Source organism: Oncorhynchus tshawytscha, linkage group LG28, assembly GCF_018296145.1.
Source record: "Oncorhynchus tshawytscha isolate Ot180627B linkage group LG28, Otsh_v2.0, whole genome shotgun sequence".
Taxonomy (NCBI): domain Eukaryota; kingdom Metazoa; phylum Chordata; class Actinopteri; order Salmoniformes; family Salmonidae; genus Oncorhynchus; species Oncorhynchus tshawytscha.
The window spans coordinates 34,122,937-34,185,686 of NC_056456.1; the positions used below are offsets into that span (position 1 = coordinate 34,122,937).

Consider the following 62,750-nt stretch of genomic DNA (forward strand, 5'->3'; position numbering starts at 1 on the left):
TTGCCAAGGCTTTCGACTCTGTCAATCACCATATTCTCATCGGCAGACTCAGTAGCCTCGGTTTTTCGGATGACTGCCTTGCCTGGTTCACCAATTACTTTGCAGACAGAGTTCAGTGTGTCAAATCGGAGGGCATGCTGTCCGGTCCTCTGGCAGTCTCTATGGGGGTACCACAGGGTTCAATTCTCGGGCCGACTCTTTTCTCTGTGTATATCAATGATGTTGCTCTTGCTGCGGGCGATTCCCTGATCCACCTCTACGCAGACGACACCATTCTATATACTTTCGGCCCGTCATTGGACACTGTGCTATCTAACCTCCAAACAAGCTTCAATGCCATACAACACTCCTTCCGTGGCCTCCAACTCCTCTTAAACGCTAGTAAAACCAAATGCATGCTTTTCAACCGATCGCTGCCTGCACCCGCATGCCCGACTAGCATCACCACCCTGGATGGTTCCGACCTTGAATATGTGGACATCTATAAGTACCTAGGTGTCTGGCTAGACTGCAAACTCTCCTTCCAGACTCATATCAAACACCTCCAATCAAAAATCAAATCAAGAGTCGGCTTTCTATTCCGCAACAAAGCCTCCTTCACTCACGCCGCCAAGCTTACCCTAGTAAAACTGACTATCCTACCAATCCTCGACTTCGGCGATGTCATCTACAAAATGGCTTCCAACACTCTACTCAGCAAACTGGATGCAGTATATCATAGTGCCATCCGTTTTGTCACTAAAGCACCTTATACCACCCACCACTGCGACTTGTATGCTCTAGTCGGCTGGCCCTCGCTACATATTCGTCGCCAGACCCACTGGCTCCAGGTCATCTACAAGTCCATGCTAGGTAAAGCTCCGCCTTATCTCAGTTCACTGGTCACGATGGCAACACCCATCCAGCACGCGCTCCAGCAGGTGTATCTCACTGATCATCCCTAAAGCCAACACCTCATTTGGCCGCCTTTCGTTCCAGTACTCTGCTGCCTGTGACTGGAACGAAGTTGGAGACTTTTATCTCCCTCACCAACTTCAAACATCAGCTATCTGAGCAGCTAACCGATCGCTGCAGCTGTACATAGTCTATTGGTAAATAGCCCACCCATTTTCACCTACCTCATCCCCATACTGTTTTTATTTATTTACTTTTCTGCTCTTTTGCACACCAATATCTCTACCTGTACATGACCATCCGATCATATATCACTCCAGTGTTAATCTGCAAAATTGTAACTATTCGTCTACCTCCTCATGCCTTTTGCACACATTGTACATTGTATATAGACTCCCCCTTTGTTTTCTACTGTGTTATTGACTTGTTAATTTGTTTATTCCATGTGTAACTCTGTGTTGTCTGCTCACACTGCTATGCTTTATCTTGGCCAGGTCGCAGTTGTAAATGAGAACCTGTTCTCAACTAGCCTACCTGGTTAAATAAAGGTGAAATAAAATAAAATAAATAAAATAAAAACACAATGTAACTCCAGGTCAATCACACTTCTGTGAAATCAAATTGTCCACTTAGGAAGCAACACTGATTGACAATACATTTCACATGCTGTTGTGCATGTGGAATGGAATAGACAACAGGTGGAAATTATAGGCAATTAGCAAGACATCCCCCAATAAAGGAGTGGTTCTGCAGGTGGTGACCACAGACCACTTCTCAGTTCCTATGCTTCCTGGCTGATGTTTTGGTCACTTTTGAATGCTGGCGGTGCTTTCACTCTAGTGGTAGCATGAGACGGAATCTACAACCCACACAAGTGGCTCAGGTAGTGCAGCTCATCCAGGATGGTACATCAATGCGAGCTGTGGCAAGGTTTGCTGTGTCTGTCAGCATAGTGTTCAGAGCATGGAGGCGCTACCAGGAGACAGGCCAGTACATCAAGAGATGTGGAGGAGGGCAACAACCCAGCAGCACGACCGCTACCTCCGCCTTTGTGCAAGGAGGAGCACTGCCAGAGCCCTGCAAAATGACCTCCAGCAGGCCACAAATGTGCATGTGTCTGCTCAAACGGTCAGAAACAGACTCCATGAGGGTGGTATGAGGGCCCGACGTCCACAGGTGGGGGTTGTGCTTACAGCCAAACACCGTGCAGGACGTTTGGCATTTGCCAGAGAACACCAAGATTGGCAAATTCGCCACTGGCGCCCTGTGCTCTTCACAGATGAAAGCAGGTTCACACTGAGCACATGTGACAGACGTGACAGAGTCTGGAGACGCCGTGGAGAACGTTCTGCTGCCTGTAACATCCTCCAGCATGACCGGTTTGGCGGTGGGTCAGTCATGGTGTGGCATTTCTTTGGGGGGCCGCACAGCCCTCCATGTGCTCGCCAGAGGTAGCCTGACTGCCATTAGGTACCGAAATGAGATCCTCAGACCCCTTGTGAGACCATATGCTGGTGCGGTTGGCCCTGGGTTCCTCCTAATGCAAGACAATGCTAAACCTCATGTGGCTGGAGTGTGTCAGCAGTTCCTGCAAGAGGAAGACATTGATGCTATGGACTGGCCCGTCCGTTCCCCAGACCTGAATCCAATTGAGCACATCTGGGACATCATGTCTCGCTCCATCCACCAACAGACTGCACCACAGACTGTCCAGGAGTTGGCGGATGCTTTAGTCCAGGTCTGGGAGGAGATCCCTCAGGAGACCATCCGCCACCTCATCAGGAGCATGCCCAGGCGTAGGGAGGTCATACAGGCATGTGGAGGCCACACACACTACTGAGCCTCATTTTGACTTGTTTTAAGGACATTACATCAAAGTTGGATCAGCCTGTAGTGTGGTTTTCCACTTTAATTTTGAGTGTGACTCCAAATCCAGACCTCCATGGGTTGATAAATTTGATTTCCATTGATCATTTTTGTGTGATTTTGTTGTCAGCACATTCAACTGAGTAAAGAAAAAAGTATTTAATAACAATATTTCATTCATTCAGATCTAGGATGTGTTATTTTAGTGTTCCTTTTATTTTTTGAGCAGTGTATATATATACACAGTGGGGCAAAAAAGTATTTAGTCAGCCACCAATTGTGCAAGTCCTCCCACTTAAAAAGATGAGAGAGGCCTGTAATTTTCATCATAGGTACACTTAAATTATGACAGACAAAATGAGGGGAAAAATCCAGAAAATCACATTGTAGGATTTTTAATGAATTTATATGCAAATTATGGTGGAAAATAAGTATTTGGTCACCTACAAACATTCAAGATTTCTGGTTCTCACAGACCTGTAACTTCTTCTTTAAGAGGCTCCTCTGTCCTCCACTCGTTACCTGTATTAATGGCACCTGTTTGAACTTGTTATCAGTATAAAAGACACCTGTCCACAACCTCAAACAGTCACACTCCAAACTCCACTATGGCCAAGACCAAAGAGCTGTCAAAGGATACCAGAAACAAAATTGTAGACCTGCACCAGGCTGGGAAGACTGAATTTGCAATAGGTAAGCAGCTTGGTCTGAAAAATCAACTGTGGTAGCAATTATTAGGAAATGGAAGACATACAAGACCACTGATAATCTCCCTCGATCTGGGGCTCCACGCAAGATCTCACCCTTTGGGGTCAAAATGATCACAAGAACGGTGAGCAAAAATCCCAGAACCACACGGGGGGACCTAGTGAATGACCGGCAGAGAGCTGAGACCAAAGTAACAAAGCCTACCATCAGTAACACACTACGCCGCCAGGGACTCAAATCCTGCAGTGCCAGACGTGTCCCCCTGCTTAAGCCAGTACATGTCCAGGCCCATCTGAAGTTTGCTAGAGAGCATTTGGATGATCCAGAAGAAGATTGGGAGAATGTCATATGGTCAGATGAAACCAAAATATAACTTTTTGGTAAAACCTCAACTGTGTTTGGAGGACAAAGAATGCTGAGTTGCATCCAACGAACACCATACCTACTGTGAAGCATGGGGGTGGAAACATCATGTTTGGGGATGTTTTTCTGCAAAGGGACCAGGACGACTGATCCGTGTAAAGGAAAGAATGAATGGGGCCATGTATCGTGAGATTTTGAGTGAAAACCTCCTTCCATCAGCAAGCGCATTGAAGATGAAACGTGGCTGGGTCTTTCAGCATGACAATGATCCCAAACACACCGCCCGGGCAACGAAGGAGTAGCTTCGTAAGAAGCATTTCAAGGTCCTGGAGTGGCCTAGCCGTCTCCAAAGCTCAACCCCATAGAAAATCTTTGGAGGGAGTTGAAAGTCTGTGTTGCCCAGCAACAGCCCCAAAACATTACTGCTCTAGAGGAGATTTGCATGGAGGAATGGGCCAAAATACCAGCAACAGTGTGTGAAAACCTTGTGAAGACTTACAGAAAACGTTTGACCTCTGTCATTGCCAACAAAGGGTATTCAACAAAGTATTGAGATAAACTGTTGTTATTGACCAAATACTTATTTTCCACCATAATTTGCAAATAAATTCATTAAAAATCCTACAATGTGATTTTCTGGATTTTTCCCCTCATTTTGTCTGTCATAGTTGAAGTGTACCTATGATGAAAATTACAGGCCTCTCTCATCTTTTTAAGTGGGAGAACTTGCACAATTGGAGGCTGACTAAATACTTTTTTGCCCCACTGTATAAAGATTTAATATAGGTTAGACACTTAAAATATAACGTTGCATGACTATTCTGGCTCTTTGTTCAGGCAACCTTAAATTAGTTCAGGAGTAACATTTGGCTTAACAAATCACATACAGTGAAAAAGTATTTGCCCCGTTCCTGATTTCTTATTATTTTTGCACATTTGTCACACTTAAATGTTTCAGATCATCAAACAAATGTTAATATGACACAAAGATAACCCAAGTAAACTCAAAATGCAGTTTTTAAGTGATAATTGTATTTATTAAGGGAAAAAAGCTATCCGAACCTTCATGGCCCTATGTGACAAAGTAATTGCCCCCCTTGTTAAATCATGAATTTACTGTGGTTAATCACATTTTTTGGAACGCAGAGTTCAATTTCACTATCCACACCCAGGCCTGATTACTGCCAGACCTGTTGAATCAAGAAATCACTTAAATAGAACCCATCTGACAAAGTGAAGTAGCCAAAAGATCTCAAAAAGCAAGACATCATGCCACAATCCAAAGAAATTCAGGAACAGATGAGAAACAAAGTAATTTACATCTATCAGTCTGGAAAGGATTACAAAGCCAGTTCTAAAGCTTTGGGACTCCAGCGAACCACGGTGAGAGCCATTATCCACAAACGGAGAAAATTTGGAACAGTGGTGAACCTTCCCAGGAGTGGCCAGGCTACCAAATTACCCCAAGAGCGCAGCGACGACTCATCCAAGAGGTCACAAAAGAACCCACAACAACATCTAAAGACCTGCAGGCCTCACTTGTCTCAGTTAAGGTCAGTGTTCATGACTAAACCATAAGAAAGAGACTGGGCAAAAATGGCATCCATGGCAGAGTTCCAAGGTGAAAACGACTGCTGACCAAAAAGAACATAAAGGGAGACAGGACGGACAGCTGATCATCCTCGCAGTGGTAGACCACGTGTAACAGCTGCACAGGATCGGTACATCCGAACATCACACCTGCAGGACAGGTACAGGATGGTAACAACAACTGCCCGAGGTACACCAGGAATGCAAAATCCCTCCATCAGTGATCAGACTGTCCACAATAGGCTGAGAGAGGCTGGACTGAGGGCTTGTAGGCCTGTTGAAGGCAGGTCCTCACCAGACATCATCGGCAACAACGTCACCTATGGGCACAAACCTAACGTCGCTGGACCAGACAGGACTGGCAAAAAGTGCTCTTCACTGACGAGTCACGGTTTTGTCTCACAAGGGGTGATGGTCGGATTCGCGTTTATCGTCAAAGGAATGAGCGTTACACCGAGGCCTGTACTCTGGAGCGGGATCGATTTGGAAGTGGAGGGTTGGTCATGATCTGGGGCGATGTGTCACAGCATCATCGGACTGGGCTTGCTGTCATTGCAGGCAATCACAAGGCTATGTGTTACAGGGAAGACATCCTCCTCCCTCATGTGGTACCCTTCCTGCAGGCTCATTCTGACATGACACTCCACAGCATGACAATGCCACCAGCCATACTGCTCGTTCTGTGCGTGATTTCCTGCAACACAGGAATGTCAGTGTTCTGCCATGGCCAGCAAAGAGCCCGGATCTCAATGCCATTGAGCACGTCTGGGACCTGTTGGATCGGTGGGTGATGGCTAGGGCCATTACCCCCAGAAATGTCCGGGAACTTGCAGGTGTCTTGGTGGAAGAGTGGGGTAACATCTCACAGCTAGAACTGGCAAATCTGGTGCAGTCCATGAGGAGGAGATGCACTGCAGTAATTAATGCAGCTGGTGGCCACAGAAGATGCTGACCGTTACTTTTGATTTTGACCCCCCTCCTTTGTTCAGGGACACATTATTCCATTTCTGTTAGTCACATGTCTGTGGAACTTGTTCAGTTTATGTCTCAGTTGTTGAATCTTATGTTTAACAAATATTTACACGTGTTAATTAAGTTTGCTGAAAATAAATGCAGTTGACAGTGAGAGGACGTTGCTTTTTTTGCTGAGTTTACATACATCTTTAAGGTCCCTTCATTCAAGTGTTGAATTTCAAGCACAGGTTCAGCTACAAAGACCAGGGAGATTTTTGAAAGCCTCATAAAGAAGGGCAGTGATTGGTAGATGGGTAACAATAAGAAATCAGACATTGAATAGATATTTAAGCATAGTCAAGTTAAGAATCATTTTGTGGATTATGTATTAAACCCCCCAGACACATAAAAGATAGTAGTCGTCCTGCTGATCTGAGCTGTAAGACAGGAAGGAAACTACTTAGGTACTACTTATTTTACAACTTTTCAAACACACATACTGTACAGTTGAAGTCGGAAGTTTACATAAACCTTAGCCAAATGCATTTAAACTCAGTTTTTCACAATTCCTGACATTTAATCCGAGTCAAAATTCCCTGTTTGTCAGTTAGGATCACCAGTTTATTATAAGAATGTGAAATGTCAGAATAATAGTAGAGAGAATGATTTATTTAAGCTTTTATTTCTTTCATCACATTCCCAGTGGGTCAGAAGTTTACATACACTCAATTAGTATTTGGCAGCATTGCCTTTAAATTGCTTAACTTGTGTCAAATGTTTCAGGTTGCCTTCCACAAACTTCCCACAATAAGTTGGGTGAATTATGGCCAATTCCTCCTGACAGAGCTGGTGTAACTGAGCCAGGTTTGTAGGCCTCCTTGTTCGCACACGCTTTTTCAGTTCTGCCCACAAATGTTCTGTAGGATTGAGGTCAGGGCTGTGTGATGGCCACTCCAATACCTTGACTTTGTTGTCCTTAAGCCATTTTGCCACAACTTTGGAAGTATGCTTGGGGTCATTGTCCATTTGGAAGACCCATTTGCAACCAAGCTTTAACTTCCTGACTGATGTCTTGAGATGTTGCTTCAATATATCCACATCATTTTCCTACCTCATGATGCCATCTATTTTGTGAACTGCACCAGTCCCTCCTGCAGAATGCGTCTCCTTCCTGAGCAGTATGACAGCTGGACGGTCCCATGGTGGTTATGCTTGCTTACTATTGTTTGTACAGATGAACGTGGTACCTTCAGGCGTTTGGAAATTGCTCCCAAGGATGAACCAGACTTGCGAAGGTCTACAATTTTTTTTCTTGGCTGGTCTTGGCTGATTTCTTTTGATTTTCCCATGATGTCAAGCAGAGGCACTGAGTTTGAAGGTAGGCCTTGAAATACATCCACAGGTACACCTCCAATTGACTCAAATGATGTCAATTAGACTATCAGAAGCTTCTAAAGCCATTACATAATTTTCTGAAATTTTCCAAGCTGTTTAAAGGCACAGTCAACTTAGCGTATGTAAACTTCTGACCCACTGGAATTGTGATACAGTGAATTATAAGGGAAGTAATCTCTCTGTAAACAATTGTTGGAAAAATTACTTGTGTCATGCACAAAGTAGATGTCCTAACCGACTTGCCAAAACTATTGTTTATTTTCACAAGAAATTTGTGGAGTGGTTGAAAAATGAGTTTTAATGACTCCAACCTAAGTGTATTCGACATTCGACTTCAACTGAATGTCACCATGAGGCCATTGGGGATTTTAAAAACAGTTACAGAGTTCAATGGCTGTGATGGGAGAAAACTGAGGACGGATCAACAATGTTGTAGTGACTCCACAATAATGACAGAGTGAAAAGAAGAATAGAAATATTTCAAAACATGCATCTTGGCAACAAGGCACTAACGTAAAACTGCAACAACAAAAAACACAGCAAAGGAATTCCCTTTTTGGCCTAATTGCAAACAACGACTTATGTTTGGGGCAAATCCAACACATAACTGAGTACCTGCCTCCTTATTTGCAAGCATGATGGTGGCCAAATCATGTTATGGGTATGCTCGACATTGGCAAATACTGGGGTGATTTCAGGATAAAAAGAAACGGGATGGGGATAAGCACAGGCAAAATCCTAGAGGAAAATCTGCTCCAATCTGCTTTACACCAGACACTGGGAGAGAAATTTGCCTTTCAGCAGGACAATGACCTACAACACAAGGTCAAATCTACACTGGCGTTGCTTACCAAGAAAACAATGAATTTTCCTCAGTGACCAAGTTAAAATTTTGTCTTAAATCTTCTTGAAACCCTATGGCAAGAATTGAAACTGGTTGTCTCGCCATGATCGCTAACATCTTGACAGAGTTTGAAGAATTATAAAAAGAATAATGGGATAATTTTGCACAATCCGAGTGTATTAAGCTCTTAGAGACTTTTTCAAGAAGACTTGCAGATGTAATCGCTGTCAAATGGGTTTCTAACATGTATTAACTCAGGGGACGGAATACCTATGCAACAACCATAATTTAGTTATTTAATTTCTATGAATCTTTAAAAAATGTTTCTTCCATTTTGACATTTGACATTCCTGGTCAATGCAGAGCATCAAACCATTGGGCTCTCAAGTGGAGCAGCGGTCTAAGGCACTGCATCTCAGTGCTAGAGGCATCACTACAGACCCTGGTTTGATTCCAGGCTGTATCACAACTGGCCGTGATTGGGAGTCCCATAGGGCGGCACACAATTGTTCAGTATTTTAAAACTTAATGTTTGATGGTTCCTCACCTTGAAAGTAGTCTATACTGGGAGAAACATGAGTTCATGGTTTCTCCAGGCCTGTAGCGTGCCTTTTAGGGTGAGGAACCATCTAACATCAAGTTTTACAATTCTGAACTTCCCCTTTAAAATGTAATAATGCGCAGACAGAGAGCGCATAGCGAACTGGGTGGCCCATTCACTTTCAATGAAGCCTAGGTGGGGACGACATTCTATTCAGGTGTACAGAGGTGCTCGTGCCCACGGAAGCTGCTTAGCCGAGGCAGCGAAAACAGGATTCTGCTCTTATTTTTCAAGAGATTCCGTCGTTGTTGACCAATCACAGTAGAAAACGTAGCCAACAGCAGGATACTATCAGTTTACAGAGTTATGTTTAACAATATATTTTTTTAAATATACAAATATTTGTATTATTAATTCATGTTGCATGTTTTATGCTTATGGAGTTATAGCAATATTTTCTTTGCACGTTGATAATGTTTGTTTATTTCATTGCAATGTTCACCAGCAGCTGTCGCATAGACTGTGGACTTCCGTCCACGTGTGTAAAGGCACTTGCCGCTTTGACTAGAGGGACAAGTGGTGTACTCTGCGATATTCTGCTGGCTGTCTGAAAAGCACTATACGGTATTGTAACAGGAAGAGCTGCAGGTCATTCTGTTTAGAACAGGTTCAAGTTAACGCTTCTATTACAACACCTTCCTTGGCTGACTTGTTTAACACTATAACAATGTCAAAATACATAGTTCTGAGTCTGTGTCCCTTCACTCTTAGTCGTCCACATTAGCTTAGTCAGCGGTGGGATGCCCATATGTACACTGTTATGTGTAGGTCAGTTTTTCCATTTACACTCTAATGGTTAAGGTAAGGATTTGGGGAGGGTAAACTGACCCTAGACGTGTGATCCTAGAACTATAGGAGATTGGGCCAGCTTTTTCTCAGAGAATTTCATTGACCCTTTGTTCGCTCCCAATGGCCATTCGTCCTCCATGTTGGCTCCAAATGTGCCCTAGTCATCCATGTTGGCTCCCAATGGCCATTCGTCCTCTATGTTGGTTCCAAATGTGCCCTAGTCATCCATGTTGGCTCCCAATGGCCATTCGTCCTCTATGTTGGTTCCAAATGTGCCCTAGTCATCCATGTTTGCTTCCAATGGGCCCTAATCGTCCATGTTGGCTCCCAATGGGCCCTAGTCACCCATGTTGGCTCCAAATGTGCCCTAGTCATCCATGTTGGCTCCCAATGGGCCCTAGTCACCCATGTTGGCTCCAAATGTGCCCTAGTCATCCATGTTTGCTTCCAATGGGCCCTAATCGTCCATGTTGGCTCCCAATGGGCCCTAGTCACCCATGTTGGCTCCAAATGTGCCCTAGTCATCCATGTTTGCTTCCAATGGGCCCTAATCGTCCATGTTGGCTCCCAATGGGCCCTAGTCACCCATGTTGGCTCCAAATGTGCCCTAGTCATCCATGTTTGCTTCCAATGGGCCCTAATCGTCCATGTTGGCTCCCAATGGGCCCGAGTCGTCCATGTTGGCCCCAATTGGCCCCTAGTTGTTTTCCATCTGCGGGTGTTCCTGATCGATCTCCTGGCCATCATCGTGGTGCAGGAGGATGTAGGAAATGAGCTGGAACATGTATTGCCACAGCAGCAGGGCCAGGTACAAGTAGAAGTCACTACAGTCGACTGTGCATTGATCACCTGAGAAGTTGCTCTCACAATCACAGTGGAAGCCATTGGGGAGGTTGTGGCAGTAGCCTCCGTTATCGCAGGGGCCCAATGCGCACTCATCAAAGTCTACCTCACACCTGTGCAGAAGGGGGATTTAATTAAATATTATTTCATTAAGTAAATACAATTAATAATTTAATACTAATTAATTATTAATTCATTGCATTTAATAATATTTGTTATAACATGAATATACATTTTCATATACATTCATGCAATATTACAAGACAGACAGATATTGGGTCTCATTCACTAACCGTGAGTATGCACAGACTGGTGCTTCTCCAGAGCACAAGATTAAATTGACAAATATTTTCGATTTTGTAAATTTTTACTTATTAGAAATGTGTTCTTCTGTACAAACAAATTTTACAACTGCTTAGACCTTGTTGAAACAAGTAAATTAGCAATTTTATTGACAAAGAATTTCTCTGGTTAATGTTTTGACTCCGGTGAAAGTTGCTGTCTTAATTTGAGGAAGTGAAAAGAAGGATGCAATCTGTAAAGGTTATTTTCCAGTGTCTGTATTGTCATGCAAAGTATGTACATTGTAATATTAAAGTAACATAAACATGTTATCGATTTAGTTTATTGTGGATATTTTCATCCTACATATTACGTTTGTACAGTATGCATGCTGTGATTATGGCTTTCTGGTTTTGTGTTGAATAGACTGTTTCCTATTATTTAGTATCTGATAGTAACAACATTTCCGAACAATAGATCCTCACTGTTTTACATGCAACCCGTAATTCAAAACAATATATATAAATAAATGAACAAGTTATACATACATAGATACACTTCATGACCAAAAGTATGTGGAAACCTGGTCATCGAACATCTCATTCCAAAATCATGGGTATTAATATGCAGTTGGTCCCCCCTTTTGCTGCTATAACAGCCTCCACTCTTCTGGGAAGACCTTCCACTAGATGTTGGAACATTGCTGCAGGGATTTGCTCCATTCAGCTACAAGAGCATTAGTGAGGTTGGGCACTGATGTTGGACGATTAGGCCTGGCTCGCAGTTGGCGTTCCAAATCATCTCAAAGGTGTTCGAAGGGGTTACAGTCAGAGCTCTGTGCAGGCCAGTCAAGTTCTTCCACACTGATTTTGCAAAAAAATTATTTCTGTATAGGCCTCGCTTTGTGCATGGGGGCATTATCATGCTGAAACAGGAAAGGGCATTCTTCAAACTGTTGCCACAATGTTGGAAGAACAGAATTGTCTAGAATGTCATTGTATGCTGTAGGGTTAAGATTTCCCTTTACTGGAACTAAAGGGCCTAGTACGATCCAAAAACAACCCCAGACCATTATTCCTTATCCACCAAACTTTACAGTTGGCACTATGCATTTGAGCAGGTAGCGTTCTCCTGGCATCCTCCAAACCCAGATTTGTCTGTCATACTGCCATATGGTGAAGCGTGATTTATCACTCCAGAGCACTCGTTTCCACTGCTCCAGATTCCAATGGCGGCTAGGTTTACACCACTCCAGTTGAAAGTCACCGAGCTCTTCAGTAAGACCATTCTACTGACAATGTTTGTCTATGAAGATTGCATGGCAGTGTGCTCAGTTTTATACAATTGTCAGCAGTGGGTGTGGCTGAAATAGCAGAATCCACTCATTTGAAGGGGTGTCCACATGCTTTTGTATATGTAGTGTATATATGGGGTTTCTATCAACATTTTTCTTAATTACTATAAAAAACATACAATACAGTTCGAGTTCCCTGAAAACCATTCAGCTTGTAAGGCACAAAAACAGCCTTCTACCATGATGGGCCATCAGCATGATAATTGTGTCTAAATTAATATAGACATTAAAGGGGAAGTTTAGTATTTTACAACTTGATGTTAGATGGTTCCTCACACTGAAAGTAGTCTATGAGTCAGGAGAATATGTCATCCATGGTTTCTCCAGACCTGTACACTACTTTCAATGTGAGGAACCATCGAACATTGTTGTAAAATACTGACCTTCCCCTTTAAAATATACATACTGTATTGTAACAGGAAGAGCTGCAGGTCATTCTGTTTAGAACAGATGAAAGTTAACAGTTCTATCACATCACCTTCCTTGGCCAACTTGTTAAATACAAATCATGCTGACACAGATGGTACTGAAATATGTACTGTATCCCTTCAGTCCTAATCATTCACAGTATCTTTATCAGGTTTGGGATTTATTTTACCTTTAATTAACTAAGATGGTCAGTTAAGAACAAATTCTTATTTTCATTGACAGCCTAGTCACAGTGGGTTAACTGCCTTGTTCAGGGGCAGAACAACAGATTTTTACCTTGTCAGCTCGGGGATTCAATCTTGCAACCTTCCTGTTACTAGTCCAACGCTCTAACCACTAGGCTACCTGCTGCCCCTTGGATGCCTGTAGATACACTGATCTGAGATCAGCTTTTCCATTTATACCCTAATGGTTAAGGTAAGGATTTGGGGAGGGTAAATCGTTCCTTCACCTGTGTCTAGGAGGTGGGGGCAGCTTCTTTACAGAGTATTTAGTCGAACCTATGTTGGATGTCGCCTATGTTGGATCCCAATGGCCATTTGTTTTTCCATGTTGGCTCCCAATGGCTCCAAGTCGTCCATGTTGGCTCCCAACAGTCCCTACTCATCTATGTTGGCTCCCAATGGACCCTAGTCGTTCATGTTGGCTCCCATCAGCCCCTAGTCGTCCATAATGGCTCCCAATAGTTCCTCTGTGGAGATGGGAGAACCTTCCAAAAAGACAACCATCTCTGCAGAACTCCACCAATCAGGCCTTTATGGCCAGACAGAAGCCACTCCTCAATAAAAGGCACATGACAGCCCGCTTGGTGTTTGCCAAAAGGCAACTAAAGGACTCTCAGACCATGAGAAACAAGAATGCCAAGCGTCATGTCTGGAGGAAACCTGGCACCATCCCTACGGTAAAGCATGTTGGTGGCAGCATCATGCTGTGGGTATGCTTTTCAGCAGCAGGGACTGGGAGACTAGTCAGGTTCGAGGCAAAGATGGAGGGAGAAAAGTACAGAGAGATCCTTGATGAAAACATGATCCAGAGTGCTCAGGACCTCAGACAGGGGTGAAGGTTCACCTTCCAACAGGACAACGACCCTAAGCACACAGCCAAGACAATGCAGGAGTGGCGCCTGGACAAGTCTCTGAATGTCCTTGAGTTTTCCAGTCAGAGCCCAGACTTGAACCTGATAAAACATCGCTGGAAAGACCTGAAAATAGCTGTACAGCGATGCTCCCCATCCAACCTGATAGAGCTTGAGAGGATCTGCAGAGAATAATGGGATAAACTCCCCAAATACAGGTGTGCCAAGCTTGTAGCGTCATACCCAAGAAGACTTGAGGCTGTAATCGCTGCCAAAAGTGCTTCAACAAAGTACTGAGTAAAGCGTCTGAATACTTATGAAATGTGTTATTTCAGTTGTTTTTTTAATCAATTTGCAAACATTTCTAAAAACCGTGTTTTGCTTTGTCATTGTAGGGTATTGTGTGTAGATTAGAGGAGGAAAGAAAACAATTGAATCTTTTTAGAATAAGGCTGTAAGGTATTAAAATGTGGAAAAAGTCAACAGGCCTGAATACTTTCCGAATGCACTGTATATACAGTTCCAGTCAAACGTTTGGACACACCTTCCCATTAAAGGGTTTTTCTTTATTTTTACTATTTTCTACATTGTAGAGTAAAAGTGAAGACATCAACATGATGAAATAACACATATGGAATCATGTAGTATGCAAAACAAGTGTTAAACTAATCAAAATATATTTTATATTTGAGATTCTTCAAAGTAGCCACCCTTTGCCTTGATGACAGCTTTGCAGACTCTTGACATTAGTCAAAAGTTTAGTATTTGGTCCCATATTCCTAGCACGCAATGACTACATTAAGCTTATGACTCTACAAACATGTTGGATGCATTTGCGGTTAGTTTTTGTTGTGCTTCAGATGATATTGTGCCCAATATAAATTAATGGTAAATAATGTATTGTGTTGTTTTGGAGTCAATTTTATTGTAAATAAGAATATAATATGTTTCTAAACACTTCTAAATTAATGTTAATACCACAATGATTATGGATAATTTGGAATGAATCTTGAATAATGATGTGTGAGAAAGTTGCAGAGGGTCAAAGGTCATAGCCCTAAGTCATTCTGCTGTCTATCTTCTCAATAGATTTATATTCATCAAAAATATAAAAGAAACATGCAACAATTTCAATGATTTTACTGATTTACAGTTCATATAAGGAAATCAGTCAATTTAAAAAAATTAATAAGGACCTAATCTATGGATTTCAGATGACTGGGTAGGGGCTTGGGAGGGCATAGGCCCACCCACTTGGGAGCCAGGGCCAGCCAATCAGAATGAGTTTTTCCCCACAAAAGGGCTTTATTATAGACAGAAATACTCCTCAGTTTCATCAGTTGTCCGGGTGGCTGGTCTCAGACGATCCCGCAGATGAAGAAGCCGGATGTAGAGGTCCTGGACTGGTGTGGTTACATGTGGTCTGTGGTCTGCGGTCTGAGGCCGGTTGGACGTACTGCCAAATTCTCTAAAACCACGTTGGAGGCAGCTTATGGTAGAGAAATGAACATTCAATTCTCTGGCAACAGCTCTGTTTGTAACGGTTCTCTTGTGGTGAAGGAGAGTCGGACCAAAATGCAGCGTGATGATGATTCATGTTATTTTAATGAAGGAAAAAACTATACATAAAGAAACAAAAAAAAAATAATGAAATGTGAAAACCGAAACAGCCCTATCTGGTGCAAACACAAAGACAGGAACAATCACCCACAAAACACTCAAAGAATATAGCTGCCTAAATATGGTTCCCAATCAGAGACAACAATAAACACCTGCCTCTGATTGAGAACCACTCCAGACAGCCATAGACTTTGCTAGATACCTCCACTAAGCCACACACCCAATAACTAACAAAACCCCAAGACAAAACACACCACAATAAACCCATGTCACACCCTGGCCTGACCAAATAAATAAAGACAAACACAATAATACTTCGACCAGGGCGTGACACTGTTGGACATTCCTGCAGTCAGCATGGCAATTGCGTTCCCAGTCAATAACCAATGCAAAGTGTGTATGTTTATCCTGTGTTCCATTTAATTAGATAGTAAATAAATAATTTAACCAATTTCTGTAGTACTGAATCATAAGTAAGGCTGGGGTTTTTGCAGATGCAAGGAGGTTACTACTGTTCAGAGTGATGATATGATAGGAAAGGGAAAGGGGGATACCTAGTCCGTTGTACAACTGAAAGCCTTCAACTGAAATGTGTCTTCCACATTTAACCCAACCCGTCTGAATCAGAGAGGTGTGGGGGGCTGCCTTAATTGAGTTAATTGTTACATGATTAATTTAATCAGGTAACAATTAAACATAGTTAGGTAATTAGATAAATAGCAGTTTTCAGATTAATGTTAAAGTCAAGTCATGACACAGTCTTACGTATGAAATCTCTTAGGCAGCATATCTTTAATAAAAATAAATAATAAATAATAATAATAAATTAAAACAACATAAGTTAACAATTCAGACCTTTGCAATTAAGTTAGCAAGATTAAGGCTGGGTAATTAAGAAAAATAAACAAAAATCAAATCAAAAGGACAATATGCCTAAACAGTAAAAAAAAGGTAGCTGTAGGATTCAAATATTGTCCATTGTTCATTCATTGACATGGTGTAATCACTGTGTAAATGTCCTGAACCATATTCAATATAATTATAACATCTTCAATACTCAGGAATAATAGTATCATTGTTCCTTGTACCCGAACATGAGGGGTGTCCTCATCATTGTCTTATGCTGAGGGCAGCATCATAGCTATAGTCTAGGCTGCATGATTGTGCATGGATAGCATACCTGAATAATGTTTTGAAGTTTTGAGGTTCCAAGGTTTTTCTTTAGTTGTACTATTATCTACATTGTAGAATAATAGTAAAGACATCATAACTATGAAATAACACATATGGAATCATGTAGTAACCAGAAAAGTGTTACAAAATTCTAAATATATTTATGTTTGAGATTCTTCAAAGTAGCCACCCTTTGCCTTGAAGACAGCTTTGCAGACTCTTGACATTCTCTCAACCAGCTTCATGAGGAATGTGTTTGAAGGAGTTTCCACATATGCTGAGCACTTGTTGGCTGCTTTTCCTTCACTCTGCGGTCCAACTCATCCCAAACCATCTCAATTGGATTGAGGTAGTCCCCTGGAATGCATTTCAATTAACAGGTGTGCTTGTGAAAATTAAATTAGTGAAATTGTTTACCTTCTTAATGCGTTTGAGCCAATCAGTTGTGTTGTGACAAGGTAGGGGTGGTATAAAGAAGATAACCCTATTTGGTAGAAGACCAAGTCCATATTATGGCAAGAACATTTTAAATAAACAGAGAAAGCACAGTCCATCATTACTTTAAGACATGAAGGTCAGCCAATCCGGAACAATTTCAAGAACTTTTAAAGTTTCTTCAAGTGCAGTCCCTAAAGCCATGAAGTGTTATTATGAAACTGGTTCTCATGAGGACCGCCACGGGAAGTTCATTAGTTACCAGCCTCAGAAATTGCAGCTCAAATAAATGCTTCACAGAGTTCAAGTAACAGACACATCTCAACATCAACTGTTCTGAGGAGACTGTGAATCAGGCCTTCATTGTCGAATTGCTGCAAAGAAACCACTACTAAAGTACACCAACAAGAGGAAGAGACTTGCTTGGGCCAAAAAACACGAGCAATGGATAATAGACCGGTGGAAATCTGTCCTTTGGCCTGATGAGTCCAAATGTTTATTTTTTGGTTCAAACCGTTGTGTCTTGTGAGACTCCGAGTAGGTGAACGGATGATCTCCATATGTGTGGTTCCCACCGTGAAGCATGGAGGAAGAGGTGTGATGATGTGGGGGTGCTTTGCTGGTGACATTGTCTGTGATTTATTTAGAATTTAAGGCACACTTAACCAGCATGGTTACCACAGCATTCTGCAGCGATACGCCATCCCATCTGGTTTGACTTAGTGGAACTATAATTTGTTTTTCAACAGGACAATGACCCAAAACACACCTCCAGGCTGTGTAAGAGCTATTTGACCGAAAAGGAGAGTGATGTAGTGCTGCATAAGATGACCTGGGCTCCACAATCACCCGACCTCATCCCAATTGAAATGGTTTGGGATGAGTTGGACCGCAGCGTGAAGGAAAAACAGCCAACAAGTGTTCAGCATATGTGGGAACTCCTTCAAGACTGTTGGAAAAGCATTTCAGGTGAAGCTGGTTGAGAGAATGCCAAGAGGCTGCGAAGGTCTCATCGAGGCAAAGGGTGGCTACTTTGAAGAATCTAAAATCTAAAATCTATTTTGATTTGTTTATAACTTTTTTTGGTTACTAAATGATTCAATATGTGTAATTTCATGGTTTTGATGTCTACATCTCTTATTCTACAATGTAGAAAATCGTAAAAATCTAATTACCCTTGAATGAGTAGGTGTGTTCAAACTTTTGACTGGTACTGAATATACACACACATACATACATACATACATACATACATACATACATACATACATACATACATACATACATACATACATACACACATACACACACACATACATACACACATACTCACATATGTTTATACATACATACACATATTATATACATCTTTAAAAAAAACATCCTTTATTATTTTCCTCCAACCATACCACCCCTTCCCTAATTGGAGTAAACTAAGGAACAACAACACTTAGGCTTCTATTTCCAGCTTATACATACTATATACATTTTCCGGACACAATCTATTTTACAATAGTTATCCTTTGTTTGTTTTTACTCCTATCCTTCCGCTACCCTTAACCCCTCCCATCTATTTCTGAAGACAATCCAGTTTGATTTCTATTTGCCATATCTTTTTAACTGTGCTGTTTCACAAAAGTTCTGAACCTATAGACATTTTAAGTACACAGTATATTTTACATTGGTTATCTTGTTGTTATTAGTCCCACACTTCAGCTCCTCTCAACCCCTCCCATCTATCTCTTAACACCATCCATATTGGATTTCTATTTGTCATATATTTTTCAACTGTGCTGTGATGTTTCACAAAATTTCTGAACCTTTGTATTCTCATAGTTTCTACAGATTGTAAATTAAAGATAAACATTTTGCTAAAAGTATTACTATATTATTGATCGGTTGACTATGACTTTTCAAATCACCCAATAGTGCTAACTCTAGAGTTAGTTGCAGGTAAATGTTGCAATTCTTCAGCCATTCCTGGACCTGCAACCAAAAACAAGCTACTTATGGACAGAACCAAAACTAATGATTTTGTCTCTTCGCAGCAAAATCTGCAGAGCAGTTATGTTTGTATCCCCATATATAAAACATTATACTGGTTGCAAAAATTTGGTATAATAATTTACAGAAAAACATTCTGAAGTTCTAAGTTTTGAATCCGGTGTCGTTTTGAGTATCAGTCCGTAAACCATATGCCATGGAATTAGTACCTCAAAAATCTCTTCTATTTTGCAGTCTGTGTGGCACACCTGTCAATTTTTTGATCCTTAAATGAAACTGGTATACTTTTTTATTCATCAAAATGTTCTTTAACCAATTTTAATGCAGGGCCGGCAGACAAGTTCCTTACTTTTTCCCCCTTCCACTTGCCTCTTCCATTTTTGTGGTAATGCTGCAATTGGTAGGTTGTAATTTTGGGTAGAGCAGACATTTCCATATATTTGTGTTAGCTTCATGTGTGACATAACTCCACCAGTCCTATTTATGATATAATTGACAAAAAATGTACTTTTCTTTATCAATTATTATATTTAAGTTTAACCACAATATTTGTCATGTTATTTGTTCTGTCTTTTCTGGTGGATTAAACTGAAAATGCAAACAACTTTCTATGGCTTGTTTTAAAAATAGCGATATTCTGGAGATTATTTCATTTTTAAATAACCAAAAGTGAGAGGTGGTAATCTGAATAAAGGGAAAAAGGCCATTCTTGAACATGGGGTGAGACATTCTTACAAATGTGCTGGAGAACCAGTTTGGATTGAAGTATAACTTTTGTATGACTGACACCTTTAGTGAGAGGTCTAATGCTTTAATATTTAATAATTTCTGACCTCCAAATTCATATTCATTATATAAATAGGCCCGTTTAATTTTGTCTGGCTTGCTGTTCCAAATAAAACTGACAATTGTATTGGTAAATGTAAAAGTTGTATTTTGTAATGATCCAATATGTAATATAGTACACTTATCATCATTTGGTTGTAATCCAGAGAGGTTACAAAAAGTATCTAGATCCTCTATAAGGCTGTGGAATGATCCAAATTGTGGATTTAAAAGAAAACATGAATCATCAGCGTACAATGATATCTTTGTTTTTAAGCCCTGGATTTCTAACCCCTTGATATTATTGTTATCTGATTTGAACAGCTGACATTTCGATGGCAATAATAAATAGATATGACGATAGTGGACAACCTTGTTTTACTCCTCTTGACAATTGAATACTTTCTGACACGTAGCCATTGTTTACTATTTACCACCTAGGGTTATTATATATAACTTTAACCCAGGTAGGGGCAGGTAGCCTAGTGGTTAGAGTGAGCTGACAAGGTAAAAATCTGTCGTTCTGCACCTGAACAAGGCAGTTAACCCACTGTTCCCGGTAGGCCGTCATTGTCAATAAGAATTGGTTCTTAACTGACATGCCTCGTTTAATACATTTTTAAAAATGTGTTCTCCAAAATTGAAATATTCCAGGCATTTATATATAAATTCCAGTTGTACTTTATCAAAAGCCTTTTCAAAGTCAGCTATGAATGCCAGGCCTGGTTTCCCAAATTTTTCATAGTGTTACTATTGTTTCCAGTACCTGTCTTATATTATCGTCAATGTATCGTCCATGTAACAAAAACTGTCTAATTAGTATAAATAATATCCAACAATACCTTTTTAATTCTATGCATATGCATTTTGTTAGAAATTTTGCATCACAACTAGGGCTGTGGCGGTCAGGAAATTTTGTCAGCTGTTGATCGTCAAACAGAAAAACTGTTGTTCTCACGGTAATTGACCGTTAATTAACATAAACACATTTAGCATCTCCTGGTTACACATACAAGCCACTGATGCTGACCTTTGGAACATCTACATAAAGTCTAATAAATCCATGTAATATAGCCCACACCTCCACAATAAATCCATTATTTATTTTAGAAAGGTCTAAAGAATCATGATATGAAGAAAATGTAGTCTATTTCAGAAGAACATAATAGCACACTCTGAGTTGTCCTTATGTTAGGTCCTGATCTGGCTATACAAATGGCCATGGGCTACACTAGTTCATTTAGCAGACAAGATTTGCTTAAAATTCTTTTATGGTATGAAGAATACAATTGAACAAAGCTGAATAAAATAGAAAGGATATATCACATGTGGCTATTCTGTGTTGAGCGGTTAGCAAAGAAATAGGTACTCCTATATGCTAATTTATAGTTATTAATGTAACTTTAGTTGTTCTACAAACTTTGGGCTATGTGTTTTGATTTTTAATACATTGTATGGCTGCATGATGCGACTCTAATGATGATTTGAAAAACTTCACTTGAAAGTCATGAGCTCTGCTTTGTTTTTTTTGCGCAGGCTGTACACACTACATCAGTCACTCATTCACAATTTGACAAGCACTTGATAATGTGTAGAATTTCACGGCGGCATCCCCTTTGTGTGGCCGTAATGCACGTAAAAATACATGCCTTTTGCGGCCAGTGGCCGTTGTACCCTCCTCCCTGAGTGCTGCCTGCATGCTCCAGCACGTGATTGGGTCTTTCTCACAGGCTACAAGTGAAGACAGACACATCAGGGACGCAACTGTGTGCATCCTTATCCAATTCCGAGGTGCATATTGAATATATTGGAAGAAATGCCCACATTTACTTTAGTCAGCCAACAATATGAGTAGGCCTAACTGACAGCAAAAGCACTAGCCTATGTCAATTTACTATCCCCTATAGAAAAAAGGTCAACCTATTCTATTCTGTGTGAGAGATAAATATTCCAAACATAGTCTGGGACAGTTGTGGGACACGATAGATCCCAAATTAATACAACCACTAGCATCAAAACATTTTTTAACGAAATGTGGCTGACGCAACAGATCAGAACGTTTAGCTTAAAATGTTGATAAACTATTAGTCTATTTCTTCACTTTATAAGCACAGCAATGCGCACATGGTAGTTGGCTATAAGCGCAAATGTTCCATTAGTGGAAAATGCCATTATCAAAAGTGACTGCAAATGCAATTATGCATGTAATGCTTTTATTATAAAGGTGCATTTTTATAGTGAAAATTAACTTCCCCAAACTTGAAACTCACGTGCTGTTTATATCTGCTTATATTTGCCTGTTAGGCTCCACACCCCTTGTAAAGCGGATTAATGTGCTTCATTTTAAGACGTTATTTGGCCACTTTAGTTGTGATACAAGCCTTATTAAAACATGTAGGCCCATGGGCTAGGCTACATGAGGTGTGCGACTATGATTAGAAAAAATTAATACATGTCATCTATGCACTTAAATAGCCAATGGAGGACACTTTCCCTGTGGATTATTGTCATGCCAGCCAGGTAGGCTATACTCCTGTTGTATATATAAGCAATGTGCTTAATATTAGGAAAGTTGATAAATAAATATAATAGGCCTAGCTAGGGCTGGGTGGTATATCGTATTTTATGATATACCCGTATTGATGCACGGATTTGGGTTTTTGGTTTGGGTTTTTACTTTACCTTCTATAACGGTATATGAATGTTTGGTTTGTTAAACGGGATACACCGTGTGTAACGTAAATTTTTATAGTTTACTTCTCCGCTCTCTCTCCATGCCACTTTCCACACAGACCTAATACCGCCCCCTGTCACTCAAGGATGGCATTTGTTTTTACTCGATCACGAGACACTTGTGTTCAGTCTGCATGGTCAATGTAGCACATGCAACAATGTTGATGACAACGATGGTTTTCACTTTGCTTCTTAATATATATCCACTAGCATTCTATAATTACACGATTTGTTTGTGTTTCTTACATCTGCTTACACCTAGATTGTATTTTCTAAGCAAGTTGGGCCATAATCCTGTTAGCTGCTAACGCTAATCGCCAGCTAGCTGTTACATGTACTGAGTGAGAGCAAACATAATTAGCTATACAGCCTAATAATACCAGTGATGGTGTAGACCTAAATCAGCATTCAGCATATCGTTTGTGCAACAGTATCGTCTAAATCAAAGAGGAATATGCAAAGCAAGAATAAGATAAATACATGAAGTAGCTAATAGAAAACATTCAATGTAGCCAAAGATTATAGGGCCCCTTAGGAAACACTTGTCAACACTTTAGTTCCTACCCTGTCACAATAACTCCTCCCTGGTATTATCATTCGTTGTCATGTCAAACAACACTGTATTCAAAGTGCCCACTATTATGTTCTAACAATAGAATTAGAATAGTCATTATATTTCCATGATTCCAACAGTTCACCCAAGTGTTTTGCTCTAAATCGCAAGTCCAATCGCAATTGCGACATTTGGTTAAAAATAAGTCCTAGATTATTTGCCCATATCGTGCAGCCCTACATGGCAGTGTGGAAATGATCTCAATTGAGTGCAGGAAATACAGAAAATTATAAATCTGCTGAAATTTGTTTTGGTTGAAGTTGAATTGAACAGTATAAAACAATCAGAATGGAGAAAGACCCATTGAAATCACTTAGAGTGTATGTGTTGCCACCCTAGGGTCACACACTACTCATAAAGCAGCCCTAAGCCTAGCTTATAGAAAGCTTATAGAAAGCTGATCCTCCTCTTGTTAGTAGAGGCCATGACTCTGTTTTCTCGCTCAATTGCATAGCCTATTGAAATGTTGCGCAACATGAGTTCATGGGCTCTCATGAAGTGTTTGATTAATACATTTGCATTGATGTCAAAGTGATTAGAGGGACAATAGCGTGCTGAATACGAGGCAGTTAGCAAGTTTGGTAGGTTACTAATGCCCAACAGCAGCTTCAGAGCTTGGAGAAGTCTATCACTAAATGGTTACATGGAATATGACTGCCTTCATGACTGGTGACCGCAGGTGTGGCGGTAATACGGTAACTGCAACAGCCCTAATCACAACCCTGAAGTGTAAAGTGCTTCCAATTTATTTTCTAGACTGGATCTTTGTATTTACCATTTGGATCCTGTTTCAGTAATAATGAAATCCGACATTCTTGTTGAGTATCTGATAATCTACCATTTTTATAGGAGTGTATAAAACATGATAATAACAGTCCTCTGAGTACATCACAAAAGGATTGGTATACCTCAACTGGTATACCATCCAGCCATGGAGTTTTCCCGGACTTAAAGGCTTTAATTGCATCAAGAAGTTCCTCCTCTGTAATTTGGCCTTCATATGAGTCTTTCTGTACAGCTGTTCATTTTACATTATTAATCAAATAAAAAATACATACAATTAACTTCGGTTAGTGGAGATGGAGGAGACTGAAATGAAAACATATGCTTAAAGTGCTTTGCTTCCTCTTTCAAAATATAGTTTGGTGAATTATCGGGGTAATTTTGGTAGCATTATTATGTTGAAGATTTTAAAAATAATTTGGTTCATTTTTACCCATATTTCATCATGTTCTCTTTAAATTTTATAATATATTACACTTGATCTTTCTTGAATAAGTTCCTCCATGTGTTTTTTTTCCTCTAACTTATTCTGTGTCTCTTTGGTACAGTTTTTATTGGTATCTATCTTTACTGTTAGTCCTTCCATTTCCTTTTAAAAAATGGACTCTTTTGACCTAAATTGCCTTTGTTTTAAAGATGAGTACTTCATTGCATGGCCTCTAAAGGCACATTTAAAAGTGTCCCATACAATAAGAGGATGTGCTGTACCTACATCTGAAGTCAGAAGTTTACATACACTTAGGTTGGAGACATTAAAATTTGGTTTTCAACCACTCCACAAATTTATTGTTAACAAACTATAGTTTTGGCAAGTTGGTTAGGACATCTACTTTGTGCATGACATAAATCATTTCCCCAACAATTGTTTACAGACAGATTATTTCACTTATAATTCACTGTATCACAATTCCAGTGGGTCAGAAGTTTACATACACTAAGTTGACTGTGCCTTTAAACAGCTTGGAAAATTCCAGAAAATGAGGGTCATGGCTTTAGAATCTTTTGATAAGCTAAGTGACATAATTTCAGTCAATTGGAGGTGTACCTGTGGATGTATTTCAAGGCCTACCTTCAAACTCAGTGCCACTTTGCTTGACATCATGGGAAAATTAAAAGAAATCAGCCAAGACCTCAGAAAACAATTTGTAGACCTCCACTAGTCTGGTTTATCCTTGGGAGCAATTTCCAAATGCCTGAAGGTACCACGTTCATCTGTACAAACAATAGTACGCAAGTATAAACACCATGGGACAACGCAGACGTCATACCGCTCAGGAAGGAGTCGCATTCTGTCTCCTAGAGATAAACGTACTTTGGTGCGAAAAGCGCAAATCAATCCCAGAACAACAGCAAAGGCCTGTGTGAAGATGCTGGAGGAAACAGGTACAAAAGTATCATTTCCACAGTAAAACGAGTCCTATATCAACATAACCTGAAAGGCCGCTCAGCAAGGAAGAAGCCACTACTCCAAATCCGCAATGTAAAAGCCAGACTACGGTTTGCAACTGCATATGGGGACAAAGATCGTAATTTATGGAGAAATGTCCTCTGGTCTGATGAAACAGAAATAGAACTGTTTGGCCATTATGACCATCATTATGTTTGGAGGAAAAAGGGGGAAGCTTGCAAGCGGAAGAACACCATCCCAACCGTAAAGCACGAGGGTGGCAGCATCATGTTGTTGGGTTGCTTGGCTGTAGAAGGGACTGGTGCACTTCACAAAATAGATGGCATCATGAGGAGAGACAATTATGTGGATATATTGAAGCAACTCAAGACATCCGTCAGGAAGTTAAAGCTTGGTCGCAAATGGCAATGCAAGGCAATGCTACCAAATACTAATTGAGTGTATGTAATATTCTGATCCACTGGGAATGTGATGAATGAAATAAAAGCTAAAATTAATCATTCTCTCTACTATTATTCTGACATTTCACATTCTTAAAATAAAGTGGTGGTCCTAACTGACATAAGACAGGGACATTTTTACTAGGATTAAATGTCAGGAATTGTGGAAAAACTGAGTTTAAATGGATTTGGCTAAGGTGTATGTAAACTTCTGACTTCATGTATGTTATGTCGGAAAACGTCAGTTATAAATTATTCTGTCCTAGTTAAAAGCAAGTTATCATCCAATAGGCTTTGATTAAATTTCCAATATCCTTGCCCACATGGAAATTCTGTAAGTGTAATGTTATAGGCCAATTATTTGATGGTCCGACCGCATTCTGTCCCCTATCAATTTAAAAATTGATTCTGTCCCCTATCAATTTAAAAATAGATTCTGTCCCCTATCAATTTACAAAAAACTTTTAGTGCTAGCGAGAACGACATAAGAAAGCAGTCAAGACGACTAGCTTGATTGAGCCTCCGCCATGTATATGTCACTAGGTCAGGATATTTAAGTCTCCATATATCCACTAGTTCCAATATATCCATGATTTCGATATTTCCTTAAGTGAACGAGGGTAATAGTTTGTTGTGTGATTTCCTTAACGGTCCATTGCGGTATTTAAAACTGTATTATAATCTCCCACCATAATAATACAGTCTTGTATTGCTTGTAGGTTTGATAAAGTATGATATATAATTTCAAAGAAGTGTGGATTATCATCATTTGGACTGTATGGATTAATGAGCCATATCTGTTTATGGTCCGATAACATATGTAAATAGTTAAGGTAAGGTTTTTGGGAGGGTAAATGGATCCTAAACCTGTGCATAGGAAGTGGGAGCAACAGCTACCCAGAACATTCAATCAACACTTTGTAGCCCATGTTGGTTCCCGATGGCCCTTTGTTATCCATGTTGGCTCTCATGTGCTCCTAGTTGTCCATGTTGGCTCCAATGGATCACTAGTCGTCATCTATTTGCAGTTGTCCCCAGTCGATCTCTGGGCCATCGTCGAGGTGCAAGATAAGGTAGGACATGAGCTGGAACATGTATTGGAATTGCAACAAGGCCAGGTAAAAGTAGAAGTCGCTGACATCGATCTGGCACTGGTCACCTGAGAAGTTCATCTCACATATACAGTGGAAGTGGTTGACAAGGTTGTGGCAGTAGCCTCCGTATTCACAGGGGCTCGACGCACACTCATCAAAGTCTATTTCACACCTGTTACACACGGGGGATTTAATGAAATATACTTATATATTAGTTATATATTTAACAATAATTGCATATTTTAATAATATTAATTACATTATTATATACATATACATTGTGTTACAAAACCAACTAGCTAGCCAACTGAGTTTGGTACACTTTCTAAGTCTAGGAGTCCTAGGCCTAGCTAAATGGTCTGTAACCTGATTTAATGTGTTCATTTCAAATCAAATCAAATCCGACTTTATTAGTCACATGCTCTGAATACAACAGGTGTAGAGCTTACAGTGAAATGTTTTCTTACGAGCCCCTAACCAACAGCGCCGTTTAAGAAAAATATGGATAAGAATAAGAGATAAAAGTAACAAGCAATTAAAGAGCAGCAGTAAAAAAATACAATATTTACTGGAGGGTGCCAGTATAGAGTCAATGTGTAGAGGCACCAGTTAGTTGAGGTAGTATGGGGATGTAGGTAGAGTTATTAAAGTGACTATGCATAGATGACAACAGAGTGGCAGTGGTGGGGAGGGAGGGGGGGGGCAATACATATAGTCTGGGTAGCCATTTGACTGGATGCTCAGGAGTCTCATGGCCTGGGGCTAGAAGCTGTTTAGAAGCCTCTTGAACCTAGACATGGCGCTCCAGTACCACTTACCGTGAGAGAACAGTCTATGACTAGGGTAGCTGGAGTCTTTGACCATTTTTAGGGCCTTCCTCTGACACCACCTGGTGTAGAGGTCCTGGATGGCAGGAACCTTGGCCCCAGTGATGTACTGGGCCGTTCGCATTACCCTCTGTAGTGCCGAGCAGTTTCCATACCAGGCAGTGATGCAACCACCATGCTCTCGATGGTGCAGCTGTAGAACCTATTGAGGATCTGAGGACCCATGCCAAATCTTTTCAGTCTCCTGAGGGGAAAATAATTTTTGTCATGCCCGCTTCACGACTGTTTTGGTGTGCTTGGACCATTTTAGTTTGTTGGTGATGTGGACACCAAGGAACTTGAATCTCTCAACCTGCTCCACTACAGCCCCCGTCGATGAGAATGGGGTCGTGCTCTGTCCTCTTTTTCCTGTAGTCCACAATCATCTCCTTTGTCTTGATCACGTTGAGGGAGAGGTTGTTGTTCTGGCACCAGACGGCCAGGTCTCTGACCTCCTCCCTATAGGCTGTCTCATTGTTGTCTGAGATCAGGCCTACCACTGTTGTGTCATCTGAGGGAGAGGTTGAAAATGTCAGTGAAGACACTTGCTAGTTGGTCAGCGCATGCTCGCAGTACATGTCCTGGTAATCTGTCTGGCACTGTGGCCTTGTGAATGTTGACCTGTCTAAAGGTGTTACTCACATTGGCTGCGGAGAGCGTGATCACACAGTCTCCCAGTACAGCTGGTGCTCTCATGCATGTTTCAGTGTTATTTGCCTCGAAGCGAGCATAGAAGTAGTTTAGCTCGTCTGGTAGGCCCATGTCACTGTGCAGCTCTCGTCTGTGCTTCCCTTTGTAGTCTGTAATGGTTTGCAAGCCCTGCCACATCCGACGAGGATCAGAGTCGGTATAGTATGACTCAATCTTAGTCCTGTATTGACACTTTGCCTGTTTGATGGTTCGTCAGAGGGCATAGAGGAATTTCTTATAAGCTTCCGGGTTAGAGTCCCGCTCCTTGTAAGCGGTAGCTCTAGCCTTTAGCTCAGTGTGGATGCTGCCTGTAATCCATGGCTTCTGGTTGGGGTATGTACGTTGGGGTTGGGGTATGTACGTTATTGATGAAGCCAATGACAGATGTGGTATCCTCCTCAATGCCATTGGAGGAATCCCAGAACATATTCCAGTCTGTGCTAGCAAAACAGTCCTGTAGCTTAGCATCTGCTTCATCTGACCACATTTATTTTTCTAGTAACTGGTGCTTCCTGCTTACATTTTTTGCTTGTAAGCAGGAATCAGGAGGATGGAATTATGGTGAGATTTGCCAAATGGAGGGCGAGCTTTGTGTGTGAAGTATAGGTGGTCCAGAGTTCTTTTCACTCTAGTTGCACATTTAACATGCTGATAAAAATTTGGTAAAACTGATTTAAGTTTCCCTGCATTAAAGTCCCCGACTAGGAGCGCCACCTCTGGGTGAGTGTTTTCTTGTTTGCTTATGGCGGAATACAGCTCATTCATGCTATTTTAGTGCCAACCTCTGACTGAGGTGGTATGTAAAACAGCTATGAAGAATACAGATGAGAGCTCTCTCGGTAGGTAGTGTGGTCTACAGCTTATCATGATATACTCAACCTCAGGTGAGCAATAGCCCGAGACTTTCTTAGATATTGTGCACCAGCTGTTATTTTCAAAAATACATAGTCCGCTGCCCCTTGTCTTACCAGACGCTGCTGTTCCATCCTGCCAGTACATCGTATAACCAGCCAGCTGTATGTTGATATTGTCGTCGTTCAGCCACGATTCCATGAAGCATAAGATGTTACAGTTTTTAATGTCCCGTTGGTAGTTTAACCTTCTCCGTAACCCGTCGATTTTATTGTCCAAAGATTGCACGTTTACTTGCAGAATTGAGGGATAGTGGGGTTTAATCGATCACTTTCGAATTCTCAGCACGCACCCCGCTTTCTGGCCTCTCTTTTCCACCTCCTCTTCACACAGATCATGGGGGTTTGGGCCTGTTCCCGAGGGAGCCGTATATCCTCCACCTCGGGTTTGTCAGAGTCGTGAAAGAAGAAAAAGGATTCTGCTAGTCCGTGGTGAGTAATCGCAGTCCTGATGTCTAGAAGTTATTTTCGGTCATAAGAGACGGTAGCGGCAACATTATGTACAGAATGAGTAAAAATTAAGTTAAAAATGAACAAAAAAACACAATCGGTTGGTGGCATGTAAAACATCTGCCTTCTGCTCCGGGCGTCATTTTCTTGTGTGTAGATTTATGAGAGACGTCGGAGTATATGGACTGTGTTGTATGCATTTGCCTCCAGGAGACAGCAACCTTACCTAGGTCCTGGGCCTCCTCCATCCTGACTCCTGGGTCGGCCAGCCCAAGCAGGCTATTGAATTGTTAACAAAATAAATATGTACAAAAAACAAAATTTAAAAAATTCATGCTCCAAAAAGATAACCCCAAAACAAACACTGGCAGCCCAAGAGGCTTCTGGACACTTTTCTCTTACTGTTTGTCGATCATTTTTAATTACTCACACCTGTGCACTTATCAAGGCTAAGCACAGCATCTGCAGTCGGTTGCTGCTGCCACCTAGGGATTAGGTAGTGTTCTGTCTATCTATGCTAATACTTAACCACGCCCCTATATAACAAAAATTGGTACAATCATTTTTCTTCTTCATTCATGTGGTATACTGAGTAGCAATTTTGTTTTTTTCCCCAGTTGCTTTATGACTCTAAAACCTAATTAAAATTAACATATTTGATCATTAATATTCTATCTAAATCTTCAAGGGAGAGGGAGTTGACAGGTAATGTTTTTTGTTTACCATGGTGATATCAATATATTTTGTTTAAATCTATCAAAAAGAGAGAACTTTCCGGACCTTGAGTTGTCTTGTTACACTACATGTAAACATGACATTAAGGAAGTTGACCCTGCTCATTCCTCAATAATTTAGGATTTTTGACAAATCTGATGGAGTTTACCAAACCTTGGGACACATCTTTAAGGAGTCACAGTTTTAAGATACACATTCTTTGAAGTCACAAAGGGTTATTCCAATAAACTAAATGAGATCTGTTTTCAGATCCAAGTTTCTAACATCTTGAGTTTCTGAGGTTGAAATTGGAATCCTTTGCTTAGGACAAGGATTGTCCAGATTTTCAAGAATGCCTGAATTACATAGTAATTACACTTAGGTTTCATTGAGATTCATTGACACAAGTGTTTACTACAGATTTACTATTGTTTATATTCATGGCTTACCATTCCCCTATAAAACCGGGCAGACAGTCACAGGTGTAGTCTTGCTTAGAGCAGTTCCCCCCGTTGAAGCAGCTGTAATTCCATCTGTCTCCAGGACACACGGACGTGGGCAGGTTGGGGTATCTAGAGTTCAGCGACACAAACATACAAGCATCAGTTACCTGACAGTTAGGAGTTTGATAGCTGGCGAAATGGCTCAAACAGAATTGTTAGTTGATTAAGTTGATGTGTCTAATCACCACAGATGTGAGCTAGTATTGGCTTGAGAAGATATAATTTAAAATTACTTGAAAGAACTTGAAATAACTTACGGTATCTTTTCAATGTACCATGGGACTTCTGGCACCTTTTCACTAAAAGAGAATGATTAATCAGGCATCCATTTGGGGCAGCAGGGTAGCCTAGTGGTTAGAGCGTGTGACTAGTATCCGGAAGGTTGCAAGTTTAAACCCCCGAGCTGACAAGGTACAAATCTGTCGTTCTGCCCCTGAACAGGCAGTTAACCCACTGTTCCTAGGCCGTCATTGAAAATAAGAATTTGTTCTTAACGGACTTGCCTAGTTAAATAAAGGTCAAATTTAAAAAATGGTGTTCATATTACCCTTGACATATGATATGACATATGCAATAACTCATACACAATTGAGTTAGAGCTTTGGATTGTTTTGTTTAGTTCTTGCAGATTTGTTTTTTGATTTTTTTCTATGTTCTTTAAGATAAATTAGGGTTAGGATGGGTTAAGGTTGGGGGGGAATATGGGAAGAGTTTGAGACTTACTCGCAGAAGGGCCCGGTCATGTTCCTGGGGCAGTGGCAGGCATAGTTCAGGAGGCCTCTGAGACAGGTGGCCTCCGGGCCGCACTTGTTGTTCTCACACATATCCACGTCCTTCTCACACCTGGTCCCCCCATACCCCGGCTCACACGCACATAGATATCCCTCCCCCAACACACTGCAGTTGCCATGGACACAGGGCTTGACGGCGCAGGTGTCCACGTCATTCTGGCATTGTGGCCCCATCCACTCAGGAGGGCACCTGCAGAGGGAGAGGTCAAAGAGTTCCTCACACACCCCCTGGTTTAGACAAGGGTTCGGCGTGCACACACTAGCCCCCCGGCAGCCATATAGGGGGGTGACTGCACTGGGGGTCCTCACAAACTGCCCCTCTTGGGGCCTGGGAAGGTTCAGGTCAGTATCTCCATAGAAGGGCAGCGGGAGCCCCCCGATCTGGACAGGGCCCAGACATCCATCCAAATTCCCCCCAGCCTCTGGCCCCAGACCTCCCAGGAGGATGTCCACTCCCTCCCTGAGGAAGGCCAGGCTCCCAGAGGCGACTTTGGACACAACATGCTCCTCCTCTACTCCATCTCTTCCCCCATCCAGGACCATGATCCACCTGGAGGTCTGTAGATCTGGGGCTTCCATGGAGAGCTCCACCATGTGCCACTTGCCGTCGCTGACCAGGCCCCGGCTCTGGGCAGTGAGCTTGGGGGAGGCCTCGCCACCACCGGCCTGTAGTTCTAGCAGGAGGTGAGAGTCCTGGAGGGAGATGGTGATGAACTCAGAGCCTTTCTTGGTGTGTAGGAGGGTGGCGTTTGTTTGTCTGGTTCGCACACTTAGGAGGACGCTGCTGAGGTGGTGCCTGATCTTCCCGTTGCCTCTGTAGGAAAGTATGCTGTCATTCCGAAGGGTCACGTTGGACACACCTGGGATGCAAAGCAGAAGAGGCTTAAAACAACAAAATCTGTAACTGAAATATCCTCAGTGGCACAAGAAGCAACCAAAAATCAACGAGAGAGATGGGGCAAGTGCAATGTTCAACATTTTGGGCTAAAACCCCTTTCAAGTAACTGAGGCATTAACCGTTGCCCCCCCATCTCTCCCATTGATTTGTGGTTAGCCTTGGGTAAAGTTACTGAAGTTAAAGGTGGCTGTTTAAAGAAATCCACACCATGGATTACAGTCTTTCCTAGCCCATAGACTACTTTCAGGGTAAGGAACCATATCGAGACCTTATCTTTTAATTGCCTATTGAACAAACAGGAGCATTACTTGAAAAAATTCTGGTGCCTTAACCTCTTGAATCATGTGGTGGTATGGTTAATCTGGGGGGATAAACTTGGCTCATTGGCTCATGGGAATTCTGTGTTGGGCTTCTCCTTCTGCCCTAAGTCTCTACTGTATTTACCTTTACTCTAGTTAAGCCCTCAGATAAGGAAACGCAGGGAGGATAATCAACAGTCCATTCTGTGGATACACACTGAATAGGCCGACATACTAGTCTGCTCTATATAGAATATGCCAAACACAGAGAAGAAATTGCTACATGTCTATGTTTCCCTGGCCTCTCTTCAAGAACCCCCAGCCAGTTCCACGTATCTATTTAAATACAGCAAACTTAATTCAACTAATTAAGCAGACATGATTCAACTAGTCAAGCAGAGTGGATTCAGCTAATGAAGTGCTTGATGATTAGTGAACTACCGGTAATTGAATCAGGTGCACTGATACTGGATTAGGTCAAATACACTACATGACCAAAAGTATGTGGACACGTGCTCGTCAAACATCTCATTCCAAAATCCTGGGCATTAATATGGAGTTGATCCTCCCTTTGCTGCTATAACAGCCTCCACTCTTCTGGGAAGGCTTTCTACTAGATGTTGGAACATTTCTTTGGGGACTTGCTTCCATTCAGCCACAAGAGCATTAGTGAGGTTGTACATTGATGTTGGGCGATTAAGTCTGGCTCGCAGTCTGTGTTCCAATTCATCCCAAAGGTGTTAGATGGGGTTGAGGTCAGGGCTCTGCGCAGGCCAGTCAAGTTCTTCCACACTGATCTCAACAAACCATTTCTGAATGGACCTCGCTGTGTGCACAGGGACATTTTCATGCTAAAACAGGAAAGGGCCTTCCCCAAACTGCGGCAGGGTAGCCTAGTGGTTAGAGCGTTGGACTAGTAACCGGAAGGTTGCAGGTTCAAATCCCTGAGCTGACAATGTACAAATCTGTCGTTCTGCCCCTGAACAGGCAGTTAACCCACTGTTCCTAGGCTGTCATTGAAAATAAGAATAGTTAAATAAAGGTAAATAAATAAACTGTTGCCACAAAGTCAGAAGCACAGAATCATTGTATGCTGTTCACTGGAGCTAAGGGGCCTAGCCAAACCATGAAAAACAGCCCCAGACCATTATTCCTCCTCCACCAAACTTTACAGTTGGCACTATGCATTGGGGCAGGTAGTGTCCTTTAACACACTGTTTGTGTGGCCTAGCTTGTGAGGCCTACCAATTTGTGGCTGAGCTGTTGTTGCTGCTAGATGTTTCCACTTCACAATAACAGCACTTGCAGTTGACCGGAGCAGCCCCAGTAGGACAGAAATTTGACGAACTGACTTGTTGGAAAAGTGGCATCCTATGACGGTGCCACGTTGAAAATCACTGAGCTCTTCAGCTCCATGTAGTCCATTCTACTGCCAATGTTTGTTTATGGAGATTGCATGGCTGTGTGCTAGATTTTATACACCTGTCAGCAACGGGTGTGGCTGAAATAGCCAATTCCACTAATTGTCCACATACTTTTGTAAATATAGTGTAACTGGACCTTGCAGGCGGTATTAAAAGAGAGGTTTGAGAAACATTGATATGAGTAATAGTGAAATTTGACATTTGATTTCTGCAGAATGGATTACATTGCTTGATCTCTTCAGAAAGGGGTTCCCGAACTAGGAACTCACACTCAAAGCCCTGTGAGAGGGTCTGGCAGGCTGCGGTCGAGGGGCACGGAGACAACTCACACCACTTGACCACCTCACAGCGCCGCCCTGCAATGTTGGGTGGGCAATTGCAGATAAAGTCGTCCCACATGGAGTAGCACACTCCGCCGTTCAGACATGGGATGTTCTGGAGGAGACAAATAATAACTCTGTCAAGCAGTTGATTTTGTCATGGAAAATGTCATGGGGCAACTGTGTTGTCATGGGGAGGTTGTGCAGAGTCATTGGGCAACTACAGTTGAAGTCGGAAGTTTGCATACACCTTAGCCAAATACATTTAAACTCGTTTTTTCACAATTCCTGACATTTAATCCTAGTAAAAATTCCCTGTCTTATTCCCTGTTAGGATCACCACTTTATTTTAAGAATGTGAAATGTCAGAATAATAGTAGAGAGAATAATTAATTTCAGCTTTTATTTTTTTTTATCACATTCCCAGTGGGTATGAATTTTACATACACTTAATTAGTATTTGGTAGCATTGCCTTTAAATTGTTTAACTTGGGTCAAACGTCACAGGTAGCCTTCCACAAGCTTCCCACAATAAGTTGGGTGAATTTTGGCCCATTGCTCCTGACAGAGCTGGTGTAACTGAGCCAGGTTTGTAGGCCTCCTTGCTCGCACGCTCTTTTTCAGTTCTGCCCACAAATGTTCTATAGGATTGAGGTCAGGGCTTTGTGATGGCCACTCCAATACCTTGACTTTGTTGTCCTTAAGCCATTTTGCCGCAACTTTGGATGTATGATTGGGTCACTGTCTATTTGGAAGACCCATTTGCGACCAAGCTTTAACTTCCTGACTGATGTCTTGAGATGTTGCTTCAATATATCCACATAATTTTCCTACCCCATGATGCCATCTATTTTGTGAACTGCACCAGTCCCTCCTGCAGCAAAGCACTCCCAAAGCACCCCACAACAACCCCACCCTGTGTTTCATAGTTGGGATCGTGTTCTTCGGCTTGCAAGCCTCCCCTTTTACCTCCAAACATAACAATGGTCATTACAGCCAAGCAGCTTTCACCAGACCACATTTCTCCAAAAAGTACAATCTTTGTCCCCATGTGCAGTTGCAAACCGTAGTCTGGCTTTTTTATGGTGGTTTTGGAGCAGTGACGTCTTCCTTGCTGAGCGGCTTTTCAGGTTATGTCGATATAGGACTTGTTTTACTGTGGATATAGATACTTTTGTACATGTTTCCTCCAGCACCTTCAAAAGGTCCTTTGCTGTTGTTCTGGGATTGATTTGCACTTTTCGCACCAAAGCACGTTCATCTTTAGGAGACAGAACGCGACTCCTTTCTGAGCAGTATGACATCTGTGTGGTCCCATGGTGTTAATACTTGCGTACTATTGTTTGTACAGATGAACGTGGTACCTTCAGGTGTTTGGAAATTGCTCCCAAGGATGAACCAGACTAGTGGAAGTCTACAAGTTTTTTCTGAGGTTTTGGCTGATTTCTTTTGGATGTCAAGGATGTCAAGTGAAGAGGCACTGAGTTTGAAGTCAGGCCTTGAAATGCATCCACAGGTACACCTCCAATGGACCAAGGTGCAGCGTGGTACGTGTTCATGATCTTTTAATTACACTGAACACTAGAACAAAAAGAAGATAACGGAACAAACAAAACAGAGACAGAAAACAACTACCCACAACTCAAGGGCGAAAACAGGCTGCCTAAGTATGGTTCTCAATTCTCAATGTTCTCAACGATTGACAGCTGCCTCTGATTGGGAACCATACCAGGCCAAACACCTAGAAATACAAACATAGAAAAAAACATAGAATGCCCACCCCAACTCATGCCCTGACCAACCTAAAATAGAGACATAAAAAAAGGAACTAAGGTCAGGACGTGACACTAACCGACTTGCCAAAATTATTAACAAGAAATTTGTAGAGTAGTTGAAAAAACATTTTTAATGACTCCAACCTAAGTGTATGTAAACTTCTGACTTCAACTGTATGTTGTCAAAGAGAATATACTTGCAGAGCTCCAGAAACTGATTCTCAAATAGAACCCCCCATCACACTTGTAGGCAATGTCATGGCGACGTTAACTAGCTTCGATCATGCGCGGAAATTAGAGAAAATGAACAACTATGTGAAGGTTAAGGACCAAGCAGGCAATGGGACAACAAAGTAGGGTGCAAACATTGTAGTAGGGTTTTTATTTCCCCAAACTTTAAGTTGTTAACAATGTAAGAGGATTCAAGCCATAAAGTTGCATAAAATATTATAAGGTCTGTAAATTAATAAAAGTAAACTTTTCTAAAGCCTCAACATAAAGTATAACTGATGTCTACATAGCAGAGGAGGAGCAACTGTAACGATCGTCGTTGGAATGAGACAGGCGGGAGTGAAGGGCGATTCCGGCAGCTCCGGAGTGACGGGCGGTTCTGGCAGCTCCTGACAGACGGGCGGCTCTGGCAGCTCCTGACAGACGGGCGGCTCTGGCAGCTCCTGACAGACGGGCGGCTCTGGCAGCTCCTGACAGACGGGCGGCTCTGGCAGCTCAGGACAAACGGACGGCTCTAGCAGCTCAGGACAGACGGGCGGATCTGGCAGCTCAGGACAGATGGGCGGCTTTCGCTGCGTCCAGCTCTGCCTTGGGGCGGCGATATTCCCCAGCCTGTGCCCAGGGCCCTTTTCCGTCCAAAATCTCCTCCCATGTCCATGAGTCCAGAAATCGCTGCTGCCCGATATCACGCTGCTTGGTCCTTGGTTGGTGGGTGATTCTGTAACGTAATTCGTCCTCCTCTAACGAGGAGTAGTCAAGATCGGACCAATGCGCAGCGTGGTATGTGTCCATGTTAATATTTAATAAATCAACTGAACACTGAATAACAAAACAACAAAGTGAAAGAACGAAACGACAACGAAACAGTCCTGTCTGGTGAAGACACAAAACAGAAAACAATCACCCACAAAACACATGTGGGAAAAGGCTACCTAAGTATGATTCTCAATCAGAGACAACGAACGACACCTGCCTCTGATTGAGAACCATACCAGGCCAAACACATAAACACAACATAGAAAAAAGAACATAGACTACCCACCCCAACTCACGCCCTGACCCAACTAAAACAAAGACATAACAAAGGAACTAAGGTCAGAACGTGACAGCAACTCATATCAAGGGTTAACTAAATCAAAAGCATGGCACTCAGAAGGGAATGGCCAGTTCCAAATATACAAGGCAGGTAGGCTGTAAAGATACTCATATGTGCATAGTACATTTTACCATAATATTTAGAGTTAGGGAAATCCATTTCGCCTACATGCTGGACAGAGGTGATATCATCCAAAACCTCTCCAGATTAAGGGTAATAGAATGTGCCAAGAACACCTAGCCACCAGAAAACAGCTGCACAAAACCAAAATGGTAAATTATTTGAACAAGGCTAAATGTTTGTTGCAAATGAATGTTAAAGTGCACAGGATAGGGACATTTAGCAGTGCGGCTAGATGTGTCTGTCACTCTAAGGAAGTTATCTTTCACTCTTTCATTGACTTCCCAAACCCCAAATCCCAGTATGGTCTGTTTGGTCTGCTTCGCGGCCATCCCAGGAAGTATTGGCTGCTAGGAACTTTGGGTTTATAAACTCAGTGGTGTTGTCATGAGGCAACTGTGGTATTGTCATGAGGCAACTGTGGTGTTGTCATGGGGCAACTGTGGTGAGTCATGGGGCAACTGGCATTGTCATGGGGCAACTGGGGTTTTGTCATGGGGCAACTGTGTTGAGTCATGGGGCAACTGTGGTTTATCAGTATAGTATGTAGTATGTACTGTGGTTTGTCATGGGGCAACTGTGGTTTGTCAGTATAGTATGTAGTATATACTGTGGTTTGTCAGTATAGTATGTAGTATATACTGTGGTTTGTCATGGGGCAACTGTGGTTTGTCAGTATAGTATGTAGTATATAGTATAGTGTATGTCCAGCTACTCACACTGCAGACGTTGTCACTCATACATCCCTGTGTGACGTTGACCAGCTCCTCCACACCGTATGAGGCCACCGGAGTTCCTATGGGAAAGAACTGCAGCCGTTTATTGTTGATTCTCAGGTCCTGGACACAGCCTTTCAGGTAACCCCCGAAGGAGGCCGAGGCTCTCTGGTCAGACAAGCCCCCAACGTAGACCAGGTCCCCTGGCTGTGCCACCACGGGCCGGATGGGAATGGTTCCATGGCTCTGGGCCGACTGGAACAGGGTCACAGAGTCGCCCTCCAGCTGCACCGTCACCAAGTGAAAGTGGCCGTCACTGACCACTTTGCTTCCCGTCAGGCTCTCAAAATTGTTCACCTGAACTTTGACCCGGCCATCATCCAGCCACAGGCGGAGATACTGGCTGGTGCTGTTAGCCAGGACCAGGAGAAGGCCACTGGGGCGCCGGGTACGCACAAACATGGATATGGTGATGGTGCCAGAACCCAGGGGATCGTCCAAGGAGAAGACGGCATAGCTTGCTACGTCCTCGTACCCGAACTTGGCGGTGATGTACTCTGCGTTGATACAGAGAGAGAGAGTTTTAGAAAAATAAATAAAGTTGCAAACTATGTCCTCCCAATTATTTAATGCATAGATGAAGAACTAACAGAGAGAGATGGTGTCAAAACACAAAGACAATAGCATGGTTTCCACTACACTCTTAGAAAAAGGGTTCCAAAACGGTTCTTCAGCTGTCCCATTAGGAGAACACTTTTTGGATCCAAATAGGACCCTTTTAGGCTCCACATGGAACCTTTTGGATACCATGTAGAACCCTCTGCGGAAAGGGTCCTATATGGAACCCAAAATGGTTCTACCTGGAACAAAAAAAAGTTCATCAAAGGGTTTTCCTATGGGGAACCCTTTTCCGGTTCTAGTTTTTCTAAGAGTGTACCAATCTCCAGTCGGGCCACTGTGTGTTAGTGCCTTCTCTTTTTCCAAAACTATGCTATTGTCTGTTTACTAGTCTGGGAACCAGGATTGGTGTAAATTCCATTTAAACTCAGTCAAGTCATGAAGTGAATTGAAATTCTATTCCTGACATGAAAAGTTTTCAAATCATGAATTGAATTAAACTCATAAAAATTAAATGGAATTGCCCCCAATTTTGACTTGGTACCAGACTGAGATGTTTATGCCACTCATTCAAGCAGCAGGGATGGAATATTGTCAGGTGTGAGCTGGGGCAATCCGGCCCCTGAGGACTAGAGTTGCCCATCCCTGATTCAAGGTGAAGAGGACCAGTATTCAGAACTCGGACCAGTTATTTCCACCTCTCACGTTAAAGCGTTGTGGCGGGAGTCCTTGGGAACCCCTGTTTTCTGGAAAGTAAAAGCTTTCCCAGTCGGCTCCTTAAACGTTTCCTTAATCCTAAGGCCAGGTGTTATTTGATTTGCTTCTCTCTGCCTCTGTGTGTTTGAGTTTATGTGTGTACGTTCATGTGTGCCTGTGTGTGTGTGTACCTGTGTGTGTACCTGTGTGTGTGCATACATGTGTGTTTATGAGTGTGTGTGTGTGTGTGTGTGTGTGTCTGTACTGTATATGCTATTTTTACTAGTTCTCTAAGCTCCTTTGCAGTCTACCACAGGCTACTTTATCCACCTGTTCGGTGCCACATTACAATTCCAGCCATTCAGATTTTGGAGTGATCCTGAGGCTGAACTGTTGACCTGTAAATCAGGCAAAAATGACCATTTCCATTGTTCTTGGCTACATTATCCAAGCTTTAGGAGAAGCACATAACCATTGCTCTAATATAATATGTGGGATTATTGCATTGAAAATGACATTCTGAAGCTGTGGCTCTCATATTGTACAGTGTTTCTGCTTTACTTTGGTTTTACTGCTACATCTTCAGTGTTTTCAGACAACACTCTCCCGGCCTTACCCTCAGCACAGTCAGTAGTCCCCTTGTATGGTCTGTAGCACTCGCACATATAGCTCCTCCATCCCTGGTTTATGCAATGCCCCCGGTTCTGACACGGGTTGTCGTCACACTTGTCCTTGTCGCTGCACCCCGCTGTGACGTTGATCTGAGCCGGTGAGTTGGCGAGGGCAGGCACCACCAGCCGTGACTCCACAAACACGTCCCGAAAGCAGCCCAGGAAGTGGGCAGGCGGGACAAGTGGGACAGAAGGGTCAGCAGCCTCAGGCATCCTCTTTCCTGCTACCACACCGGAGCCCCAGCCCAGTCCCACACCTCCTAGGAAGAGGCTGTGACGGACTGAGCCGGACTCGGAGAGGCCGGAGCCTTGGTCCAGTAGGGGGGTGTCGGTGGTTGGGAACTCCTTGGTGCAGCCCACTTCATCACAGGAGGACTGAAGCAATCTGATCCCGCTTCCCTCCGCCTCACTGCCCAGCCAGGCCTCCACTGTGTGCCACTGGCCATCCGACACACTCGGCGGTAGCTCCAGAACCACTGCCCTTCTTGACTCTTGACCTCTTAGCATGCTGAGGCGTAAGTGGCTGTCGACCAGCTCGATGGTGAGCAGCAAGTCTTCGACCCGGCGCTGGAGGAGGGTGCCGACGTGCCGGTCCGTCCTGAAGCTTAGGGTGACGTTCAGAGGTACTTCAGGGTCCGATAGCTCGGTCTCCACGTACATGTAGCCGCTGGTCTCGAAGGAGAAGATGGTGGACGTCTGACAGTTGGAGCCGGTGAAGCCCGCACGGCAGGTGCAGGTGTAGGTGTGGCGGTCGTTCAGGAAGAGGGGAGAGCAGATGCTGCCATTCTTGCAGTGGTTGCCGTCGCAGCCCAGGAGGGCGACTGTACAGTTCTCACCTCCGTACAGATGGCCATCTTGGCTCTGTTGAGAGCAGAGGCACCTGTAGCCTCCATGATGGCTCTCGCAAACGCCACCATTCTGACACGGTAGCAGTTCACATGTGTTAGTGTCCTCCTCACAGATGGCACCTGTGTAGATATGTAAACAATCAGATATCTTTGCTTCCTGCATTAAAATCAGTTGGCCATTCTTTTTGTTCTTTTTTTTTTATCTATGTGGAATTAATATGTTATTGATATGAATCCGTTTTCCTTTTTCCTTCATGTGAATTTGGCCATACCAAGAGATTGAAAACATTGAAAACATGAATTCAAAAGTTTGCCACATGTCATGCCATTGATTACTAGTTTGTTTTTTAAAATCTTTATTTTCCTTTCAAATATATCCACATTTACCTAGTTAAATACACGTCTATATGTAGGGACATATACATATAACACTAATTTTGCAGATTGATTGGTTGATATGTTCACTTGTACTACTTTTCCTGTATCAACCAATCAAATAATAACTTTAATTATAGAAATAGATATTTGTAGTTTATTTCGTGACGTTTAGTTTGAGCACTATAGAAAGCAAGTCATAAAGAACATAAAAAGGTTGATGAAAATATTAGCGTGATAAAACAATTTGATATTCTCTTTGTAACACTTTTCTGTTCTGTGCACTGTATATCCTTACAAGAAACCTCACAGAGAACAACAACAACAACAAACTCAATACGATCAAGAGAGCTAAATTACCTGTATAGAGTAACCACAAAATCCAAACATACACGTTGACTCTCAACATGGTCCTTGGCCAGTCCTCCTAATCAGTAGAAATCGGAATATCGGTAAATGACTCCATTGCATTTCACAGAAGTTGTTTGGAAGCCATTACAACAGATATCAGCTTCTTGTGTTTCCCCCATGGATGAATGGCTGCCCAGTCCAGTCTAAAGCCGGGATCACTACGAGCTAGATAGCCTATTTGGGATTTAGGTAATGTACTTAAAATGTCTTACAAAAGGAGTGCTAGCCAAGGAGGAGTTCACAGGACTAATTTGAGCAACAGCAAACACCTCCATTAGTCTAGTAACACGAAGGCTTACATAAGAGACTAGAACCTACCTCACCGATTATGAGTTTTTAAAATGAACTTGAATTTAATTCACCGGAACCCAGTTGAGACCAGTGTCTCATGGTGACCTGAAGACCCCCCAAAAATCCATTAATACAACAAAACAAAACAATCCTAACTATAAGACAGCCTATAGTAGGAGGAGTACTGATATAGTCTATAATTCAAGTCAAATCAAATCAAATTTGTTACATACACATGTTTAGCAGATGTTATTGCGGGTGTGGCGAAATGTTTTAGTACTTTGATAGTACACTGGTGTCACGAGAATTTTTATCCCAATGGTTGAACTCAACCATCACTACAGCTTTGACCAATTCCCAGAAGTTTGTAAGACCCTGGTTAATGAACAATTAGACAAAGCCCCCAATCTGCAATAGATCAATCCTTTATTCAGAGTACTTCTACACCTTCTACACCTGTGCTTCTACACCTGCATTGCTTGCTGTTTGTGGTTTTTGGCTGGGTTTCTGTACAGCACTTTGAGATATCAGCTGATGTACGAAGGGCTATATAAATAAATTTGATTTGATTTTACTCTGAAGTCAAAAATGCAAACACAGTCATTTTATAACTCCCACCCCCACCTACCACACACACACACACACACACACACACACACACACACACACACACACACACACACACACACACACACACACACACACATACACACACACACACACACACACTCTCCTCCTCTCCTCCCTCTTTCCTGTTGTCAGTTTTCAGAGTTATCACACGTCGACAGTTCAGTTGGCCTTGAATGTCTCAACTCTACCCAGCTCATATTGCGAAATAGTAACACAATGGTCTAGTCACACACATGATTAAATTATGACTCTAACACATTTCATACAATTATATGATTTCAGGGTGGAATACTTTAATCAATACTTTAAACATATAAATTCCTTTATCAACTGGTTTCAAAGATTTAGTGAACGGATGTTATGGACACACAAAAACACACACACACATGTTGGAAGTTAGGGTACCATTCAGTAAAATCCTTTACAGTATTCTATTAGCATATTGGTTAAGGTAAAAACACAGCCACCTAATACATACTTGCCTACATCAGGGTACTTTGACTCTCTGTGTGACTTGTTCATTGGTCTCTCTCTCTCCCTGTCTCTCTCTCTCTCCTCTCGCCCTCTCTCTTTCTCTGTCACTCTCTCCCTATCTCTCTCTCTCTCCCTGTCTCTCTCTCTCTCCTCTCGCTCTCTCTCTTTCACTCTCTCCCTTTCTCTTTCTCTCTCTCCTCTCAATTCAATTCAATTCAATTCAAGGGTCTTTATTGGCATGGGATACATATGTTAACATTGCCAAAGCAAGTGAGGTAGATAATATACAAAGTGAAATAAACAATAAAAATGAACAGCAAACATTACAGAAGTTCCAAAAGAATAAAGACATTACAAATATCATATTATGTATATATACAGTATTCTCTCCTCTCTCTATCATCTTGCTCTCTCTCCTCGCTCTCTCTTCTCTCTCTCTCTCTCTCTCTCCCTCTCTCTCTCTCTCTCTCTCTCTATTTCTCTCCTCTCGCTCTCTCTCTCTTTCTCTGTCACTCTCTTCCTGTCTCTCTCGATCGCTCTCTCTCTCTCCTCTCACTCTGTTTTTACTTCACTCTGTGGTCCAACTCATCCCAAACCATCTCAATTGGGTTAAGGTCGGGTTAAGGTCGGGTGACTGTGGAGGCCAGGTTATCTGATGCAGCACTCCATCACTCTCCTTGGTCAAATAGCCCATACACAGTCTGGAGGTGTGTTTTGAGTCATTGTCCTGTTGAAAAACAAATGATAGTCCCACTAAGCGCAAACCAGATGGGATGGTGTATCACTGCAGAATGCTGTGGTAGCCATGCTGGTTAAGCGTGCCTTGAATTCTGAATAAATCACTGACAGTGTCACCAGCAAAGCACCCCCACACCATCACAACTCCTCCTCCATGCTTCAGAGGTAACTCTGGGTCTTCCTTTCCTGTGGCGGTCCTTTTAAGAGACAGTTTTCATCATAGCTTCATGGTTTTTGAAATTTTACGCATTGACTTAAAGACTTAAAGTAATAATGGACTGTCTTTTCTCTTGGCTTATTTGAACTGTTCTTGCCATAATATGGACTTGTATACCCTACCTTGTCACAACACAACTGATTGGCTTAAATGCTTTTAGAGGGAAATACTTCATAGACAAACTTCATAGATTTACATTGGCAGTAGAATGGCCTTACTGAAGTTCCCTGACTTTAGGATGCCACCTTTCCAACAAGTCAGTTCATCAAATTTCTGTCCTACTAGACCTGCCCCGGTCAACTGTAAGTGCTGTTATTGTGAAGTGCAACAGCAGCTCAGCCACAAAGTGGTAGGCCACACAAGCTCACAGAATGGGAATGCCAATTGATGAAGCATGTAACACGTAAAAATCATCTGCCCTCGGTTGCAACACTCACTACCGAGTTTCAAACTGCCTCTGGAAGCAATGTCAGCACAATACCTGTTCGTTAGGAGCTTCATGAAATGGGTTTCCATGGCCGAGCAGCCGCGCACACAAGCCTAAGATCACCATGCACAATGCCAAGTGTTGGCTGGAGTGGTGTAAAGCTCGCCCGCAATTGGACTCTGGAGTAGTGAAAACGCGTTCTCTGGAGTGAAGAATCATGCCTCACCATCTGGCAGTCCGATGGAAGAATATGGGTTTTGCTGACGCCAGGAAAACGCTGCCTGCCACAATGCATAGTGCCAACTGTAAAGTTTGGTGGAGGAGGAATAATGGTTTGGGGCTGTTATTCATGGTTTGGTCTACACCCCTTAGTTCCAGTGAAGGGGAATCGTAATGTTACTGTCACGCCCTGGTATTTTGTGTTTTTCTTCATGTATTGGGTCAGGCCAGGGTGTGGCATGGGGTTTTTGTATTGTGGTGTGTTTTGTCTTGGGGTTTTGGTGTGTATGTATTGGGATTGTAGCTAGTGGGGTTATCTAGCAAGGTCTATGGCTGTCTGGAGTGGTTCTCAATCAGAGGCAGGTGTTTATTGTTGTCTCTGATTGGGAACCATATTTAGGCAGCCATATTCTTTGAGTTTGTCGTGGGTGATTGTCCTTAGTGTCCTTGTTCCTGTCTATGTGTTAGGTTACACAAGTATAGGCTGTTTCGGTTTTCGTTACGTTTATTGTTTTTGTTAGTGTTTGTTATTTGATTCGTGTTTTACGTTCGTTATTAAATATGGATCGCAATCTACACGCTGCAGTTTGGTCCGACTCTCCTTCACACCTAGAAAACCGTAACAGTTACAGCATACAATAACATTCTAGACGATTCTGTGCTTCTAATTTTGTGGCAACAGCTTGGGGAAGGCCCTTTCCTATTTCAACATGACAATGCCCCTGTGCACAAAGCGAGGTCCATAGAGAAATGGATTGTCGAGACCGGAGTGGAAGAACTTGACTGGCCTGCACAAAGCCCTGACCTCAACCCCATCGAAAATCTTTGGGATGAATTGGAACGCTGACTGCGAGGCAGGCCTAATCACCCAACATCAGTTCCCGATCTCAGTAATGCTGTTGTGGCTGAATGGAAGCAAGTCCCCGCAGCAATGTTCCAACATCTAGTGGGAAGCCTTCCCAGAAAAGTGGAGGCTGTTATAGCAGCAAAGGGGTTCCAACTCCATATTAATGCCCATGATTTTCAAATCAGATGTTCGATGAGCAGGTCTCCAAATACTTTTGGTCATGTAGTGTATGTTACAAATTCCCTCTCCTTGTTCGGTAAATCTCCTGGTAGACGCAGCAATTCCCAGGAGTCACATGTATCCTCTGTCACAGGAGGAGACGGTGGCTATGGAAACATATGTCTCCGAATCCCTGGGGCAGGGATACATTCGGCCCTCCACTTCACCTGCCTCCTCAAGTTTCTTTTTTGTGAAGAAGAAGGATGGGCGTCTGCGCCAGTGTATTGACTATCGAGGTATCAATCAGATCACCGCGATGTACAGTTACCCGCTGCCTCTCATCACCAGTGCGATCGAGTCAATGCACGGGGCGCGCTTCTTCACAAAATTGGATCTCAGGAGCGCTTAATACCGTATCCGGGGAGGGGGACGAGTGGAAGACAGCATTTAGTACCACCTCTGGGCACTATGAGTACCTCGTCATGCCGTACGGGTTGATGAATGCTCCATCAGTCTTCCAGGCCTTTGTTGACGAGATTCTCAGGGACCTGCACGGGCAGGGTGTAGTGGCGTATATCGACGACATTCTGATGTACTCCGCTAAAAGCGCTGAGCATGTGTTCCTGGTGCGCAGGGTGCTTGGTCGACTGTTGGAGCTGTACGTCAAGGCTGAGAAATGTCTATTCTTCCAACAGTCCATCTCCTTCCTAGGGTACCACATTTGCACTTCAGGGGTGGAGATGGAGAGTAACCGCATTTCAGCCTTGCGTAATTGACCGACTCCCACCACGGTAAAGGAAGTGCAGCGGTTTCTGGGGTTTTCCAACTACTACCGGAGGTTTATCCAGGGTTTTGGTCAGGTAGCAGCTCCCATTATCTCACTGCTGAAGGGGGGACTGGTGCGGCTGCAGTGGTCGGCTGAGGCGGACAGGGCTTTTGGTCACCTGAAGGCTCTGTTTACCTCGGCTCCCGTGCTGGCTCATCTGGATCCCTTTTTGGCATTCATAGTGGAGGTGGACGCGTCCGAGGCTGAGATAGGAGCTGTGCTCTCTCAGAGCTTGGGCACGCCACCAAAGCTCCGCCCCTGTGCTTTCTTTCAAAATGATCACAAGAACGGTGAGCAAAAATCCCAGAACCACACGGGGGGACCTACTGAATGACCTGCAGAGAGCTGGGACCAAAGTAAAAAAGCCTACCATCAGTAACACACTACGCCGCCAGGGACTCAAATCCTGCAGTGCCAGACGTGTCCCCCTGCTTAAGCCAGTACACGTCCAGGTCTGTCTGAAGTTTGCTAGAGAGCATTTGGATGATCCAGAAGAAGATTGGGAGAATGTCATATGGTCAGATGAAACCAAAATATAACTTTTTGGTAAAAACTCAACTCGTCGTGTTTGGAGGACAAAGAATGCTGAGTTGCATCCAAAGAACACCATGCCTACTGTGAAGCATGGGGGTGGAAACATCGTGCTTTGGGGCTGTTTTTCTGCAAAGGGACCAGGACGACTGATCCGTGTAAAGGAAAGAATGAATGGGGCCATGTATCGTGAGATTTTGAGTGAAAACCTCCTTCCATCAGCAAGGGCATTGAAGATGAAACGTGGCTGAGTCTTTCAGCATGACAATGATCCCAAACACACCGCCCGGGCAACGATGGAGTGGCTTCGTAAGAAGCATTTCAAGGTCCTGGAGTGGCCTAGCCAGTCTCCAGATCTCAACCCCATAGAAAATCTTTGGAGGGAGTTGAAAGTCCGTGTTTCCCAGCAACAGTGTCACGCCCTGGTCTTAGTATTCTGTGTTTTCTTTATTATTTTGGTTAGGCTAGGGTGTGACATGGGTTTATTATGTGGTGTGTTTTGTCTTGGGTTTTTTCGTAGGTTTTGGGATTGTGGCTTAGTGGGGTTTTCTAGCATAGTCTGTCTAGCATGGCTGTCTGGAGTGGTTCTCAATCAGAGGCAGGTGTTTTTCGTTGTCTCTGATTGGGAACCATATTTAGGCAGCCATATTCTTTGAGTGTTTCGTGGGTGATTGTTCCTGTCTCTGTGTTGGTTTGCACCAGTTTAGCCTGTTTCGGTTTTCACGTTATGTTTGTTGTTTTTGTATTGATCGTGTTTCATCTTCATTAAAGATGTATCTAAATAACCACGTCACATTTTGGTCCGACTTTCCTTCACCTAAAGAAAACCGTAACAAACAGCCCCAAAACATCACTGCTCTAGAGGAGATCTGCATGGAGGAATGGGCCAAAATACCAGCAACAGTGTGTGAAAACCTTGTGAAGAATTATAGAAAACGTTTGACCTCTGTCATTGCCAACGAAGGGTATATAACAAAGTATTGAGAAACTTTTGTTATTGACCAAATACTTATTTTCCACCATCATTTGCAAATAAATTCATTAAAAATCCTACAATGTGATTTTCTGGATTTTTTTTCTCATTTTGTCTGTCATAGTTGAAGTGTACCTATGATGAAAATTACAGGCCTCTCTCATCTTTTTAAGTGGGAGAACTTGCACAATTGGTGGCTGACTAAATACTTTTTTTGCCCCACTGTATGTGTTCGGAAAAAAATGACAGGAGATGGTTAGAAGAGACATTGAATGTTGTTTTTTCTGTTTATGGGCTTACTTGTTGATTAGCCATACACAGAGCAATTATTACATTTAAGATGAAACTGTGGTGTTTAACATTATAGTTACAGGTACTGGTCATCTCTGTATACACGTCGCAAGACCCACTGGTTGATGCTTATTTATAAAACCCTTTTAGGCCTCACTCCCCCCTATATGAGATATCTACTGCAGCCCTTATCCTCCACATTCAACACCCGTTCTGCCAGTCACATTCTGTTAAAGGTCCCCAAAGCACACACATCCCTGGGTCGCTCTTTTTTTCAGTTCGCTGCAGCTAGTGACTGGAACGAGCTGCAGCAAACACTCAAACTGGACAGTTTTGTCTCTTCATTCAAAGACTCAATCATGGATACTCTTACAGACAGTTGTGGCTGCTTTGCGTGATGTATTTTTGTCTCTACTTTCTTGCCCTTTGTGTTGTTGTCTGTGCCCAATAATGTTTGTACCATGGTTTTTGCTGCTACCATGTTGTGCTGCTACCATGTTGTGTTGTTACCATGTTGTTGTTATGTTGTGTTGTCATGTGTTGCTGCCTTGCTATGTTGTTGTCTTTAGGTCTCTCTTTATGTAGTGTTGTGTTGTCTTTCTTGTCGGTCATGGTGTGTGTTTTGCCCCCCCCAAAAAATGTTTTTATCCCAGCCCCTTCCCGGGCAGGAGGCCTTTTGCATTTTGGTAGGCCGTCATTATAAATAAGAATTTGTTCTTAACTGACTTGCTTTAGTTAAATAAAGGTTAAATAAATTAAATTAAATTGTTTTGAGAAGATCAGAAGGTACTTTATGGGTTATTCTAACTCGAAAGGTTCACCTGTGATTTTAAATGGTCATCTTGATCGCTACATTATGTAATAACAGTAGACAGTTTGAATGTAAACATACCGTTGATAAATATTTGGGGAATGTGATGTGATGAATGGTTTAATTTATACTGTCTCCTTTGGCGCATGTGCTAGTTAGAGCGTGACAGCAGTTAGGAACATGGCTATTTAGTGTATAATCGCATGTTGTTTGTTACTTGGCATTTATGTTATTAAATGTGGCAACACATTGAAAATAACCTACGGATTAATTATCTTATGTTTAGCTTTAACCAAGGCCAGTACAAATACAGTTCTAAATGTTCATTTCGTCACTGATTCTACAAGTCAGTGTGAATCATTTCTCATATTTCCAACTTTTCAGCTATAACATTACAATTGTATAGCTAGTAGGTTATGGGATTTCTGTAGATTGACGGAAGTGAATGAAGCTAGTGCAGTTAAGGTGATAATGGCTGGGGTCCTTTTTCCACAATAGCATACTGTACATGGGGAGTTCATTTGCATGATGTCAGTAAATCTCACAGAGGTATTGTTTTTACATGCCATACTTGTTGATGCTGATTAATTGATCAGTGTTGACGCTGACATTATGACATTATGTTAATTATTATTATTACATTATGACGTTGTCTAATGTATGTAAATAACATGTCGTAATCCAAATTGCAAGTAGGTCATTTAAACAAGGGTGAATAAGAGCAGAACATTAAAGAAGTCTATACTGTTGAAGACCAGTTTGAGGAACGGTTTGATTATTATCATGGGTTTCCAATCATTCATTTTCCTAATCAATATTTTTTATTGTTCTCCTCTATTCATTTTTTAAGTGGGTTATGACTGTGAGACTGTTAGATGAAGGCGTTCACAGTCCTTTCATCCTACAACTCTCTATACAGGTTCCCTAGGTCGTATTTCACTACAATACCCACAATGCCACATAGACTATAAATTCGCATAGGCGAATCATGTGATACAGTTCAGCACATTCTTCACCTTTTATCAAGGAACACAAAGCACACAAAGGCTGTTACCGTTTAAAACAATTTACACGTACCTGCATAAATATGAGAGAAATATCAAAGGGTTTCTGTCGGCTTTTTGTGTGACATTTCTCTCTTATTACTGTTACACAAAGGGCTCGAGGACAAAAGCTGAAACAGCCAATGAACGAGCGCGTTGTTTGTTTGCGACGTTTCCCCAAGAATGTGAAGGTGGGGCGTTTTGCGATATTCAGGAAATTGTCATTTTTCTATTTATCTCAGAGTAGAGATGTACAAATGTATTTCGTTTTTTTTCTTAGCGTGCTTACACATCTAAGGTAGGTTTGAAAATTATTTCACTTGCACGAATGCTTTCCCAAAGGGGCAGTAAGGGTCGTTTGTCAACGTTCTCCTCTTCGGGGGTGTGGGGGTGGGGGGCTGTTGTACAGACCATAACATAGGGGTCCTTGAGGTGGATAGCGAATTTGAGACTGCAACATTGTAGCCAACTGCTGATGCACATCAAAACTGAATTGAGTTGGCTGCCTGCTACGTTGGCTCGATTTTGCAATATAACAACGTTGTCAGCGGTTGAGTTGTTGATACACCCATGTCACTGCATACATTGGCTTTCACAAAACATTAGCCAAAATATCAAAGGCTGGCTATAACAGTAACGTATACACGTATAATCAGCTGCATCTATAAGCTACATCTGTCTTTACCTCTCACCTTGCCTTACAGGCTGTGTAATAACATATGTACAACATAACTTTCTACTGACATAGGCTGTTTCTTGAAATTATGTCTGTTTTTCAGAACTCTTTGAATGGTTCCCCATTCAACATAATGATGACGAGAAAACCCAACCAACCTCAACCCCCAAAGAGAAGAGGAAAGGTCCGTGCTAGTGCCAGTGGGCAAATTGACTCACTGGACAATACCATGACTGACTCAGAGACAGTTCCTCCATCACAAAAGAGGCACCTGACCATGATGCAGCATGGCGACAACCTCCTCAAGTTTCTAAACGAGGACCGAACGAAGCAGAGGTTCTGCGACATCTCCGTCAGTGTGGGCGGGAAGCGCTACAGGGCCCACAAAGCCATGTTGGCGCACGGTAGCAGCTACTTCCACGCCGAGCTGACCAAAAACCCAACCGCCGATCACGTGATTCTCGACCACGTGGAGGATTCCGTGTTCCAACACTTACTGCACCTCCTTTACACGGCCGAGTGCGTCATTCCCGAGAGCGAGGTCCCTGCCCTGACTGAAGCGGCCGGCTTCCTGGACATGATGGATGTAGTGAAGCTCCTGGCAGGAGAGGGGGATGGCCGGCCAGCGCTTGCCCGAGTGGAGGTTAAGTCCGTGGGGGAACCAAGCTCAGAGAAGACCTCTATAGCTTCTGACCTTCCATCGGACTGTGTCGGGGTCCAAAGCCCAGTCCATTCTGGTGCCCACCATTGTTCGTTCTGCAGCCGCACATTTTGCTACAAGAAGTCTCTGGAGAACCATTTAAACAGGAACCACAGTAGCAACACCGAAGTAGACGCCAGAGAAAAGGTGGTCAATCAAGAGGTTACTACCATGGTAACCACGACCCGGAGGTCTGCCCGCAGGAGGAGAGTTCCCGCTAAATTGGAGAGAGGGGACGCGGACAGCTCCGGCGCAACAGAGGGGACGCTACATCAAGACCCCGCTAGTCGAGACCCAACCACCACAGAGGAAGACGACGAGGAAGAAGAAGAAAATGGGAGAAAACCAAAGCACATATCTGACACAGGTGATGCACTCACCCCAACCGAGGGTGAGGAGGCGGAAGAGGAGAGGGAGGAGGAGGAGATGGTGGAGGAACGTCAAAGTGCGTTAGTACGGAGAGCAAGAGAGAGCGGTGAGAGTTCAGAGGTGGAGACAACTGAACACCACACAGTCAATGAGGTGGAGGTATATAGTCAGGCTGCCAATGGTTCTAACTATGGAGCAGTGTACCCAGAGGGACTGGCTCCTGTCATCATCCAGAGCGTAAGCAAGAAGACGCTCAAGTGCCCCAAGTGTGACAAGACCTTTGACCGCACAGGTAGGTACTCTCCTTAAAGAGTTTATTTCAATGTATTGCACTGATTACATTGTATCTACGTAGGCAGTTGTTTCTGAGCTGATATTACACAACAACAGATTAATAACATACATGACAACATAATAATAAAACAATAACCAACATTCAACATAATAATAAGATATTAAACAATAATAATATATTAAATAATTAATACATAACCAACATTTAAACAACCACTGTTTTTTGTCCTCTTCTCTTAGCAACGAAGTAAGTAGTAGGCTTAATTTGTTTGACTGCCAATCAAGTGACTCAGTGGAGTTTTCAAGAGCAGACATGGAAGCCCTGAAGGACTGCGGTCAAATATTTTTTATAACTAAACCAAGACAGACAGCCTTTCGTTTCCAATGGAAACAAATGAGCATTTTTTTTAAACTAGGCAGGTCAGTTAAGAACAACTTCTTATTTACGATGACACTTGGTTAACCTTTTTCAGGGGCAGAACGACAGCTTGGGGATTCTATCCAGAAACCTTTCGGTTACTGGCCCAATGCTCTAACCACTAGGCTACCTGCTGCCCCCATAGTGGGCAGAACAAGCAAGGAGGTGGGCAGAGGAAAGCACGAGCTAGCGAGATCCTATTGGCGCGTTCTAGCATCATCTGCATATTTCCGTTAGGGAACACCTACTCTGTGAAGTGCGCTTGTGCAATAACTCAATTCACACTTGCAGTCCTAAACGTTGTTATTATTTTTACTTTTGCGAAGAGTAAAGTCTATAATCCTTAGTCTGGCAGGTAGCCTAGTGGTTAGAGCGGTGGGCCAGTACCCTTTCCTCAAGCGGACATGGTAAAAATCTGTGGTTCTACCCCTGAACAAGGCAGTGAACCCACTGTTTCTAGGCTGTAATCTTTAACTGACTTGCCTCGTTAAATAAAATAAAAAAATTGTCCACTCTGTCTATAACCGATTCTAGTTTTGGGAACAGAAAACTGTATTGAGATCAAATGTTTCATCGATGAGAAATTTGCAGGAACTCCATCTTCGCCCACCATTGGGCTTCCACTCACTACCATATTTGGTAATGAGTGGAAATGCCAAGCCGATGCTTCACATTTAAACATCCAGTGAAATATCTGTGTCACTGTGTCATCTGTGCTGCAGTTGTGCCCCACTGTATCTGTCTTTTGAGCCTAGCCATAACATGCACCGAATACTTTATTATAACTCATAATATTATGCTGTTTTTCTCTGTATTTTCCATAGGGAAGTATGAGAGTCACACCAGGGTACACACGGGAGAGAAGCCCTTCCAGTGTGACGTGTGTCTGCAGTGTTACTCCACCAAGTCGAACCTCACTGTACACAAGAAGAAGCACGCCAGTGACGCCCCCTTCCAGAAGAAGGACCACAAGTGCTCCTTCTGCAACAAGCTCCACGCCAGCAAAAAGACCCTCGCCAAACACGTCAGAAGGCGAGCCTTCGTTCCTGTCCCATCATCATTCTCTGTTCACCAGGGTTGGGGTCAGTTCCATTTCAATTCAGCCAATTCAGGAAGTAAACAGAAATTCCAATTCCACATTTTTCTAATAGAGAAGCTTTGAGGAACATTTGAATTGGAATAGGAATTAGAGTTTACTTCCTGAATTGACTGAATTGAAATGGACTTGACCCCCAACCCTGATATTCACATTACACTCTTATACATGTTATATATTTAGATTATTATAAATCCCTAAAAATTGAGCTTTTAGGAAAAAATCACTCTAAATTCAAATGATTAAAATCATGTTCGTATGAATAAAAAGGATGAGGATATTTATTTAGTGGTTGAATTTAAACCTTATTAACAACCCTTCCAAACTATGGGCTGGTTTCCCAGACCCAGATTAAGCCTAGTCCTGGATTAACAATCAATCAATGGAGATTCTCCATTGGAAGTGTGTTTTAGTCAATTACTAGGCTTAATCTGGGTCAAGGAAACCAAGTTTAAAGTTTGTTTGTAGTCTTTCAGATTAAAGGGGTTTCTGGTTAGTAGTAATCTGAGTTGATCATTACATGCCCTGATCTAGATGTTATTAGCAGTTCTATAATGGGGATTATTTCATTGCTCTTCAGGGATAAACAGAGTTTATTGAGATAAATGGATTACACTGTAGTCCACCAGTTGCGTCCTTTTCTCACTTAGTTCTATGTAGTGTACTTAAAGTTAAAATCATTTGCTTTACCACCTTGTGGACACGTGTCACAGTGTAGTTCAGTGTCAAAGGGATCCAGACAGGTCAATGTTGTACTGCGTGTTTATATGGAGGTCCTCTGCTCTCCACGGAGTGAAAAGGAATGAATAATGAAGTCAAGGGTGTACTAACAATGTGTTACCACTGTGCTTTCAGGTTCCACCCGGATCACATTCAGGAGTTCCTGGCCATGAGGAGGAAGAAGAACGATGGATGGAAGTGTGATGTAAGCTTTGACTTGTTTTATTTTATGAAACACAATCCAAAAAAAGAAAATGTTTCCTGTAACGGACACAGTATAGAAAATGAGATAAGGAGTAAAATGCTAGACCCAAGATTCAGACTACAATCATATTCTGAAGGGATCACTCACATTGAGCCCTTATAATATGAATGTCTCTCACTGATCAATATCAAACTTTGAGCCTAAGAAGTTTGGTTTTAATATTTAGCAGATGCTCTTATCCAAATACACTTGCATACATTTTTTGTACTTGTCCCCCCGTGGGAATCGAACCCACAACCCTGTCGTTGTAAGCGCCGTGCTCTATCAACTGAGCCACCTGGTAGTTTCACAACCATTAGCTCATCAAGTTCAAGTGACGTCATTGCATAGCCATATGAAATTAGATGTCTTTCAGATGTTGAGTCAAAATCAAATCAAGTCAAATCAAATTTGTCACATACACGTGTTAAGCAGATGTTATATGCGGGTGTAGGGAAATGCTTGTGTTTCTAGCTCTGACAATGCAGTAATATTTAACAAGTAGTATCTTAACAGTTTCACAACATTTACCCAAAATACACGTAAATCAAAGTAAGGAATGGATTAACAATATATACACATGTATGTCAGAGCGGCATTGGACTAAGATACAGTGGCATAGTATAGAATACAGTATAAATATAAGATGGGTGATGCAATATTTACACACAAGGACCACTCTATAATATATACCTACAGATGCAATGCAGGAAATTGAAAACCTGTAGTGTATTTGAGGTTTAAAAGGACTTCTGGTGTCTGTAATTTCCACATGGAAATGTCAGACTTATTTTTCCCTTAGTATAGCAAAATGTATCAACCCCTACAAGAATGTGTGTCCCATGAATTATAATCCACATAATAATTCACATTTCCTGTTGCTGCCGGATTGCTTTCCTTCTGTAGCGAAATGGCTCATATTAAGATCCTACATCTGTACACATCACATAATACATAGTCCACAGAATGATACACATAGTCCACAGAATGATACACATAGTCCACAGAATGACACATTTTCACATTCACTGCAAGTACAGTCAGTGTATTCTGTAAGTACAGTCAGTGTATTCTGTAAGTACACTCAGTGTATTCTGTAAGTACACTCAGTGTATTCTGTAAGTGCAGTCAGTGTATTCTGTAAGTACACTCAGTGTATTCTGTAAGTACACTCAGTGTATTCTGTAAGTACACTCAGTGTATTCTGTAAGTACACTCAGTGTATTCTGTAAGTACACTCAGTGTATTCTGTAAGTACACTCAGTGTATTCTGGAATCATCTTCTCTCTCTGCTCTTCCTGGTTCAGATCTGCCACAAGTCTTTCACACGTAGACCCCATCTGGAGGAGCACATGATTCTACACACGCAAGACCGACCCTTCAAATGTGCCTTCTGCGAAGACTACTTCAAGTCCAGGTTTGCCCGCTTGAAGCATCAAGAAAAGTACCATTTAGGTAATGAATGGGAAATGTCATTTAATTGCTTTTATCCAACCTATTTAGATAATAGATAAATGTATTGTACCTCTTGACTCTAGGCCGTACAGATATAATACATTATAATGGGTCGTAATGCTTTATTCGCCTTGTCATAAGTATGAATGAACAGCTTATAATGTGTTAGTGAAATGATGAATCGTGTATTATCTGTCATTTTGAGCCAGTTGAAAGGCGTAACATATTATAAGTTAATGTATAAAGCATTATCATGGTTATAACAAGTAATAATACATTATAACTATATGCCCTAAGTGTTACTGTTGAATCCCATTGGATTGATGAGGAATTTAAAATATTGTATGGTTGAGAGGGATGAGGCAAAAGGTATGGCATTACGTACTGAAAATTGAGAAATCATGTGACTAAACTGAATAAAAAGAAGAAACTATACTATGAAACAAAAATAAATTATATAAACAATGACAGTTAAAAGCTTTGGAGCACCTTAAATTACATTTTGGGCGATATTTCTTCTTAACAGCACTATCAACAAGGCAGGTTCCACAGGCCCTAGTTTTGCCAAACCTGGACTACTACGGTTCAGTCGTGTGGTAAGGTACCACAATGAGAGACTTGGGAAAATTTCAATTGGCTCCAAACAGGGCAGCACAGAATAGACTAGTACTACGTAGAGCTATGAATACATGGAACTCTATTCCACACCAGGTAACTGATGCCAGCAGTAAAATCAGATTTAAAAAACAGATAAAAATACACCTTATGGAACAGTGTGGACTGTGAAGAGACACAAACACAGACACAAACACAGGCACAGACACCTGCATACACACACGATAACACACACGCTATACACACTTGGATTTTGTGATGTAAATATGTGGTAGTAGAGTACAGGCCTGAGGGAACACACTTAATATGTTGTGAAATCTGTTGTGAATGTATTGTAATGTTTTTAAAATTGTATAAACTGCCTTAATGTTGCTGCACCCCGAGAAGAGTGGCTGCTGCCTTGGCAGGAACTATTGGGATCCAAAATAAATAGAAATACCAATGTTCGGGTTTATTGTCCTCAAAAACATTGGGAGTCAAGGAAAAGGTTGTATAATCATTGAAGAGAATGCTATCAAGTTTGTAGAAGCTTAACGTTAATCAATGATCAGATGTTGATGTTGGATTGCAAAGTAAGGCTGTGACACAAGGATATTGAATTGACCTTTGACTCTGTCCACAGGTCCGTTCCCATGTGACATCTGTGGCCGCCAGTTCAACGACACGGGTAACAGGAAGAGGCACATTGAATGTACACACGGGGGCAAGAGAAAATGGACCTGCTTAATCTGTGGGAAGTCAGTGAGGGAGAGGTAGGATTGTCACAGCTACAATAAACAGGTTGATGTTATTTTTTTGTGTTGTGGGAAAATTATAAATAAATAAAAATACTAAAATAAACAGCAGTGCTTAGAATACTGCACATGTAAGTGTGATTACATTGAATTTCTATGTTGTTTTACACAACAACTGCTAATGTTATAACTTTTAACAAAACTTTTAACCAATTTCTTTTTAACAATTATTTTTGGTGGTGGTTGTAATGAATACCCAGGGAGAAAAAGGTGTAGATTCACGCGCAGAGCGCGGCAAATGTTTATTGAGACATCGCAGAAGGCAGGAACCGTGGTCACAGGCAGGCAAAGGTCAAACACAGGCAGGCAAAGGTCAAACACAGGCAGGCAATGGTCAAACACAGGCAGGCAGTCAAAAACAAACAATACCTCACAACTACACAAACATAAAGAACTGAACTAAATTGGGAGCTGATGAGACCAGGTGAGACACGAACACAGGTGAAATTAATGAACATAAATGAAAGACAGGGCTACGTTCCAGAACACAAAGAAACAGGGCTACGTTCCAGAACACAAAGAAACAGGGCTACGTTCCAGAACACAAAGAAACAGGGCTACTTTCCAGAACACAAAGAAACAGGGCTATGTTCCAGAACACAAAGAAACAGGGCTACGTTCCAGAACACAAAGAAACGGGGCTACGTTCCAGAACACAAAGAATCAGGGCTACGTTCCAGAACACAAAGAAACAGGGCTACGTTGCAGAACACAAAGAAACAGGGCTATGTTCCAGAACACAAAGAATCAGGGCTACGTTCCAGAACACAAAGAAACAGGGCTACGTTCCAGAACACAAAGAAACAGGGCTTGATAACTTCCGGCGCCGACAGAGATGGCCGCCTCGCTTCGCGTTCCTAGGAAACTATGCAGTTTTTTGTTTTTTTACGTGTTATTTCTTACACTAGTACCCCAGGTCATCTTAGGTTTCTTTACATACAGCCGACAAGAACTACTGAATATAAGATCAGCGTCAACTCACCATCAGTACGACCAAGAATATGTTTTTCGCGATGCGGATCCTGAGTTCTGCCTTACAACCAGTGTAACCGAGTGGATCACATGCAGCGACCAAAAAAAAAAAAAACGACTCAGAAAAAGAGGGAAACGAAGCGGTCTTCTGGTCAGACTCCGGAGACGGGCACATCGTGCACCACTCCCCAGCATTCTTCTTGCCAATGTCCAGTCTCTTGACAACAAGGTTGATGAAATCCGAGCAAGGGTAGCATTCCAGAGGGACATCAGAGACTGTAACGTTCTCTGCTTCACGGAAACATGGCTCACCGGAGAGACGCAATCCGAAGCGGTGCAGCCAGCGGGTTTCTCCACGCATCGCGCCGACAGGAACAAACATCTTTCTGGTAAGAAGACGGGCGGGGGCGTATGCCTTATGGCCAACGTGACATGGTGTGATGAAGGAAACATACAGGAACTCAAATCCTTCTGTTCACCTGATTTAGAATTCCTCACAATCAAATGTAGACCGCATTATCTACCAAGAGAATTCTCTTCGATTATAATCACAGCCGTATATATCCCCCCCAAGCAGACACATCGATGGCTCTGAACGAACTTTATTTAACTCTCTGCAAACTGGAAACGATTTATCCGGAGGCTGCATTCATTGTAGCTGGGGATTTTAACAAGGCTAATCTGAAAACAAGACTCCCTAAATTTTATCAGCATATTGATTGCGCAACCAGGGGTGGAAAGACCCTGGATCATTGTTACTCTAACTTCCGCGACGCATATAAGGCCCTGCCCCGCCCCCTTTCGGAAAAGCTGACCACGACTCCATTTTGTTGATCCCTGCCTACAGACAGAAACTAAAACAAGAAGCTCCCACGCTGAGGTCTGTCCAACGCTGGTCCGACCAAGCTGACTCCACACTCCAAGACTGCTTCCATCACGTGGACTGGGAGTTGTTTCGTATTGCGTCAGACAACAACATTGACGAATACGCTGATACGGTGTGCGAGTTCATTAGAACGTGCGTTGAAGATGTCGTTCCCATAGCAACGATTAAAACATTCCCTAACCAGAAACCGTGGATTGATGGCAGCATTCGTGTGAAACTGAAGGCACGAACCACTGCTTTTAATCAGGGCAAGGTGTCTGGTAACATGACTGAATACAAACAGTGCAGCTATTCCCTCCGCAAGGCTATCAAACAAGCTAAGCGCCAGTACAGAGACAAAGTAGAATCTCAATTCAACGGCTCAGACACAAGAGGTATGTGGCAGGGTCTACAGTCAATCACGGACTACAGGAAGAAACCCAGCCCAGTCACGGACCAGGATGTCTTGCTCCCAGGCAGACTAAATAACTTTTTGCCCGCTTTGAGGACAATACAGTGCCACTGACACGGCCTGCAACGGAATCATGCGGTCTCTCCTTCACTGCAGCCGAAGTGAGTAAGACATTTAAACGTGTTAACCCTCGCAAGGCTGCAGGCCCAGACGGCATCCCCAGCCGCGCCCTCAGAGCATGCGCAGACCAGCTGGCCGGTGTGTTTACGGACATATTCAACCAATCCCTATACCAGTCTGCTGTTCCCACATGCTTCAAGAGGGCCACCAGTGTTCCTGTTCCCAAGAAAGCTAAGGTAACTGAGCTAAACGACTACCGCCCGTAGCACTCACATCCGTCATCATGAAGTGCTTTGAGAGACTAGTCAAGGACCATATCACCTCCACCCTACCTGACACCCTTGACCCACTCCAATTTGCTTACCGCCCAAATAGGTCCACAGACGATGCAATCTCAACCACACTGCACACTGCCCTAACCCATCTGGACAAGAGGAATACCTATGTGAGAATGCTGTTCATCGACTACAGCTCGGCATTCAACACCATAGTACCCTCCAAGCTCGTCATCAAGCTCGAGACCCTGGGTCTCGACCCCGCCCTGTGCAACTGGGTACTGGACTTCCTGACGGGCCGCCCCCAGGTGGTGAGGGTAGGCAACAACATCTCCTCCCCGCTGATCCTCAACACTGGGGCCCCACAAGGGTGCGTTCTGAGCCCCCTCCTGTACTCCCTGTTCACCCACGACTGCGTGGCCATGCACGCCTCCAACTCAATCATCAAGTTTGCGGACGACACAACAGTGGTAGGCTTGATTACCAACAACGACGAGACGGCCTACAGGGAGGAGGTGAGGGCCCTCGGAGTGTGGTGTCAGGAAAATAACCTCACACTCAACGTCAACAAAACTAAGGAGATGATTGTGGACTTCAGGAAACAGCAGAGGGAACACCCCCATCCACATCGATGGAACAGTAGTGGAGAGGGTAGCAAGTTTTAAGTTCCTCGGCATACACATCACAGACAAACTGAATTGGTCCACTCACACAGACAGCATCGTGAGGAAGGCGCAGCAGCGCCTCTTCAACCTCAGGAGGCTGAAGAAATTCGGCTTGTCACCAAAAGCACTCACAAACTTCTACAGATGCACAATCGAGAGCATCCTGGCGGGCTGTATCACCGCCTGGTATGGCAACTGCACCGCCCTCAACCGTAAGGCTCTCCAGAGGGTAGTGAGGTCTGCACAACGCATCACCGGGGGCAAACTACCTGCCCTCCAGGACACCTACACCACCCGATGCTACAGGAAGGCCATAAAGATCATCAAGGACATCAACCACCCGAGCCACTGCCTGTTCACCCCGCTGTCATCCAGAAGGCGAGGTCAGTACAGGTGCATCAAAGCTGGGACCGAGAGACTGAAAAACAGCTTCTATCTCAAGGCCATCAGACTGTTAAACAGCCACCACTAACATTGAGTGGCTACTGCCAACACACTGTCAATGACACTGACTCTACTCCAGCCACTTTAATCATGGGAATTGATGGGAAATTATGTAAATATATCACTAGCCACTTTAAACAATGCTACCTTATATAATGTCACTTACCCTACATTGTTCATCTCATATGCATACGTTGATACTGTACTCTATATCATCGACTGCATCCTTATGTAATACATGTATCACTAGCCACTTTAACTATGCCACTTGGTTTACATACTTATCTCATATGTATATACTGTACTCGATATCATCTACTGTATCTTGCCTATGCTGCTCTGTACCATCACTCATTCATATATCCTTATGTACATATTCTTTATCCCCTTACACTGTGTATAAGACAGTAGTTTTCTTTTGGAATTGTTAGTTAGATTACTTGCTCGTTATTACTGCATTGTCGGAACTAGAAGCACAAGCATTTCGCTACACTCGCATTAACATCTGCTAACCATGTGTATGTGACAAATAAAATTTGATTTGATTTGATTTGATTTGATGTTCCAGAACACAAAGAATCAGGGCTACTTTCCAGAACAC

The 62,750-nt window shown here is 42.6% G+C and overlaps 2 protein-coding genes across 2 annotated transcripts; one reads left to right on the top strand and one right to left on the bottom strand.

Annotated features, from left to right (window-relative positions):
• Positions 1-27,028: 27,028 nt before the first annotated feature.
• Positions 27,029-41,915, bottom strand: LOC112226386 (protein crumbs homolog 1-like). Its single transcript, XM_024390773.1, has 6 exons — positions 40,850-41,915; positions 38,923-39,476; positions 34,931-35,096; positions 31,973-32,900; positions 31,196-31,318; positions 27,029-27,287 (listed from the first exon to the last, which is right to left on the bottom strand). Exons 1-6 carry the CDS (start codon positions 41,913-41,915, stop codon positions 27,029-27,031), a joined length of 3,096 nt encoding a protein of 1,031 aa, XP_024246541.1.
• A 9,206-nt stretch (positions 41,916-51,121) lies between these two features.
• On the top strand, positions 51,122-58,354 carry zbtb41 (zinc finger and BTB domain containing 41; the record flags this gene model as incomplete). The annotated part of the gene is given in 6 exon segments (XM_042308232.1): positions 51,122-51,313; positions 51,795-53,052; positions 54,297-54,504; positions 55,424-55,493; positions 56,840-56,987; positions 58,225-58,354. Coding segments are annotated over 5 exon segments (1,784 nt in total), but the record flags the coding sequence as incomplete, so codon positions are not given.
• Between the last annotated feature and the right edge of the window lie 4,396 nt (positions 58,355-62,750).

Excerpts from the sequence above, each read along its gene's own strand:
- LOC112226386 (XM_024390773.1), bottom strand. The coding sequence starts at position 41,915 with ATGCAGGAAGCAAAGATATCTGATTGTTTACATATCTACACAGGTGCC. Across the intron at positions 39,477-40,849 it reads GACTACTGACTGTGCTGAGG|AGTACATCACCGCCAAGTTC; the intron begins GTAAGGCCGGGA and ends GTATCAACGCAG. Across the intron at positions 35,097-38,922 it reads TGAGTGACAACGTCTGCAGT|AACATCCCATGTCTGAACGG; the intron begins GTGAGTAGCTGG and ends TGTCTCCTCCAG.